This window comes from Melospiza georgiana, chromosome 6 (assembly GCF_028018845.1).
Source record: "Melospiza georgiana isolate bMelGeo1 chromosome 6, bMelGeo1.pri, whole genome shotgun sequence".
Taxonomy (NCBI): Eukaryota; Metazoa; Chordata; class Aves; order Passeriformes; family Passerellidae; genus Melospiza; species Melospiza georgiana.
This window is the reverse complement of record NC_080435.1, coordinates 22,713,781-22,774,728: the sequence shown is the minus strand read 5'-3', so window position 1 is coordinate 22,774,728 and position 60,948 is coordinate 22,713,781. Positions and strand designations below refer to the sequence as shown.

General features: G+C 49.1%; 9 protein-coding genes across 9 annotated transcripts; 5 read left to right on the top strand and 4 right to left on the bottom strand.

The window, feature by feature from the left end:
* Positions 1–1,095: 1,095 nt before the first annotated feature.
* On the bottom strand, positions 1,096–2,043 carry LOC131084617 (olfactory receptor 4D5-like). The gene has a single exon (XM_058026208.1). The coding sequence runs from the start codon at positions 2,020–2,022 to the stop codon at positions 1,096–1,098; it is 927 nt and encodes a 308-aa protein (XP_057882191.1). The 5' UTR covers positions 2,023–2,043.
* A 3,299-nt stretch (positions 2,044–5,342) lies between these two features.
* LOC131084613 (olfactory receptor 4D5-like) lies at positions 5,343–6,290 on the bottom strand. Its single transcript, XM_058026203.1, has one exon. The coding sequence runs from the start codon at positions 6,267–6,269 to the stop codon at positions 5,343–5,345; it is 927 nt and encodes a 308-aa protein (XP_057882186.1). The 5' UTR covers positions 6,270–6,290.
* Positions 6,291–9,384: 3,094 nt separating this feature from the next.
* On the bottom strand, positions 9,385–10,985 carry LOC131084942 (olfactory receptor 4S1-like). Its single transcript, XM_058026699.1, is given in 6 exon segments — positions 9,385–9,628; positions 9,675–9,862; positions 9,865–9,940; positions 9,942–10,033; positions 10,036–10,350; positions 10,947–10,985. Coding segments are annotated over 6 exon segments (954 nt in total).
* A 6,367-nt stretch (positions 10,986–17,352) lies between these two features.
* LOC131085184 (proto-oncogene Mas-like) lies at positions 17,353–18,309 on the top strand. The gene has a single exon (XM_058027054.1). It carries the CDS (start codon positions 17,353–17,355, stop codon positions 18,307–18,309), a length of 957 nt encoding a protein of 318 aa, XP_057883037.1.
* Positions 18,310–20,242: 1,933 nt separating this feature from the next.
* Positions 20,243–21,232, bottom strand: LOC131084941 (mas-related G-protein coupled receptor member H-like). Its single transcript, XM_058026698.1, has 2 exons — positions 20,886–21,232; positions 20,243–20,846 (listed from the first exon to the last, which is right to left on the bottom strand). Exons 1-2 carry the CDS (start codon positions 21,230–21,232, stop codon positions 20,243–20,245), a joined length of 951 nt encoding a protein of 316 aa, XP_057882681.1.
* A 1,995-nt stretch (positions 21,233–23,227) lies between these two features.
* LOC131084940 (mas-related G-protein coupled receptor member H-like) lies at positions 23,228–24,217 on the top strand. The gene is made up of 2 exons (XM_058026697.1): positions 23,228–23,574; positions 23,614–24,217. The coding sequence occupies exons 1-2, from the start codon at positions 23,228–23,230 to the stop codon at positions 24,215–24,217; spliced, it is 951 nt and encodes a 316-aa protein (XP_057882680.1).
* A 2,467-nt stretch (positions 24,218–26,684) lies between these two features.
* Positions 26,685–27,659, top strand: LOC131085308 (mas-related G-protein coupled receptor member A2-like). The gene has a single exon (XM_058027300.1). It carries the CDS (start codon positions 26,685–26,687, stop codon positions 27,657–27,659), a length of 975 nt encoding a protein of 324 aa, XP_057883283.1.
* Positions 27,660–36,355: 8,696 nt separating this feature from the next.
* Positions 36,356–37,262, top strand: LOC131084939 (mas-related G-protein coupled receptor member H-like). The gene is given in 2 exon segments (XM_058026696.1): positions 36,356–36,760; positions 36,762–37,262. Coding segments are annotated over 2 exon segments (906 nt in total).
* Positions 37,263–57,830: 20,568 nt separating this feature from the next.
* LOC131084588 (mas-related G-protein coupled receptor member H-like) lies at positions 57,831–58,769 on the top strand. The gene has a single exon (XM_058026161.1). The coding sequence runs from the start codon at positions 57,831–57,833 to the stop codon at positions 58,767–58,769; it is 939 nt and encodes a 312-aa protein (XP_057882144.1).
* Positions 58,770–60,948: the final 2,179 nt, after the last annotated feature.

Below are 60,948 nucleotides of genomic sequence, written 5' to 3'. Positions count from 1 at the left end.
ATTAGGAAAAATTCCTTCATGGGAAGGGTTTTCCAGCCCTGGAATGGACTGCCCAGGGCAGTGGTAGAGTGGCTAATCCTGAAGGGATTTAAAAGCTGTGTGGATGTGGCACTTGGGGACATGGGTTAGTGGTGGCCTGAGTAGACCTGCGGCATGTTGGACTTGATGATCTTAGAGGGCTTTTCCCATCTCAGTGATTCCATGATTTTATTTTGGTGGGATGAATCCAATCCTAAATAATTTTAAAACAATGAAATTGATGGTGTTCCTCTCATGAAAACCACTGAATTTCTATCCCTGATGGATTTGGTGATGTAACTGCTGCCCTCACAGAGGCAGTTTGGGTTGGAAGGGACCTTACAGACAATCCCATTCCATCCCCCTGCCATTGGAAGGGACACCATCCACGATCCCTGATATCCCACATTGCTCCAAGCCCCATCCAAGCTGGCCTGGAACATTTCTAGGGACAGGGCAGCCATGGCAAACCCATGCCAGACCACCACAGGGAAGAATTTCTTCCCAATATCCCATCTAAACACAGCCTGTGCCAGTGTGAAGCCATTCCATCTTGTCCTGCCTCCATGCAGGACACTCTTTGTCTCTGGAGTCCATCTCCACTCCTCCTCCTTCCTCTATATATTGTGCCTTATATGATTTAAATAGCTCACTTCTGTGAGAGAATTATGACTAAAAATATTCTTATATGTCTAAAGGAAACCCTACAAGCAGAATTGGCAATGTCTCTATCCTCCAGTGTTAGTGGGTGAACTGGGGACACTTAGTGCATGTGCCTCTGCCATCTGCTGTCACAGCACAGGAAAAGCATGTTAGAGAGGGAGACAAGCCTCACCCTGGATTCATTCATTTATTTGAAAATTATGATCTCACACGAGTGAAAGTGTTTAGGAAGTTTGGGGTTATCAGCATGGATTTTTAATATGAAGAGTAATATGTGTATAGAAATGTATTTGTACATAATTGGAAGTCTGTGGGCTTTAGCCACCGAGTCATTATTGTGTAGGAGTGGAGCAGGAACGTGACTCCAGGTGTAACTCTGGGTGTAACTCCAGGGTCCTGCCAACCCAGCCTGTGTCAGAAGGTTCTGCAATGCCTCCAGAGTCTCCACATGGATTCCTTCACCTCGCTGCTCCTCAGGGTGTAGATGAGGGGGTTCATCATGGGTGACAAGATGGTGTAGATGACAGAGACGTACTTGCTGGTGGGCAAGGTCCCAGCGGGCCGCAGGTAGGTGAAGATGCAGGGCATGAAGAGCAGGGTGATGGCCATCACGTGTGAGGCACATGTGGACAGAGCCTTCCAGTTCCCCTGGGAGATGCGGGCCCGGACCTTGGCCAGGATGAGGGCGTAGGAGGCCACCAGCACCAGGAAGCAGCCCAGGGAGATGAGGCCGCTGTTGGAGGCCATGAGCCACTCGGTGAGGGCGGTGTCGGCGCAGGCCAGGCGGATGACGGGCGGCATGTCACAGAAGTAGCTGTGGATGGTGTTGGGGCCGCAGAAGGGCAGCTGCAGCATGAGCACAGTCTGGACAAAGGAGTGGATAAAGCCCCCAGCCCAGCAGGCCGCGACCAGTGCCCAGCAGGCCCTGCGGGCCATGATGGCTGTGTAGTGCAGGGGCCTGCAGATGGCCGTGTAGCGGTCGAACGCCATCACCGTCAGGAGGAACATCTCTGAGGAGCCCACAAAGTGCAGGAAAAACAGCTGGGCCATGCAGCCCTCAAAGGCAATGGCCTTGTGCCCTGAGAGCAGGGCCACCAGCACCCTGGGGGTAGTGACAGAGGTGCAGCAGATATCGATGAAGGAAAGATTGCAGAGGAGGAAGTACATGGGTGAGGAGAGCTTGGGGTCAGTCCTGACTGTCACGATGATGAGGAGGTTGCCCAGCAGGACCATGATGTAGGCCAGGAGGAAGAACATGAAGAAGAGGAGTTGCAGCTCCCGAGTGTCGGAGAGCCCCAGGAGGATGAATTCAGTCACCCGGGAGGAGTTGTCCTGTGCCATCGCTGCAGCTCAGGCTGCCATGGCACAGGTCGGGGGGTGGCCAGGAAGGAAAGGGAATGTGCAACAGCTCCAAGGCTCATGGATGGTGTGAGCAGGATGCATTTGCTGCTGCAAAAAGCACAGTGTCATGTCACAAATGACAGAAAGCACAGTTTGTACTCACCCCCTATTCTGCCCATACTCAGGTGTAGCCTGCCCTTCCACACTGACCTTCTCCCCTGAACTCACTCTGACCACTATTTTCCTGCATCATATTTGGTGTGCTCGCATTCTGTGAGGGAGAAATCACTGAATTAAAGTATTGTTAAAGTTGGAAAAGCTCCCATTTAGTCCAATTCTCCACCCAACACTGCCAAGCCCTCCACTAAACCATGTCTCCAAGTGCTACATCCATACTGCTTTTAAATCCCTTCAGGAATGCTGATTCCAGCACATCCTGCTGTCAGATAACAAGAGCCATGAATGCTGGGAAAATGCTGTGCTGTCCTTTTGCCTGCTGGAAATTTGAAGTGACTACAAGCAAATGCTGCCATTCTCAGGCATGAGCTGTTCCGTGTTCTGATCCTAATGACACTCCTCTAAACTAAGGAAAGGGCTCTCCCGTTAACTTATTCAGACTAAAACTGGGAATACATGCACAGAAACCAGATCTGGGAAATCCCTCACTGGAGAAACTGGGATTTCTAACACAGCAGAAGGTTCAAAACCCTGCATGGTTTCTCTACCTTTACAGTTTTAAAATTAATTTTGCAAGTTTTGCAGTAAACAAATACATTCACTGTCCTGTGGAGGTTACAGTGGTAAGCAGCAGAGGAATGCACTTGTCCATTTAAAATCCCTCCAGGAAATTCCTTCACTGCTTATTTCTGCTGAGGAGTTTATATCTGAGCAAGCAGGAGTCAACAAGTAAGAAACCAGATGTCTATGATAGTATAAGCATTGAATAAAGCTGCCTTAAAAGATCTAAAAGGCCAAATCATTAGACAGGGGACATTAACAGGACACAGACATTGTCCTCTGGTATGTTGAATATCCACTGTATTTCTTCTGCTGTCTTTTTGGGACAATTTCAGTTTAAAGCCAATGCTTCCCTGAAGGAGTGGCAGTGAAATCCAAGCCAGAATATGTCACGGACATGTGTAATAACAAGGTCTGGTTATTTAGCTGAGGAGGGTGGTAGAAATAATACCCAGGTCCTGGCTGTGGTGTGAAACACCCCATAATTACACCTGTGGTGACACTAGACTACTGACAGAGATGTTTCTGATTTACTTACAAACACCCACAAATCCACCCTTACAGCATTCTCACGCAGAACACCAGGATCACTAGTGTGTGATATTCCTGAAAGTGCTCAAGACCAAGCTGGACAGGGCTTGGAGCAACCAGAGCAATCCCCTTGTTGCAGGGGATCAGAACAAGATGAGCTTTAAGGTGCCTCCCAGCCCAAACCATTCTGGGATTCTAAATCTGCAACTGATTTTTTAATGTTTTTTTATTCTAAGTCATAAAATAGATCTCCCAAAAGTCACTCACCAGCAATGCTGCTTTGCAAAGGCAGGATTTCAGTGGGCCCCGAGCAAAACAAAGGAACAATCCCAGAACACTTCCACAGAGCTCACTTGCTGTCGCTCCTCTGACGACCTCCTCAGACCACTTCAGGGGGTTCCATCCGAAACTCTCTGCAAGATGCTGCTTGGAAGTTATGGAAGCAGCTCTGTATCTCTGTCAACTCTAAGCCCTGAAAAGAACAGCTCAACCTTCTGTACTTCCCATTATGCAAAAAAAAACCAAAACCCCAAACCTACCAAATCAAAAAGCAAACTCCAGGTGCATCTTCAAGTGCAATTATTTCTCTAGCAGAAATAGTTCATGTACATCACACCACAATGCACAAGGCTATCAGGAGTAATGAGATCTCAGAGGCAAAGGGAGTTTTGTCAGAAATCATCAGTGGCAAGGGACTAAATTGTTCCTTGGGTAGTTATTACTTTAATCCCTGGAGAGAGACATCAGATAAAGATGTCTCTTACTTAGGACATTTATATAAATTCATGTAAATGGATACAAATTTTGCTTTCTGTCCTAAGCCTGTCTGTTTCATCTACAATCTTATTTCTTACTAACTTACACATTGACAGCACAAAGCAAAAATATCACTGATGTTATCCCTTAGACACCTGACTTAGAACTTTAAAACAAGAAGTGACTCAGGAAATCATTGAAAGAAATGCACAAAGATTTGTGGTGAGCCTTCCTTGCTCAGCAAGTATTTTTACTGACACAATAAAGCGCAGAAGCAACTTTTGAGCTCAAGTATGAAATTCTTGTCAGAATTCTTTGCCAAGTGTAGAGGAGCCTGACACAGTTTCCAGTGACACCTTCCACAAGCTACGGGTGAATATTTGCTCAGAATCACCCAGAAGTGAAACCTCTAAAAAGCCCCACTGTTGCTCACCTCCAAAGCATTTAAAAATACATTCATTTTTTTTTTCTGCTGTCTTGGGCAGAGACAGGTGAAGTAGATAGAATTATAGGAGAATGATGGAATTGCAGAATAGCTGTTTGGGGCAGACGGGACTTTAAAGACCATTTAATTCCAAACCTCTACCAAGGGCAGGGATACCTTCCACTATCCCTGATATACTACACTGCACAATGCCCCATTCAACCTGGCCTGTAGCATTTCTAGGGACAGGACTGCCATGGGGAACCCATGCCAGACCACCACAGGGAAGAATTTCTTCCCAATATCCCATCTAAACACAGCCTGTGCCAGTGTGAAGCCATTCCCTCTTGTCCAACCTACATTCAGGACACTCTTTGTCTCTGGGGTCCATCTCCACTCCTCCTCCTTCCTCTATATATTGTGCCTTATATGATTTAAGTAGCTCACTTCTGTGAGAGAATTATGACTAAAAATATTCTTATATGTCTAAAGGAAACCCTACAAGCAGAATCTGCACTGTCTCTATCTTCCAGTGTTAGTGGGTGAACTGGGGACACTTAGTGCATGTGCCTCTGCCATCTGCTGTCACAGCACAGGAAAAGCATGTTAGAGAGGGAGACAAGCCTCACCCTGGATTCATTCATTTATTTGAAAATTATGATCTCACACGAGTGAAAGTGTTTAGGAAGTTTGGGGTTATCAGCATGGATTTTTAATATGAAGAGTAATATGTGTATAGAAATGTATTTGTACATAATTGGAAGTCTGTGGGCTTTAGCCACTGAGTCATTATTGTGTAGGAGTAGAGCAGGAACGTGACTCCAGGTGTAACTCTGGGTGTAACTCCAGGGTCCTGCCAACCCAGCCTGTGTCAGAAGGTTCTGCAATGCCTCCAGAGTCTCCACATGGATTCCTTCACCTCGCTGCTCCTCAGGGTGTAGATGAGGGGGTTCATCATGGGTGACAAGATGGTGTAGATGACAGAGACGTACTTGCTGGTGGGCAAGGTCCCAGCGGGCCGCAGGTAGGTGAAGATGCAGGGCATGAAGAGCAGGGTGATGGCCATCACGTGTGAGGCACATGTGGACAGAGCCTTCCAGTTCCCCTGGGAGATGCGGGCCCGGACCTTGGCCAGGATGAGGGCGTAGGAGGCCACCAGCACCAGGAAGCAGCCCAGGGAGATGAGGCCGCTGTTGGAGGCCATGAGCCACTCGGTGAGGGCGGTGTCGGCGCAGGCCAGGCGGATGACGGGCGGCATGTCACAGAAGTAGCTGTGGATGGTGTTGGGGCCGCAGAAGGGCAGCTGCAGCATGAGCACAGTCTGGACAAAGGAGTGGATAAAGCCCCCGGCCCAGCAGGCCGTGACCAGTGCCCAGCAGGCCCTGCGGGCCATGATGGCTGTGTAGTGCAGGGGCCTGCAGATGGCCGTGTAGCGGTCGAACGCCATCACCGTCAGGAGGAACATCTCTGAGGAGCCCACAAAGTGCAGGAAAAACAGCTGGGCCATGCAGCCCTCAAAGGCAATGGCCTTGTGCCCTGAGAGCAGGGCCACCAGCACCCTGGGGGCAGTAATAGAAGTGTAGCAGATATCGATGAAAGACAGATTGCAGAGGAGGAAGTACATGGGTGAGGAGAGCTTGGGGTCAGTCCTGACTGTCACGATGATGAGGAGGTTGCCCAGCAGGACCATGATGTAGGCCAGGAGGAAGAACATGAAGAAGAGGAGTTGCAGCTCCCGAGTGTCGGAGAGCCCCAGGAGGATGAATTCAGTCACCCGGGAGGAGTTGTCCTGTGCCATCGCTGCAGCTCAGGCTGCCATGGCACAGGTCGGGGGGTGGCCAGGAAGGAAAGGGAATGTGCAACAGCTCCAAGGCTCATGGATGGTGTGAGCAGGATGCATTTGCTGCTGCAAAAAGCACAGTGTCATGTCACAAATGACAGAAAGCACAGTTTGTACTCACCCCCTATTCTGCCCCTACTCAGGTCTCCTGCCTACCCTTCCACACTGACCTTCTCCCCTGAACTCACTCTGACCACTATTTTCCTGCATCATGGTGGGTGTGCTCGCATTCTGTGAAAGAGAAATCACGGAATTATAGAATTGATAAAGTTGGAAAAGCCCCCATTGTGTCCAATTCTCCCCCGACCACTGCCAAGCCCTCCACTAAACCATGTCCCCATGTGCTACACCCATACTGCTTTTAAATCCCTTCAGAAATGTTGATTCCAGCACATCCTGCTGTCAGATAACAAGAGCCATGAATGCTGGAACATTGCTGTGCTGTCCTTTTGCCTGCTGGAAATTTGTAGTGACTACAAGGAAATGCTGCCATTTTCCGGCATGAGCTGTTCCATGTTCTGATCCTAATGACACTCCTCTAAACTAAGGAAAGGGCCCTCCAGTTAGTTTAGCCTCTCTGAAACTGGGAATACGTGCACAGAAACCGGATCTGGGAAATCCCTCACTGGAGAAACTGGGATTTCTAACACAGCAGAAGGTTCAAAACCCTGCATGGCTTCTCTACCTTTACAGTTTTAAAATTAATTTTGCAAGTTTTCAGTAGACAACTACACTCACTGTTCTGTGGAGGTTGCAGTGGGAGCAGTAGAGGAATTCGCTTGTCCATTTAAAATCCCTCCAGGAAATTCCTTCACTGCTCATTTCGGCTGAAGAGTTTATATCTGAGCAAGCAGGAGTCAACAAGTAAGAAACCAGATATTTATGATGCTAACAGCATTGAATAAAGCTGCATTAAAAGATCTAAAAGGCCAAATCAGTAGACAGGGGACATTAACAGGACACAGACATTGTCCTCTGGTATGTTGAATATCCACTGTATTTCTTCTGCTGTCTTTTTGGGACAATTTCAGTTTAAAGCCAATGCTTCCCTGAAGGAGTGGCAGTGAAATCCAAGCCAGAATATGTCACAGACATGTGTAATAACAAGGTCTGGTTATTTAGCTGAGGAGGGTGGTAGAAATAATACCCAGGTCCTGGCTGTGGTGTGAAACACCCCATAATTACACCTGTGGTGACACTAGACTACTGACAGAGATGTTTCTGCTTTATTGACAAACACCCACAAATCCACCCTTACAGCATTCCCATGCAGAACACCAGCATCACTAGTGTATGATATTCCTGAAAGTGCTCAAGACCAAGCTGGACAGGGCTTGGAGCAACCAGAGCAATCCCCTTGTTGCAGGGGATCAGAACAAGATGAGCTTTAAGGTGCCTCCCAGCCCAAACCATTCTGGGATTCTAAATCTGCAACTGATTTTTTAATGTTTTTTTATTCTAAGTCATAAAATAGATCTCCCAAAAGTCACTCACCAGCAATGCTGCTTTGCAGAGGCAGGATTTCAGTGGGCCCCGAGCAAAACAAAGGAACAATCCCAGAACACTTCCACAGAGCTCACTTGCTGTCGCTCCTCTGACGACCTCCCCAAACCACTTCAGGGGGTTCCATCAGAACCTCTCAGTTCCATCCGAAACTCTCTGCAAGGTGCTGCTTGGAAGTTATGGAAGCAGCTCTGTATCTCTGTCAACTCTAAGCCCTGAAAAGAACAGCCCAACCTTCTGTACTTCCCATTATGCAAAAAAAAAACCCCCAAAAACCCCCAACCAATCAAAAAAGCAACCTCCAGGAGTACCTTCAGGTGCAATTATTCCTTTAGCAGAAATAGTTCTGGTACAATCACACCACAAGGCACAAGGCTATCAGGAGTAATGAGATCTCAGAGGCAAAGGGAGTTTTGTCAGAAATCATCAGTGGCAAGGGACTAAATTGTTCCTTTGGTAGTTATTACTTTAATCCCTGGAGAGAGACATCGGATAAAGATGTCTCTTACTTAGGACATTATATAAATTCATGTAAATGGATACAAATTTTGCTTTCTGTCCTAAGCCTGTCTGTCTCATCTACAATCTTATTTCTTACTAACTTACATGTTGACAGCACAAAGCAAAATATCACTGATGTCATCCCTCAGACACCTGATTTAAAACTTTAAAACAAGAAGTAGGTTGGAAATCATTTCAAAAAATGCACAAAGATTTGTGGTGAACCTTCCTTGCTCAGCAGGTATTTTTACTGACACAGTAAAATGCAGGAGGAACTTTTGAGCTCAAGTATGAAATTCTTGTCAGAATTCTTTGCCAAGTGTAGAGGAGCCCGACACAGTTTCCAGTGACACCTTCCATAAGCTATGGGTGAATATTTCCTCAGAATCACCCAGAAGTGAGACCTCCAAAAGACCCCACTGTTTTTCATCTCTATAACATTTTAAACTACATTTATTTTATTTCCTGGTCTCTTGGTCAGAGACAGGTGAAGTAGATAGAATTATAGGAGAATGATGGATTATAGAATAGCTGTTCGGGTTGGAAGGGACTTAAAAAACCATCTCATTCCAATCCTCTGCCATGGGCAAAGACACCTTCCACCAGACCCAGTTTCCTCAGGGCCCATCCAGCCTGACATGGAACAGGGCAGAAAAGATTTGCTGAAGTGGGAGACTAAGGAGAGAAGTTTCCCTTCCTGTTCCTTCATCAGGAAACCACCCAATTAGCTCTTGATATCACGGGGTTTTTTGGTTTTTTTGTTTCTTATGGGGTGCTCCATCTGGACAATATTTTCAGTATTTTTAACAGTATTTAAGCCCTGATGTTGCAGCTGCTCAGGAGGCCTTGGCATGGGCCTTTGCTCGTTGACAAGGAATAGGACGGGAGTGCCAGAGTTCCCAATGTCTTTTCCACCATAAAAATAACTTCTAGTGCCTTTCTAATTCCAGGAGGATTAGACCAATAGGCAGTTTTTCTTTGAAAGGCCTATTTTGGGGCATTGTCACAGAAGAAATTACAGCAAAACCTGCTTGATTTTCTCCGATTTTTTGGGAACATGATCACAGCTCTACCCCTTCCCATTTTCACTTCCTAATTTCCTCCTGCATAATTTCCTCATGGCTCCCTTCACCTCCCCATCCCAGAGGGTGTAGATGAGGAGGTTGAACATGGGTGTGATGAGGAGGTTGAACATGGGTGTGATGAGCATTTAGAACGCGGCCACACTCCTGTCCTCAGACAAGCCACCGGATGGGCAAATGTAAACAAACGTGCTGGGCCCAAGGCACAGGATCACCACAGTGATGTTGGACCTGCACGTGGACAGGGCCTTGTGCCATCTCGCCAGCCTTGTGCCACCTCAGGGAAGCCAGGATGCCCATGTAGGACATGACCAGGACAAGGAGGCAGCTCAGGGATATCACCCCGCTGTTGGCCACTGCGGCCAGGCCCTTGGCGTGTGTGTTGGCGTGGGCCAGGGGGAGCAGGGGGTCGACATCACAGAAATAGTGGATGACTTTGTTGGGGCCATATAAAGGGAGCAGGGAAGGGTGGGAAAGGTCTCGAGGGTGGAATGCAGGAAGACCCCCACCCAGAGGACCCCCACCATGCAGCCGCAGACTGTGGGACGTGAGTGCAGGGTAGCACAGGGGCTGGCAGACGGCCATGCAATGGTTGTAGGCCATGCCTGTCAGGATGAAAACCTCTGTGCAGCCAAACAAAATGAAGCCCCAAAGAGCTGCCCTATGCAACCTGCAAAGGAGATGGTGTTATTTTCCACCAGGAAGCCAGAAATCATTTGGGGAGCTGTGACAGAGGAGTAACAATAACTTACAAAGGAAAGGTGGCAGGGGAAGAAGTACATGGGGGAGTTCAGGTGCCGGCTGCTCGTCACAGTGACAACTGTGAGATTTCCTGCCACTGTGAGTGTGTAGAAAAGCAGGAACACCACAAAATACATTTTTTGCATCCCTTGGTTCTCTGAGAGGCCCAGGAGGATTAATTCCTTCATGGTGCTGGAGTTTTCCGTGCCAGTCTAGTGGGCAATGTGCAGTGCAGAGCCTGGAAATGTGGAAGGATAAAGACAAAATGATTCATCAGTTTTTTCATTCTTAAAATTTAATTCTTTATCAGAAGTGCATTCTCTCTAAGAAATACATAAGTTTAGAATTAAGTTTATCAAATTCTTTTAAAATTTGTTTTGGTTTTTGTTTGTTTTTTCATTGTTCTTCCCCCTCTACATATTTAATTTGCCTTATATGTGACACAGCCATAGAATCATAGACTCCTGGAATCGTTTGGGTTGGAAGGGACCTTAGAGACCATCTAGTTCCAACCCCACTTCCATGGGCAGGGATGCCACTCACTGGATCCGTTTGGGATTGGATCCATCTGATCCAGGCTCCAATTTTATGATTTTAAGATAGAGCAAGATCAGAAAGTCCTGTAGAGGCAAAAAACTGATCAAGCACCCACAGGAAATGCTGAAATGTAGAAAAAACAAAATTTTCAAACTTGAAAAAGTGAAGCCTAAAGAGGAAGTTGGGAAAGTTTCTGACTTCTCCTGTGCTTGCACTTTTACTGACAGGAGGTAAAACATACTCAAGAAAGGGGATAAAAGGGAGATCTTACCTTTAAAATTAGCTTTTCAGCCACTGACCAGAGGTACATGATATAGTGTAATCAGTTGGGATATGAAATAAATACAATGTGGATTGTTATAATTAAAAAGAAAATAATAAGGAATTGCACAATCCTCTTATTTGCAAGGGTTTTCACCTAAAATCTCGGGTGGTTAATTGAAGAAGAATTCAATAACCTGATTTAGGACTGCAAAACCAGTTCTGCACATGGTTACAGCCAAAGAGAGCCAGAGATGGTTGACAATTTCAGGGGAAATTTCTTTTTGTATTTTCACCTTTTTCAAGAGGAAGGGCAGGGAGGAAAAAGAGGAAAGGAAATCAGGAAAAGGAAAGAAAAGAGGAAAGGGAAAAGATTCTGGAAAACTTATCTTCTCTGTGCTTGGAGATCTAATTTTTGTGTAAGAGCTGTAAGATTTTATGTCCCCAACATCTCCTTTTCCTGGTAGAGGTTTTAAAGAACATAGAACAGCTTCTGAAAAGCTTCTAACACTTGCTTAGGAGGTGCCTTTTTTAATCCCACCTCATTTAATTCCTTGCTTTCCTTTATCACCAAGTGTATCCTGGCTTTTCCTGCCCATATTAGAGCTGCTTGGAGGGAGCATGAGCGCTGAAGAGTGCACTCACAGCCCAGCAAGCAGAGATAAAAAAACTGTTTAAGTAACTTTCCTCAAACCTCTCCAAGGAAATCTCCCTCTTCCAGGGCTTAATTCCCTGTTTACACAGACCTACTCCACCCTCTCTAAGGAAATCTCCCAGCTCAAGGGCTCTTGGGGCTGGAGGAGGGAGGTGTGAATGCTCAGGGGTGGGAAGGAGAAGAAATTAATCCCATCCTTCCAGGGGAAGTTTAGATTGCATTTTAGGAAAAATTTCTTCACTCAGAGGGTGGTGCAGCCCTGGCACAGTTTACCAAGAGCAGTGGGGCAGTCACCATCAGTCTGGAGGGATTTAAAACCTGTGGATGTGGCACTTAGGGACACACAGTAGTGGTGGCACTGCTGGGAAGTGCTTGGACTCGATGGCCTTGGAGGGCTTCTCCAACCTTAACAATTCCATGATTCTTGGAAATAACAGCCAGTAGATTAGCTGAATATTAAACTGGGCAAGCATGTGATGTGCCTGGTCAAGTTAACATTCCCAGACTCTGACATTAATCCATGCTTTGTTATTACAGCGACCTGAGGAGGTCACTTGGGGAGAGAAGGACGAGAATCTTGTTTCTTGATCAGAAGGCTGGATTTATTGATATATGATATATAATACATTATAACTATACTAATAGGAATAAAGAGAGAAGTTGCAGAGGCTGCCAAGCTAAGCTAAGAATAGAAAGACTCTAAAAACAAGAGAATTCTCTGTCCCTGTGTTCCAGAGAGCTTGCCCTGTGATTGGCGCTTAATGGTACACATGGAACACGAACCAATCACAGGTGCATCCTATTGCATTTCACAGCAGCTGATAACAATTGTTTACATTCTCCTCTGGGGCCTCTGCTTCCCAGAAGATGCAGAATCCCAAAGAAATGATTTCTGTGAAAAAATGTCTGCGACACTTTGTGTGTTTCCCAAACCTTAGATCCACAGCTTAGGCTTTATGGCACTGTGAGTAATAATAAAATTGTGAGGATTTTTAAATCATTGTGTATCCCAATAAAGCTCCACAAGCCCTCATGAAAAAAATAAATAATCTGAAAGGTTTCTAGTAGTAAGTAGAAGTAGAGAAGAGAGTGGCTTGGGTCACTTCTTGATGACCCTCCAAGTCCCTATTTTCCATGAAAATTCATCACTGGTAGCCCAGGGAGTAAGGCCTTTTGCAAGAACTTGCAATGTTTCAGCAAAGGTTAGTAAAGTAGAGTAAGCTAAAAAAAAAATCCTTATTTTACAAGTTGGGAAACTAAGGGAGGAAAGGAAGTCAGCTCTTGTACATCTGTGAAAGTCAGTTGAGTTGAGCCAGTCCAGGCTTTCCTCTGCAAAGAAATGGACCTAGTCACCTAATCAGTAAGAGGAAATGGCTTTAAATGACAGAAGGTGGATTTAGATAGGATATTGGGAATAAATTCTTCCCTGCGAGGGTGCTGAGGCCCTGGCACAGGTTGCCCAGAGAAGCTGTGGCTGCCCCATCCCTGGAAGTGTTCGAGGACAGTTTGGAGCACTCTGGGATAGTGGAAGGTGTCCCTGCCCATGGCTGGGGGTGGAACTGGATGACCTTTAAATTCCCTTCCAACTCAAACCATACCAGAATTTGATGAATTTGTGTATTACTGCAATTCCAACTCATCACTGCTCTGAAGTGTACTGTGTATTTTCAGCTTGAGATTTAGGTGCATCAATAAATAGTTTCATCCACTGCCCATCCCTCTGTTTGTTTTGCTGACATTTACTGAAATTCAGAATGGTTCAATAACAACAAAGGCATTTTAATGTCTCCCAACATGGAATGCCAGCAATCCATGCAGAGAAAATGGAAAACCTCAAATTAATGAGGAGATTAAATCCTGCTCTGGATAAAAATAGTCTTTTAATTTAGATATCATTTTGTGCCATAGCCTGGAGTCCTGGCCAGGTTAATGAGGGTTGCCAGTAACCACTATAGGAAATAGGATTGGGTAAGAAAGTAAAAACAGTCTTATACAATCTTTGGGAAAGGAAGAGGAAGAACAGATGACAACAGAAGATGTACAAATGCATTTCTGACCTGCTAAGCAAATTTGGGCTGGATCTGCCCATTCCTGTGCCCACTGACACACATGGCAGCGATTTGGGTGGTGTCCCACTCCTGTCCCTTTACTTCCCTGGCCCAAGGGACCAAGGGACAAAATAGTTCCCTGTAAGGATGTCAGGAAAGGAGAAAAGTGTTTTCTCTGTTTCCACACCCTTTGGATTGGGGTGGCTCATGGACATGGAGTGTGCATGGACAGGATTGGGATGTTGTGGGTGGGTGGTGGTGGGTTCTGTCTGCTTAGGAGACACAAGGTGAGGAAGAACCTGAAGCTCTGTTTGAGGGGAAGCTGTGAAACTGGAAGTGAAAGGCATGGGGCTGGAGGGATTTTGTGAAATCTGAAGTGGCTGAGGTGTTGAAGGACTGTGCTGAAAGTCTGTGGGGTGTGAAGGTGCCCTGAAAGAGCTCCTGACCCCAGAGCTCCATGCTGAGGGCAGCATAAGCAGGGTTTGGGCATCTGGAACTGCTGAGGTGGAAAGCTTGGGGGCACGGTTGGATGAAGCAGTAGAGATCCCATAAGGTGCTGAACTGTGCTGGGAGAGGACCCACTGTGGTGGCAGGTGTGTGACAACTGGGCAGGGACAGGAAGGAATGAGAAGTACTGAGGGAGGTTGTGAAACCTCCACCAAAGATGTTATGGGAGAAAACTTAAAATTTCTCTACCTGAGCAGCACTAAAATCTCATCTTCAGGGGCTGTGAAACCAGGGCATCTCAGGGCCTCAAGTAGGACACAACACCAGTGCAAAGTCTGTATGGACAGTTCTTGCAGGAATGGCTGAAGAAGGGAGAAGTAGTAAAAAAAATAATGTTTCCGTGACACTGCAAAGTGGGGAGGGGGAAGTGGTTCAAATCTGAGTGATCATACCCGCACAGGGGAGGTATTTCCCCCATGAGTGATTGGCTGCCTGGAGGGTCACGCTGAAAACACCATGGCTTTTTAAACAGTGCTGCCCAGCCCAGCACTGCAGCATGACACAAGGACTCGAGCTGCCCCCCATATCACACCATCCAGGGGACAACATTGCCGGGCACAGGCGCTGAAATTCCCAGGAACGCAAAAAAGGTGAGAAATTCTGATGTGGGTCTTTGACGTTGCACTCTGATGGGTTGTCAGGCTTTGGGGAAGGGAGGAGAAACAAAAACAATGGAGGAAAAAAGATCAAAAATTTACTTCCTTTGCTGGACAGAAATTTGTTGTAGGTCAGGAATTGATGATAATAATTTTCAATATAAGGAGAGCTTCATTCCAGGAACTCTTGTCCCTGTACAAGTGCTCTTGAACTGCTCTAAATGTACCTCTGTAATATAAAAAGTCATTACTCAGATACCTGGCATTACAACACCAGAACTTTCTGTCCACTGTCTGAGACACCTTTGTGGGGTCAGGGTTGTTCTGCCTCAGGAACTACAGGCAGGATTTGCAGGCAAATCACATGGAGGATGTTTAATCTCAAGGGAGAAAAAGATCACCTGGACTCAGGCTGCTGCTGTTTGAGGAGAGTTTTCACTTATTAGTTACATAAGGAAGTGGGATCATGTCTTGAATCTGTCTTGGAAACAGGAATTCAGTCTTTCCAAGGGACTATGATAAATAAATGAGAACCATGAGTGACTTTTGCAGTGTTCTTCTCCATGGTCTACAGAAGCAAGATAAGGATCTCATCACTTCTATTGCAGCAGAAGGCAAAACTGTCGATGTTTTCTCATTTACCCATTGCAGCCATTTCTGTTCCTGGCAGTCTTTATGCACATACAGCACCTTCCAGTGCCTAAAGGTGCTCCAAGACAGCTGGAGAGGGACTTTGGAGAAGGGCCCGGAGTGACAGGAATTATTTTGAACTGGAAGATGGTGGATTTGAATTAGGTCTTGGGAGGAAATTCTTCCCTGTGAGGGTGATGAGGCACAGGTTGCCCAGAGGAGCTGTGGCTGCCTTATTCCTGAAAGTGTCCAAAGCCAGGTTGGCAGGGATTTGGAGCAACCTGGTCTGTGGAAGGTGTCCCTGGCTGTGGCAGGAGGTTGGAACAAGATGAGCTTCAAGATCCCTCCCAACCCAAACCATTCCATGATTCCATGACATGATCAATGGCACAAAGCCATTTAACATTGGGAATTGCCACCTGTCATCCCTTGAATCCCCAGTGGGGAGAGATGCACCTGTGGAGGCATCAGTGGGCTGAGACAGAACTTAGGTGACACTTAAATGTTCACACTCTCTTCAGATCGAGTGGAAATTTGGTTGCACAGAAGCCAGGAAACCACTTAACCACCGGGCCTTCCTCTGTTCTCGCAGCAGAAAAGCTGCACAGAACTCGAGGCTGTTTCTGCTAATTTCTGCAAAAACGTGATCATTTGTGGCCACCCCTGGAGCAGGCTGTGAACAGCCACAGGGCTGCTCTCCACAGTGTTCATGCTAGAAGTGCTCAAGGTGCTACAAGAGCTGAGGATGGGGCCATCCAGCTCTGCACTGCCAGAAGTTCCCTGGCTTCAATCAAGGAAATCATAGAATCCTCAAATAATTTGGGCTGAGAGGGACCTTAAAGCCCATCCAGTCCCACCCCCTGCCATGGGCAGGGACACCTTCCACTAGCCCAGGTTGCTCCAAGCCCCATCCAACTTGGCCTTGAAATTCCCTGCACCACACACTTCTTTTCCCTCTGTCCATGAGGTCAGTGTGCCTGGGGTGCTGGAATGGAACAGCAGCGATTCAGTCTGTCACGTTCTGGGTGCTTTTGGAAGTCTGTCTCCATGTGTGCTGCTGCACCGCAAAGAGAGAACAGAGGATTCATGCTGCCTACATGGTTCAGTGATTCACATCTTCCCAGAAAACCTCATTTTTTGTTCCTATCCTCTTTTTAACTTCTCTGCCTTCCATGTCCAAAATAACAGCTGGTTAGGAGACAGCAGAAGAGCCAGTGTATTTGTTCTCATCAGACCATAAAAAAGGTGTTAAACCTATTTTTTTCACCCCCAAGATTTTCAATCAGATCTTAGTACCACAGGGAAGGAAATAATAAGTTAACTCATGGAGTGGTGTGGAAAAGCTATCAGAGCCACAGCTCCCATGTCCTGTGAGGACAAGATAATCTGTGGTTTCTTACATGTGGTTCTTGCAGTTTCTGAGGGAGAAGCTGAGGGCTCTGCCAAACCAAAATGTTTATTTGTTACTGTACATGGGACCAAGGAGAACCACATCAAATGGCACCATATTAAAACAGAAATCACTCATTAATATAAAAAACTACCAATTGTTCTCATGGAATCACAGAATTCCTGAGTGGTTTGGGCTGGAAGGGACCTTAAAGATCATCCAGTTCCAATCCCCTGCAATGGGCAGAGACACCTTCCACTATCCCAGTTTGCTCCAGCCTGGCTTTGGACACCTCCACAGATGGGGCAGCCACAGTTTCTCTAGGTAACCTGTGCCAGAGCTTCACCACCCTCACAAGGAAGAATTTATTCCCAGTCTCCCATCTAAACCCACACTCTGTCAGTGTGAAGCCTTCACCCTTTATCCTGTTACTCCAGGCTCTTGGTCCCTTCCAAACCAATTTATTTTGAAGTTCCATGAGATCAAGTTCTAGCTACAAAGCCTTGGAACAAACCAAGGAACCCCTCTAGAAAAGTCACCCTGGAGTTTCCACCTCTCCCCTCTCTGCTCCCAGGTCTGAATCACCCATCATGAGACCCTCAACCACACCAATGGTCCTTCCAACCACAGCCATCCATGCTCCTGGGACCAACCACAGCGGGGCTGTGGGACAACCCCAGCCATCCTACACTGTCCTCAAGTTCATGGAGAGCTTCTGCCTGCTGAGTGCTGCCTGTGGGATGGTGGGGAACGGCCTGGTCCTGTGGTACCTGGGCTTCCGCATCCGCAGGAACCACTTCACCGTCTACATCCTGAACCTGGCGGCTGCCGACTTCGGGTACCTGCTGTGCATCGCCGTGGAGACTGTGCAGTACCTGATGCAGTTCAACGTGGGGGTGCAGTTTGGGATCTTCCTCTTCCTGGATCTCTTCATGTACGGCACAGGCCTGTACCTGCTGACGGCCATCAGCATTGAGCGCTGCCTGTCTGTGCTGTCCCCCATCTGGTGCCGGACACACCGCCCGAAGCACCTGTCTGCCGTGGTGTCCGGCCTGCTCTGGGCCCTGTCCCTGCTCCTGAACACTCTGGGATATGTCCTGTGCACCGTTCGCCCCTCTCCCAGGGCCTGCCAGCGCCTGCTCATCGCCATCGGAGCCTTGGATTTCCTCATCTGCGCGCCCCTCATGCTGCTCTTCAGCCTCACCCTCTTCCTGCGGGTCAAGTGCAGCTCCCAGCCCTTCCAAACGGGCCGGCTTTTCACCGTCATCATGCTCACCATCCTCTTCTTCCTCATTTTCGCCGTGCCCCTCAGTGTCCTCATCCTCCTGGACTTCCTGGGCCTCAAGTTCCTGTATTCCCCAGAGATTGGCTTTGTGCTGTCCTGCGTCAACAGCACACTCAACCCCATCATTTACTTCCTGGTGGGAAGCTACAGGGATCGGAAATTCCGGCTCACCCTCAGGCTGGCATTCCAGAGGGCCTTCCAAGACTCAGCGGATGACAGAGACGAGCGGGAAACGCGGGACACAATAACCATGTCCTCCTAAAATCCTGCCTGGAATGTCTTGGCAGAACTGAAGGACTCTGAGGTACTGGGGAAGGTTCATCTCACCTGACCCTCAGTACCCTCTTTGTAGACATTTTAGGTCATAATTTTAAGTCCTTATTATTTTAAGACCCCCCCTTTGGGTCATTATTTTAAGTGCCCCATATGGCACATAAGCACCTGGAGCACAGAATTTACCTGACCTGTATTTAAGACACATTAAAAGTTCCTGTTTCTTTCTTCCAGTGACTTTTAATAATATCCATTTGATAAGACTGAAATGTCTTGGTGTCTTAATTTCATCAAAGAAATCTTGCTCAGGATAAATCCTTGTCATTCATAAGCTCATAAATTCTGTGTTGCTTTTCACTCAGATCTCTGAAAAGAAGATCAGTACCAACAATCCTCCTGTTGGAAGCAGGCATAAAATTCCTGAAGGAGAATCCATCTACCCCTCTTCACTTAGAATTCCCATCCCATGTCAGAGCACACACACAGCCTTTGGTGGCTCACAGAGCCACTCTGGGTCTCCTAATGTGAACATTTCAAGGACTGAAAAGATTCACATCCAAGTCCATTTCTTCTGTGAACCAGGGATTTTTCCACACCACAGAGCAGGAGAGGGCTCCCACTCCTTCCAATTCGCTTTAAAAATTTATTCATTGAGTTTCATCCTCGCTTGTCTTGTATTTCAAAGAAATATGTGACTGGAGATTAGTATTTTATATCATCATATTGTTGCATGTTATTTTAATTTCCTCCAGCCTTTGACAGAGTCTCTGTATTTATCTACAGCATGCATTGGGTTGTAATTTCTTCCTTTAAAAGGACACATCAGAATCCATGGCTTTAAAATCTTCTTTACAATTAGAAATAAATCTAAGGATAGTGGGGAAAATACAGGAAACAGAACAAGGTAAATAAATATCATGATTTTCAACAAATTATTTTCTAAACCAAATCCTTTGAGGGGCAAAATGGGATTATTTGTGCTATCAGACTACCTAACATTTATAAGTCAATGAGGGTAATTTTCTTTGAAAAACCTCACAAATTCATGTTCAAAATGTGATCTTTTTGATATCTCAAATGTTTTTATCATTGGGAAAACAAAATATTTTTGTATTATTAAAAAGACCAGAATTCTCTTTTTTTTTGTTTTTTCCCTCCTAAAGGGATAAAAAGTCTATTTAAAGTTGTTGTTGTTGTTGTTGTTGTTGCTATCTGATTTATCAGCTGATAAAAACACACACAATGTAAACTCAGATAAATATTTTTTTTTTAATTTAAGGCACAGGAAGAACCTTCTACTAAGTGTCTACTGAAAAAGGACAGAAAAGCCAAGTTTATTTTATAACAGCTACATCCAGATGGTTTTTGGTATAACACTGCTGTGCTTAGGTGAATAACTTTTCCTCCAATGATTCCAGAGGGAGCAGGACCAGCCCCTGTGTGACTGACCCAAATATTTATGGGGATTTAGCACATCAGGGATATCCTTCTTTATCTGTCCTCTCCAAGCAAATCCTTTGCCATTCTCAATTTTTCTTTTTTTTCTGTTTCTCTCCCATTCATTCTCTTGCTTAGTTTCCTTTTTTACTTTGTTGGATTTTTCCCTTTTTTTTTCTCTCTCTCCCCTTTTCTCCCTTTCCCCTTTCTCTCTTTTTTCTCTCCCTTTTCCCCAAATTGTAATTTTCACCCATCTCTTAGACCCTTCCATCTCAAATCTCACCAAGCCAACACCCCTTGCTCTGCCCATTTTTGCAAACTTTGCCCATTCAACAGAGTTTATTCCCTATGGATGGGGCAGCGAGGGCAGTTCCATGGAGAATAAACCCAGCTGGGGAACTGGACTGAGCCTGGCTACGCTGCTTGGAGTGCCCTTGTCTCCATACTTCTGGCTGTCTCTGAGGTGCCACATGTGCAGAAGTGCCTCACAGAGCTGTCACCTCCACCACAGTGTCCCCAGCCCCGTGGCTCCCCTCGTCACTCCCGCCTTTCTCCTCAAACACCCTCCGCAGAGCCACTCTGACCGAGCGCTGGAAGCGGCGCCGCCGGCAGCTCCCCACCAGCACGTAAATCACCGGGTTGAGGGAGCAGTTCAGCAGTGCCAGGAACAAAGAGGGGTCTTCTGGGAATAAATCACCGGAATCTGGGAGATTGATGAAAACCTCCATGCAGAAAGGGATGCCAAAGGCAAAGAACAGCAGGACGTTGAGCACGATGGCCACAAAGAGCTTCCCTGGCTGCCGCCTCCGGGAGCCACAGCGCAGCTTGAGGAACAGGAACAGGTTGGAAACCAACATCATGAGGGAAAAAGCCACGGAAATGGCCAGGGCTACACCTGCAATGACGGTCCCAGAGTCCTCAGTGTAGGTGGAGGTGAGGTAGAGGGAGGAAACAAAAGCCCCTGCCAGGGCCCAGAGGGCCCCGCTGACGGCGGCCGAGAGGTGCCGGGGGCGGTGGCAGCGGTACCAGATGGGGCACAGGACGGAGACGCAGCGCTCCACGCTGAGGGCTGCCAGCAGCCCCAGGCTGCTCAGGTCAAACACGTGGCACGGGAACCCAAGGACAAACACAAAGCGCTGATAGTGGTGAATAAAAGGAAACAAAGATGTGCAGAATGCTGCTAAGGTCAGAAAAGCCAACAGAAGCAGGAGAAACAGGAGGAGCAGGGAGAAGTCTGCAACAGCCAGATTTAGGATGTAGACAGTGAAAGGGCTCTGCTTTGTGTGCAAGCCCAGAAACCACAAGACCACCCCATTCCCTGCCAGCCCACAGAGGGAGATCCCCAGGCACACCCCTGCAAAGGCAACCAGGCTGGAGGGAATGCTGGAGCATTCAGATCTGATATATTCCTCCCAGTCCAGAGATCCATAAAGTGTATTGTTCAGGGTGAGGTTTGTTGTGCTGTTCTCCTCCATGGTGAACGATCCTGCTCCCAGCAGCTGCCTTCTTCTCCCTTTCCCACCACCTCCTAGGGAGAGATGGGGAACCAGAGGGAAATAAGGGACATCAGCACTCCCAGCATTTCCCAACTGCCCACACAGCCCCACGCCAGCCCCCGGAAGAACCCCCACACCTGCAGTGCCCAGGACTGGCTCCCAGCCCTCCAGCCCTGACTCTAGACAGGAATCTCCCACCAGGCCATCCCTCGACTCCTACCTCCGGTAGGAACAGCACTGACACAGCAGCACCAGGAGAAAGGATTTGGGATGGCTGCTGGAACCACTGGCTGTGCTTCAGTCTCGTGCCTCATGCCTGGGTGCAGCCCTTGGCCCAGAGATCATATCCCATGGTCAGAGCTCCCCTCACAATCTCCCCACATCAGTGACAGCTTCCCTCACATGTCCAGGGACACAGATCTTATCAGGAGGAGGTGGCCATGTCACTGCCTTCCTCTCCTCCCCCCAGTTCTTCATGAGGAGCTGCTCGTCTGTTATGATCCCATTACTGCAGCACTCAGACTTTTGAATTTTAATCATTTACTGGATCTAAAGCAATGAAAATAAGAGGACAGCACAGATAATATTATGTCCCTTCAGGTGCTGGGAACCCTGGGTGAAAACCCTCCTCTGGTGAGGGCAGATCCTGTCCATGGAAGGGGTACTCCACGATGATCTGTTCAGCTGTTACTGGGTTTTCTGAACCCCTCAGAAATTCCAGACCTCATTAGATGCCAACAGAGCCCCTGAGCAGCAGCCATGGGGATGAGCACTGTCCTTGTGTCCACTTGCTGTGGGAAATCACCAGTGCCCAGACACGGGACTGCACGAGGGCTTTGCCCACAGCCTCTAATCCCATCCTGTCTAATCCCAATTATCAGCCTCATCACCCCTGCGGGGCATGTGTCTCCTCAGAGATTAGGTTTGTGGGGTACATGGTGCTGCCAAAGTGCTCTTATCTCCAAGTGGTTCCTGCCACACAACCTCTGCCTTTCACAGCACGGGAACTGGCATTTATCTTCTGCCCCTCTTTCATGTGTTTTCCATCTCCTTTGGAGTTGTATCCTGTGCTTGCCATCCCCAGAACTGATGGGTGTGTTAATGCACAAGGTCCATGTGCTCTCCAGGGGTCCAACCTGGAGCTTCAGGGTTTGGAGCTGGAGGAAGACTTGAAACAAGGACAGAACTTAGGCTCACCATCCATCCATGAGAGGGAGATGGAAGAAGGTGCAACCCCTTCTCCCAGAAGGAAGTTGGAAGAAGTCATTGAGCATGATTTACATGTCACGAGAGACAACTGAGCAACTTGTGCTGTGGCATGTCTGCACACCAGTGATTTCTCACCCCTGAAGGTCTCTGGCTCATCTCTCTCACCCCTCTGCCATCCTCCATCCCTGGGAAAGATTGATATCCCCTTCTGCATTGACAGATGGATCACCTGGCGCACGCAGTGAAAGGCAGAAGCCCCTTGCATGGTGGGATAACATTGGAGGGTGGCAGAGGAAGGGGGTGATGTGGCCACCTCCTCCTGATAAGATCTGTGTCCCTGGACATGTGAGGGAAGCTGTCACTGATGTGGGGAGATTGTGAGAGGAGCTCTGACCATGGGATATGATCTCTGGGCCAAGGGCTGCACCCAGGCATGAGGCACGAGACTGAAGCACAGCCAGTGGTTCCAGCAGCCATCTCAAATCCTTTCTCCTGGTGCTGCTGTGTCAGTGCTGTTCCTACTGGAGGTAGGAGTCGAGGGATGGCCTGGTGGGAGATTCCTGTCTAGAGTCAGGGCTGGAGGGCTGGGAGCCAGTCCTGGGCACTGCAGGTGTGGGGGTTCTTCCGGGGGCTGGCGTGGGGCTGTGTGGGCAGTTGGGAAATGCTGGGAGTGCTGATGTCCCTTATTTCCCTCTGGTTCCCCATCTCTCCCTAGGAGGTGGTGGGAAAGGTAGAAGGCAGCTGCTGGGAGCAGGATCGTTCACCATGGAGGAGAACAGCACAACAAACCTCACCCTGAACAATACACTTTATGGATCTCTGGACTGGGAGGAATATATCAGATCTGAATGCTCCAGCATTCCCTCCAGCCTGGTTGCCTTTGCAGGGGTGTGCCTGGGGATCTCCCTCTGTGGGCTGGCAGGGAATGGGGTGGTCTTGTGGTTCCTGGGCTTGCACACAAAGCAGAGCCCTTTCACTGTCTACATCCTAAATCTGGCTGTTGCAGACTTCTCCCTGCTCCTCCTGTTTCTCCTGCTTCTGTTGGCTTTTCTGACCTTAGCAGCATTCTGCACATCTTTGTTTCCTTTTATTCACCCCTATCAGCGCTTTGTGTTTGTCCTTGGGTTCCCATGCCACGTGTCTGACCTGAGCAGCCTGGGGCTGCTGGCAGCCCTCAGCGTGGAGCGCTGCGTCTCCGTCCTGTGCCCCATCTGGTACCGCTGCCACCGCCCCCGGCACCTCTCGGCCGCCGTCAGCGGGGCCCTCTGGGCCCTGGCAGGGGCTTTTGTTTCCTCCCTCTACCTCACCTCCACCTACACTGAGGACTCTGGGACCGTCATTGCAGGTGTAGCCCTGGCCATTTCCGTGGCTTTTTCCCTCATGATGTTGGTTTCCAACCTGTTCCTGTTCCTCAAGCTGCGCTGTGGCTCCCGGAGGCGGCAGCCAGGGAAGCTCTTTGTGGCCATCGTGCTCAACGTCCTGCTGTTCTTTGCCTTTGGCATCCCTTTCTGCATGGAGGTTTTCATCAATCTCCCAGATTCCAGTGATTTATTCCCAGAAGACCCCTCTTTGTTCCTGGCACTGCTGAACTGCTCCCTCAACCCGGTGATTTACGTGCTGGTGGGGAGCTGCCGGCGGCGCCGCTTCCAGCGCTCAGTCAGAGTGGCTCTGCGGAGGGTGTTTGAGGAGAAAGGCGGGAGTGACAAGGGGAGCCACGGGGCTGGGGACACTGTGGTGGAGGTGACAGCTCTGTGAGGCACTTCTGCACATGTGGCACCTCAGAGACAGCCAGAAGTATTGGAGCGCATGGCTCTGAGAGCAGTCCTGTTCCTGTATTCCCCATGGAATGACCCTCATTGCCTTGGCCTCAAGGAATAAACTCTGATGTACTGATATTTTTAATTTTGTTGCTACCCCAAAATTATGTTTGGATTATTTCTTTTTGGTTTTTTTCAATGTGGTAACTCCTGCCCCAGATTTTACTGAATGAACAACATCAGGGATTTGCTGCAGAGCTTGTCCCTGGGAATCAGCATCAGAAACTGACTCATTTCCTTAATTTTTCCCATTCTAAAGCCTCTGGATTTTCTGTGAGGAGGGCAGGTACCTGTCTCACACCAGAGCTCTTCTTAAGGTTAGTGCCTACAATGTCTGGAATGAGCCATCTTTTGACAATTCCAAGAGCACTACATTCCTTCTAGGAAAAGCAGTTTGTGTCAGGTTCCTCTTAGCAACACTTATCCTGAAATCTTGTCTGTGAATTGGCTGAAATCGCTACCTCGCGTTGCACAGGTGGATTTTTCGGACCCTGCAGGACAAAACCTATGATTTCTCTTTCAAATCTAATTTTGCAAATTGTGTACCACAATTTCAGTGGTACTTCACCTTCACCAGGCAGTTTCCAAGAGGATTCATGCAATAATAAATTCTGTGAATGAGGTGAAACACACAGCAGAGGGATGATTTAGGATTTCAGCAATGTCATCTCTTCTGAGAAGAGGCAAATCCATGCTGCTCTCTTGGCTTTAATCCTTAGAAAGTTGCAGGTTTCATCTGAGTCATCGTCTACACTCCCCGGCAATCAGATACCAGCCTAGAGTGAATTCCAAGAAATTCCTAAAAAGCTGAGGTGAGATGATTCCTACCCAGGCTGACATGTGCCTCAGGGATCTGGGATGCTCCTCCAGGAAACTGGCATGTGTGGGGGCCCTGGGGTCAGAACTGTTACCTCTCTCTGCTGACACTGCATTTGTGTCCCCAGCTATGAAATCTCACCAGGCCAGACCTATCAAGGGCAAACACTTCATGATCCAAGAGCTGATGGGGCTCCAGGACAGTTGGAGAGGGACTTTGGACAAGGGCATGGAGTGACAGGACAAGGGGGAATGGCTTCCCACTGACAGAGGGTGGGGTCAGATTGGATATTGGGAAGAAATCCTCCCCTGTGAGGGTGGTGAGGCCCTGGTACAGATTGCCCAGAAGGATGGGGTCGGGTAAAAACAAACACAAGAGCTCCCATGTCTGAGGAGGGGGAGGATGAGCCCTAATGAAGGGCTGGAAAGGGGATCACAGCACCCCAAAATCTGGTCCCTAAAACTTTCATTACCTCATCAAGGTGATGGCAGTAATCAAGGTGGGCTCTAAGTGCTGATAACCTGTCTTCAAGCAACTGAGTGCTGTCCATCCATTGGGCTGTGTGAGCCTGCATTGGAATGACAGAAATGGGAGTTCTTGTTTCAGTTGTGGCGCTTCGGGCCCAGGTTTTGGCAAAGATGTCAGAAATCTTTCCAGAATGGGAGCAGTTTCTGAGAAGCAGCCAGGTGCTTCAAGAGCACTGCCAGCACTGCCAGCAGCATTCCAGTGACACCAGCATCACCAGCATCCCTCTGCTGCTGGAGGGACAATGACCCCTCAGGGAAGAGAAACGAGGAGTTGTAGAAACCTGTTGAGAGAAGAAAAGCAATCAGAGAATGGGACACTGCAGGGAAGAAATGTTTCTAAACAGGAAAAATGAGGAGCCATTTGCAAAATTCTTCATGTGGACTTCTGAGAAAAGCCAATCCCTTTGAGACAAAGATAAAAAAAATTCAAGATAAGTAACTCCGAGGGAGTGGAGCTCTGACGTAGCTGAAGTTGCAAAACCACTTCTGCCTGCCCTATGACCCCACTGAGCCTTGGGGAGCAACACCCGGACAGCCAGCAGGATGAGAATGGGGAGCTCCTGGTGACCTGGGCACTTTCTCCTTCATGTCCCAGACCTGGCAGGAGCCGCTTTAGGACATGGATCCCAAAGGAGCAAGAGGGACCAGGAAGCGCCGCTGATCTGCACAGAGCCCTTTGCCTGCTGCTGCCCCACAGGGAACAGGTCAGTGGAATGTTTGCCTTCCTCCCTACCCCACCTTCCTCTCCTGCAGCAGCTGCTCTGTTCCTGACACCCTCTCCTGGTGACTGCAGTGCCCTCCCCAGCTCCCCCCTCCTCTACACTGCACTTCCCTTCCACATCCCCTGCTGAACTGACCAACCCTCCCTCCTCCCTCTCCCACCCCACAATTTCCCCTGCCCTCCTCCCCTGCACATCTCACTCCTCCCCACTGAATCCTTCCCACTGCAGGGAGCTGCTGAGGAGCCACATGGTCCATCATTGGATTCTCCAAGCACTGACTGCCCATCCTCTCTGACCACAGCCAGGGGCCACATCCCACTGCCTGCCCAGCGTCCATCCATGGAGGTGACCACCGTGTCCCCATCTCCTGCCTCACCCACTGAAGGAGATGATCTGTGTGAAACAGATGTCCCCAGCATGGCCATACACAGTGTGACCCTGCTCATCTGCCTCTGTGGGCTGGTTGGGAACGGGGCTGTCATCTGCCTCCTCGCAATGAAAAGCGGTAATTATCGCATCTTTAACCTGGCTGTTGCTGACTTCCTCTTCCTTCTCTTCACAGTCCCCTCTGCCCTCCTCTTCCTGGTGGAGGATGCCTCCTGCTCCTCTATTGTGCCCCTGCTGTACCAGAATTTCTTTTTCCAGCTTACAGTGGTCTCCTACTACTGGGGGTTATTCCAGCTGATACCCATGAGCAATGTGCAGTATATATACATGTCCTGCAAGCTCTGCTGCCACTGGGACCTTCCCAAGCGCCTGTGGCTGTTGGTGATCAGTGTCCAATACTGGGCCTTCTTTGCTCTCTTCACTGTCATTCTCACTGTGACATTCCTGTGCCCATCACACGAGCAGAAGCACTGTTGGGCAGCTCTCATCTCCATGTACACCTTCGTCCTGCTCTTCTTTGCTGTACCCCTGCTCATTTCAATCACAAGTGATTTCATTAAGGCCAAGTGTGGCTCCCAGCAGCAGCAACCCAAGAGGCGCGACATCGTTATCCACCTCACTGCACTGTTAACTGTCATCCTCAGCTTCTGCCATTTCCTGCAGCAGCTCGGGTACATCGTTGTGCCATCCCAATTTTTTTTCCTGCTCGCCAGCATCAACAGCAGCATCAAACCCTTCATCTACTTCTTGGTTGGTAGCTGGAGGACAGACAACTCCATGCAGAACTCCTGGAGGTCCTGCTCCATGGCGAGCTGCTGCAAGCACTGTACAGTGGGGGCCCTCAGGGATTCCCTCCAGAGGGTCTTCGAGAAGCAGAAAGAAAAAACTGACCACAGGGATGATGACACCAGGGATACAGTGATCTGAGCCTTTTGATCCCTTCCACTGCTCTGCTGAAGGACTTTAGCACAGAGGCTGAAGGTTTTCTGGAGTCACCTGATTACTCATTATCCACGAGATCACCCTTCCCATGGTGCTGTATTCCTGCAGGAGAAGGGAACAGGAGCATTCATTGCCTTGGGTGATTTTTGTGGGATGCTCTGCAGGGAGCACATTGGAGCATGGCTTTCCTCCTCCCTCCTGCATCCACATGGCTCCAGGCAGTGCAGCTGGGCTCAGTGCTGTTCCCCAGCTCTATTCCCCATGGAATGACCCTCATGGCCTCAGCCCCAGGGAATGAACTCCATCTCCTTTGGCTCAGCAGATGAGTTCCATGGTGTTTTCATCAGGGAGATCTTGCCTGCAAAGAATGGGACACCTTAATCCCTGGGGACACACCCAGCACAGGGTGGCAGTGATTTCCCAAATCCCTGCAGGGCTGGTGCCTCTGGATGGCAGGAGAAGGGTTAGAATCACAGGGAACATCCTTCCTCTTTTGTCTTATTAAAAAAAATATAATTAAGCTTTGGAGTTTTTCTAACACGAGTACTGTATTCATGTTGAGAGTTGTAATGCTGATCTCTGACCATGGTGGGGAGCCGAAGCCCGAAGCGCTGCACAAGCTCCGGGAAGGAGGGAGGGAGGAGGAGCTGTGTTGGAAAAGCGGAATGTGTCTGAATGTGGGCGTTGGATTACAAAGAGTCTACAAATCCTGTTACTATTTTGGGCAGTGTGCCTCTGGCCGTGCTTCTGGCTGCCAGTGAGCATTTTACCTTATCTTGTCCCTTGCTGTAGTTTAAAAAACTTCTAAAAAGCTTAAGTGAGGCGTCGTTTGTCACCACAAACAAAAACACCACTTGATTTTTAGGGGAAAATGAAAAGAATCAAGATCATTAACTCAGAGGCTGTGGAACTCCAAGCAAGCCGAAGTTGTAAAAGCACCGTGGCCCAGGCACTGAGACTTACGAAACAGCAGCAGATCATGGCACAGAGAGGAGCCGGCTGAATGGGGAGCTCCTGGTGACCTGGGCACTTTCTCCTTCATGTCCCTGACCTGGCAGGAGCCGCTTTAGGACATGGATCCCAAAGGAGCAAGAGGGACCAGGAAGCGCCGCTGATCTGCACAGAGCCCTTTGCCTGCTGCTGCCCCACAGGGAACAGGTCAGTGGAATGTTTGCCTTCCTCCCTACCCCACCTTCCTCTCCTGCAGCAGCTGCTCTGTTCCTGACACCCTCTCCCCGTGACTGCAGGGCCCTCCCCAGCTCTCCCAAGCTCTGACCTGTGCATCCCCTCTATATCTTGACACTGAGATCAGCTGAAATAATTTTTTTAACACACTGGGAAGCATTTGGAAGCAGGAATTCTTTACCTGCACAGGACACACAGAAGGATCTCTCCCTGATCTGTGTGTGCTGACAGGGGTTACAACAGGGGTTTTATTCATCATAAGCGCACAGCCATTAAAGTGTGTTTCTTATCTAATACATAAATATCACTCTCTTAGGGCTCATTTCCATGCATTCACCTCCTTCTTGAAGTCCTCTCCTGGCCCGAGAGGATCCTTCAGAGGGGTCTCTGGTGGTCACATTCACTAAATGCTGAGATATTAAAGGCGACCTTGCCTTGAACTTTTCAATTGGCCATGTGATCCTGCTTCTTGTTACAGAACTTGCCCCAAAACCACTGCAGGCCTCCAAATCTGTTTCTGCACTGGCTCCAGGCACATTTATCATCCTGTGTGATCCTGAGGAGCACACAGGAGCTGGGCTTTCCTCCTCCCTCCTGGGTTCTAGAACCCTATGGCCAAGAGGAGCAGGGACACTCCCAGGGTCCCTGGTGGAGCAGGGGAAGACTGGGGCTGTCAGGGGAAAAAAAAGTCAGTCTCGGATGTGTTCTGAGGTTTCAGAGCAGTCTGGAGGAGTCAGGAGAGGGTCAGGGGGGGCTGTAGGGGGTCTGGATGCTGGCAAAGCCAGAGGAGAGCAGAGCCTGAGAGGCCACGCTCAGAGTGGGGGAGCGGCTCCATCTGGGAAAGCTGTGGGATGTGATAGGATGGGGTGAGGGTGGAGAGTGGGGTGGGAATGGGGTGCAGAGATTGGGATAGGATAGGATGGATAGGATAGGATAGGATAGGATAAGATAGGATAGGATAGGATAGGATAGGATAGGATAGGATAGGATAGGATAGGATAGGATAGGATAGGATAGGATAGGATAGAATAGGATAGGATAGGGAGCAGCTCAGCTCTTCTTCCTTGGGCCCAGGGGAGGCTTTGGCAATGATCCCAGAGCTCCTCCCTAAATATGAGTTACTTCTGACAAGCACCCAGCTGACTCCTCAGCACTGCCAGCGCCATCAACATCCCTCTGCTGCTGGAGGGACAGTGACGCCGCAGGGAAGAGAAACAAGGAATGGTAGAAACCTGTCAGGAGAGGGAAGGCAGTTGCAGAAAGGGACATTCTACAGGACAGGAATGTTTCTCATCAGGAGGAAATGAGGAGACATTTGCAAAATATTTCATTTGGAGAATTTGACAAAAGTCACTTCCTCTGTAGCAAAAAGAACCAAAGATAAGTATCTCAGAGGAGATGAGGCTCTGAAATAACCAAAGGTGCAATTTCCAACTCCTCTGAGCCTCCACTGAGCCCTGGGGAGCAACACAATGACAGGGCACAGAGTGAGGCACCAGCAGGAGGGGAGTGGGGAGCTCCTGGTGATCTGGGCACTTTCTCCTTCATGTCCCAGACCTGGCAGGAGCCGCTTTAGGACATGGATCCCAAAGGAGCAAGAGGGACCAGGAAGCGCCGCTGATCTGCACAGAGCCCTTTGCCTGCTGCTGCCCCACAGGGAACAGGTCAGTGGAATGTTTGCCTTCCTCCCTACCCCACCTTCCTCTCCTGCAGCAGCTGCTCTGTTCCTGACACCCTCTCCAGGTGACCGCAGTGCCCTCCCCAGCTTCCCCCTCCTCTGCCCTGTGCTTTAGTTACGCATGCCCTGCTGAACTGACCAACTTACTGCCTCCCTCTCCCAATCCACCATTCCCACTGCCCTCCTCCCCTGCACATCTCACTCCTCCCCACTGAATCCTTCCCACTGCAGGGAGCTGCTGAGGAGCCACATGGTCCATCCATGGATTCTCCAAGCACTGACTGCCCATCCACTCTGACCCACAGCCAGGGGCCACATCCCACTGCCTGCCCAGCGTCCATCCATGGAGGTGACCACTGTGTCCCCATCTCCTGCCTCACCCACTGAAGGAGATGATCTGTGTGAGACAGATGTCACCACTGTGGCCACCCACAGTGTGACCCTGCTCATCTGCCTCTGTGGGCTGGCTGGGAACAGGGCTGTCATCGGCCTCCTCAGCCTGAAAGGTGATAACTTTTTCATCCGTGGCATGGCTGTCACCGACTTTCCCTTCCTTCTCCTCACAGTCCCCTCTGCCCTCATCCTCCTGGTAGAGGACGTCTCCTGCTCTCTTATCCTGCCCGTGCTGTACCTGCGTTTCCTTTTCCGGCTCTCGTTGCCCTCCTGCTACTGGGCGCCGCTCTGGCTGATGACTTTCAGCCTTGCAATGTATATCAAAAGGCTCTTGAAGTGCTGCTGCCGCCGTGACATTCCTGATCATCTGCTTTGGGTGGTGATGATTGTCCAGCTCTCTTCACTGAGATTCCCACACTGACATCCCAGTGCCAATCAAATGACCTGGAGCACTGCCAGGCAGCCCTCATCACCATGAGGGCCATCATCCTGCTCCTCCTTGTTACACCCATAACTGTGCTGGTAATTTCCAGCACAATTAAGTCAATTAAGGCCAAGTGGGGCTCACAGCAGCAGCAACCCGAGGGGCTCGACATCGTTATCATCTCCATTGGTCTCTTCACTCTCCTTTCCATCCTCTGGAATTTCCTGCAGCAGTTCGGTTACATTGTTGTGCCCTCCCATTTTTTTTTCCTGCTCACCTGCATCAACAGCAGCATCAAACCCTTCATCTACTTCTTGGCAGGGATGTGCTGGAGGCTCTGTTCTGTGGAGTCCCTCCGGCTCTCCCTCCAGAGGGTCTTTGACTAGGCAGAAGAAAACACTGCCCACAGAAATGATCCCACCATGGACAAATGGGTCTGAGTCTAGTGATTCCTCCTACTGCACTGCTGAAGGACCCCGGGACAGTGGCTGAGAGATTCCTTGAGTCTCCTGATCAATAAATACCCACAGGATCACCCTCCCTGGTGCATCCCCAGCCCCTCTCCAGGCCGCTCTGGGCTCTGATCCGTGCTTGGGAGGCCTCAGCCTTGAGGAGCAGCCCCTGGGCTCAGCTCCTGTGGCGCTGATCAGAAACACCCTCTGCTCCCAGCAACTGCTGCTGTCCAACCACCTCCTGGGCTTTCATCAACAGCCTTGGAAATTATTGTACTGCCCTGGATGCCACAGCATCCCTGCTCTGCCACTGTCCCAGGAAGCTGCCGGCCCCAAGTGTGGCCAGGCTGAGCCATTGCTGTGAGTGCCGCCCATGCCTTGGGGCCCTGTGAGCAGCGGCCCCAAAGGAGAGCCTTGGAGCTCTGCTGGGCCCAGCAGCGCTGAGCAGAAGCTCCCTGGCACTGGGGCCTCTCCCAGCTGGGATCTCTCCCGGCTGCTGCCCTGGGCTGATCCCCGAACGCCGACGGCTCCTGGGCCCATCCCCGCAGGGCTCCAGGCCCAGCCCTTGGCCCAGGGAGGAGATGCAAAGGGATCCGTAGGGAGCATTTCACTGCCTGCCAGGGCAATTGCTCACAGGCACCTTGCACTCACTCTGCCTGGCTGGCTGGCTGTGTGCACACACGTCTGCATCTGCTGGGGTAAATGTGGCAGAAATGCTGCTCTCTCAGCTGTGTTAGTACCTGAGACATCCCATTGGGGCAGGCCTGCAAGGAAGTATCAGGCATAAATAAGGTTAAATGATGCTAAGTGATATTCCTCAGCTGAATTGTTCAGTTTAAGGTGTAACTGAATTACTGTTAAGTTTGAGTGCTCTAAAGCATTCAGGCCATTTGCCTTTTAATCCTTATCCTTACTGTCCTTTTGTCACCTGCCCCTGCACTCACACAAAAACACACACACAGGGACCTAACTTTGTTGTGCTGCTGCTTATTATTAAACATGGTTTTTACTGATTTCATTGCTGGTGGTTTTGTGCCTTCAGAAATTCTTCCTCTGCCCTGGCTTTGGCCTCTCCCTCAGCAGGCTCAGATGGTGCAGATCCAAGGTGAGGAGCAGTCCGTGCTCCTCAGCACAGCCACCCCCTTCCAGGAGCAGGGTGACATCTGTCTTTGTCACCATTGTCTCCACGGGGCATCAACCCCCTCCCTGTGGCTTCTCTGAGGTCTCTGAGCTGGGGCTGTTCAGCCTGGAGAAGGGAAGGCTTCAGGGAGACCTTAGAGCCCCTTCCAGGGCCTAAAGAGGCTCCAAGAACTGGAGAGGCGCCTTGGACAAAGGCCTGAAGTGACAGGATAAGAGGGAATGGCTTCCCACTGCCAGAGAACAGGGTTAGGGGGAATATTGGGAAGAAATTCCTCCCCGTGAGGGTGGAGAGGCCCTGGCACAGGTTCCCGGAGATGCTCTGGCCTCACCATCCCTGGAGGTGTTCCAGGCCAAGCTGGATGGAGTTTGAAGCAGCCGGATCTAGTGGAAGGTGTCCCTGCTTGCAAAGGGTGAGAGCAGGAAAAAACAATCACAAGTATTCCCAAGGCTGAGGAGGAGGAGGATGAGCTCTGGTGAAGGGCAGCAAGCGGCACCACAGCACCCCAACATCTGGTCTCCAATAACTTTTATTGCATCATCAGGGGTACTGTCAGTAAGAAATGTGGGCTCTGATGCTGATCACCTGCTGCAAGCCTGTCGTGGTTTGGCACTGGCCAAACGCCAGGCACCTGTGAAAGCCTTTCACTCACCTTCTCCTGCTCTCAGCTGGGCAGAGGAGAGGGAAACAAAAATTAACAGAGGGCTCCTGAGGTGATATTAAGTCTGGGACAAAAAACACTCCTAGAAGAGAAAGAAAAAAGTTTGAAATGTAATGGTGTAAAGAGCCTTTTTTAAAAAGAGAGGAATGAGGTACTTTCACTGAGATAGCAATCACAGGACACCTAATTCTTTCTGTGAAAACGAATTTATTGCTCCCTTAACAGGAGAAACAAACAATCTTCTGGCCTCACTCAGTCCTGAAGATGCCATCAGGATTATGAGGGAGCAGTTGACGATGACCAGACAGAATCCTTTGTTTGAATGGAATTTATGCACCATATATGAGATGTATGAACATGCAACAGACAGGAGGCACCAGGAAGGATCTGGATGGTGCTGATCCCAAATGTCCTGATGGGAGAGCAGCAGAGCCTGATGGGCAGAGCTTCAACACGGGGAGTGGCCATGGGATGGGATGGGATGGGATGGGATGGGATGGGATGGGATGGGATGGGATGGGATGGGATGGGATGGGATGGGATGGCGTGGCGTGGCGTGGTGTGGCATGGCATGAGGAGTGGAGATGGGAATTGGGAGTGATACCAAAATCAGCCAGAATAAACTTTGCAACAGAATAGGAAGCATTAGGAAGCATAGGACACACAGATGGATCTCTCCATATTTCTGTTTGGGGAGACTTTCCAACAGGGGTTTTATCCATCATAAACACACAGAGTCATTAAAGTGTGTTTCTTATCTAATACATAAACATCACTTTCCTAGGACTAATTTCCATGAATCTATCTCCTTCTCCAAGTCCTTTCCTGGGCCTGGAGGATCATTTAGAGGGATCTCTGGTGGTCTCATTCACTGAGTGCTGAGATATTAAAGGCGACCTTGCCTTGAACTTTTCCTTTGGCCATGTGCTCTTGCTTCTTGTTACAGAACTTGCCCCAAAAGCCCTGCAGGCCTCCAAATGTATTTCTGCACTGGCTCCAGCCATATTTATCATCCTGTGTGATCCTGAGGAGCACATTGGAGCTGGGCTTTCCTCCTCCCTCCTGGGTCCTAGAATCCTATGGCCAGGAGGAGCAGGGACACTGCCAGGGGTCCCTGGTGGAGTGGGGAAAAATTGAGGCTGTTTTGCGGGGGGACGGGGTCCCAGGGGCATCTGGGGTATTGGAGTCTGTTTTGAAGCAGCCAGGAGACAGTCAGAGGGGGTTGGAGTTGGTCTGGAAGCCGTGAATCCCAAATCTCCACACTGGAGTAGAGCAAAGCCTGACAGACCACGCTCAGAGTGGGGAGCAGCTCCGTCTGGGAAACCTGTGGGATGTGATAGGATGGGGTGAGGATGGAGCAGGGTGGGGATGGGGAGTGGGGGCAGGGATGAGGATGGTAAGGGGTTAGAACAAAGAAGCAGCTCAGCTGTGCTTCCTCAGGCCCAGGGCATCTTTTTGCAAGTATCATGGAGCCATTTCTAGACTGAGAGTTACTTGTGGGAAGCACCCAGCTGCCTCAGCAGCACTGCCAGCATTCCAGTGCCACCAGCAGCTCCAGCATTCTGTTGCTGCAGGAGGGAACATGACCTCTCAAGGAAGAGAAATGAGGAATGGTATAAACCTATTGTGAGAGGGAAGGCAGTTGCAGAATGCACCTTGAGCTGGGAAGAAGTGTTTCTTATCAGAAAAAATTGCACAGCCATTAAAAAATCCACCTCCTTTGTGGCAAAGGAAAAAAAAAATCAATATCAGTAACACTAAGCTGTGGAACTCTGACACAGCCAAAGTTGTAAAACCAATTCCGACTGCCCTATGACCCCACTGAGTCTTGGGGAGCAGCAACAGGACAGGGCAGAGAGGGATAGGAGTGGGGAGCTCCTGGTGATGTGGAGACGTTCTTCTGCATGGTTCTGACCTAGGAGAAGCTGCTGTAGGACATGGATCCCAAAGGAGCAAGAGGGACCAGGAAGCGCCGCTGATCTGCACAGACCCCTTTGCCTGCTGCTGCCCCATAGGGAACAGGTCAGTGGAATGTTTGCCTTCCTCCCTACCCCACCTTCCTCTCCTGCAGCAGCTGCTCTGTTCCTGACACCCTCTCCTGGTGACCGTAGTGCCCTGCTCAGCTTCCTCCTTATGACAGCGTCCTGAGTGGGTCGCTGGAGGTGAGAGAGAGACGAGAATCTTATTTCTTGATCAGAAGGCTGGATTTATTGATATATGAAATATAATACATTATAACTATACTAAATAGAATAAAGAGAGAAGTTGCAGAGCTGCTAGCTAGGCTAAGAATAGAAAGAAAGAATCTATAACAAAGTTGTGTCCAGGGACTCTGTCCCTAGCTTGTTCCTTGTGATTGGCCCTTAATTATAAACAAGCACATGAGACCAATCACATAGGCCCCTGTTGCATGCCACAGCAGCTGATAATAATTGTTTACATTCTCTTCTGAGGCCTCTGCCTTCCAGAAGACGCAGAAATCTGAAAGAAAGGATTTCTGTGAAAAAATATCTACGACACCTGCTCTGGCCTGTGCCTGAACAGCCCAACCCTCCCACCTCCCTCTCACACCCCACAATTTCCACTGCCCTCCTCCCCTGCACATCTCACTCCTCCCCACTGAATCCTTCCCACTGCAGGGAGCTGCTGAGGAGTCACATGGTCCATCCCTGAATTCTCCAAGCACTGACTGCCCATCCACTCTGACCACAGCCAGGAGCCACATCCCACTGCCTGCCCAGTGTCCATCCATGGAGGTGACCACCGTGTCCCCATCTCCTGCCTCACCCACTGAAGGAGATGATCTGTGTGAGACAGATGTCACCAGTGTGGCCACACACAGTGTGACGCTGCTCTTCTGCCTCTGTTGGCTGGCTGGGAACGGGGCTGTCATCAGCCTCCTCAACCTGAAAATCCCCAACTATCGCTTCTTTGTCCTGGCTGTCACTGATTTCCTCTTCCTCCTGCTCACAGTCCCCTCTGCCCTCCTTTTCCTGGTGGAGGATGTGTCCTGCTCTCCTGTCATGCCCCTGCTGTACCTGAGTTTCCTTTTTCAGCTCTCAGTGGTCTCCTACTACTGGGCGCTGTTATGGCTGATGCCCAGGAGACCTGTTGTATATATGGACAAGCTCTGCAAGTTCTGCTGTTGCTGTAACCTTCTTCTACACCCTGAGATGGGTGGTGGGAAGTGTCCAATACTGGGCCTTCTTTGCTCTCTTTGCTCTCATCCCCACAGTGACATTCCTGTGCCCATCAGATGAGCAGGAGCTCTGCCGGGCAGCTCTCATCTCCATGTACATCATCATGCTGCTCCTCTTTGTTATACCCATGCTCATTTCAATCACAGTTGATTTCATTATTTCCAAGGTGGGCTCCCAGCAGCAGCAGCCCAAAAGGCGGGACATTGTTATCCTCATCACTGCGCTCTTCACTCTCCTCCTCAGCCTCTGCAATTTCCTGCAGCACGTCAGTTACATCGTTGTGTCATCAGAGGTTTTTTTCCTGCTCGCCTGCATCCACAGCAGCATCAAACCTCTCATCTACTTCTTGTTGGGGAGGTGCTGGAGGCCCTGCTCCATGGGGTCCTTCCGGCTCTCCATCCAGAGGGTCTTTGAGGAGCAGAAAAAGAAACTGCATAGAGAAATGATCCTGCCATGAACACGGGGATCTGAGCCTGTTTATTCCTCCCACTGCACTGCTGAGTGACCCTAGAACAGTGACTGAGGGATTCCTTGAGTCACCTGATCAATAAATATCCAGAGGATCACCCTCCTCGCCATGTTGTATTCCTGCAGCAGAAGCGAGCAGGGGCATTGGCTTGGGTGATTTTTGTGGGATGCTCTGCAGGGAGCACATTGCAGCATGGCTTTCCTCCTCCCCCCTGGATTCACATGGCTCCAAGCACTGCAGCTGGGCTCTGTGCTGTTCCCCAGCTCTATTCCCCATGCAGTGACCATCATGGCCTCAGCCCCAGGGAATGAACTCCATCTCCTTTGGCTCAGCAGATGAATTCCATGGTGTTTCCAGGGAGCTCTTGCCTTCAAAGAATGGGACACCTTAATCCCTGGGGACACACCCAGCATGGGGTGGCAGTGATTTCCCAAATCCCTGCAGGGCTGGTGCCTCTGGATGGCAGGAGAGGGCTTGGGATCACAGGGAGCATCCTTCCCCTTCTGTCCAGCAGAGCCAGCCCTGCATTCCCAGCTGATGGGAAGGGACACCAGGTAGGGCTGCAGAGCTGGGGAGGGACAGCAACATTCCCTTATCCTTTCAGTGGGAATGTCTCACATTCTTGAATTCCAGAATTACATCCTTCTGAGTAAAGTGTAGGGACGATAGTGAACTCCACTGAAATCCTGTGCCTGTGTCCATAAATTACATGGAATATAGAAATTCCCATCGCCAGATGCTTGGACCATTGAATTGCACAGAAATTAGGGGGTTATGCTGCTCTTCTGCAGAATGGGGCCATCCATCCTCTGGTTCCCCAGCATCAGTGTCCAGGGAAGCCCTTGAGCACCTCCATCCTGAACCTGGCCACCCTCAGGAGGAGCTGCACAGCCACTCTGCACAGCAGCTCCAGCCACAGCCCAGCCTCTCCTGATCTTTGTCATTCTGTAACCACCCCTCAATCAGATTTGCATTCATGGTTTTTGTTTCTAAATCAGATTTGTTGAATAAAAACATCCAGGCTTCATTGCAGAGCCTGTCTCTGTTAAACAGTGTCCAAAATGGCTCATTTCCTTCTTTTATCCCATTCTAAAGCCTCTGGCTGGTCTGGGAGCAGGGCAGGTCCCTGTCCCATACCAGAGCCCTTCCTAAGGCACGTGCCTGCAATGATTGGGATGATGTTGGCAGTGCCAAGAGCTCCTGATTCCTCCTGGGAGAGACCTGGGCAGCAGCCACATCTCTTGCTCAGGGGGAAGTTGTCCCTCCTTTTCCCACTGCCTTAAATCCAGGGGAATGCAACATGCCACTGGTTCTGGAAAGGGAAGTGAGAGTGAAAGCTGTGGGTGGTGAGTCAGGCTTTGGAGACACACGTGAGGTTAAACACCTGAGGAGCATTTATTGACAGGTGTCTTAGTAATTAACATAAGAGAGAGACTTTGACATTTGAGAGGGTTTTTCTCTCTCGGTGTCCCATTTCCTTTCCACTGGAGAGACAAAACTTTCCATGGTGCAACATCTTGTCCAGGGAAGAACAACTCAGCCAGGGCATCCCTCCCAAAGCAAGTGCAGAACGATCATGATCCTCCAATCTCATTTTTCTACTTCCCAGCACCTTCCTTGTGTCCAGTGTCACCCAGGCCACTCCCAACCTGTGCTTCCTTTCAAAAGAACAAGACTTCAAACCAAAAGGTTTCCCGGCTGTCTATTCCCATGGAAGAAGGAGAGATGGAATGAGATGATCTCTACCGTTCCTTCCAACCTCTCCTGGGGTCATTTTATGAGCTGAATTGTGTCCCCATTCATCTGTTTAACCCAGAAATAGGTTTTGCACATTTCAGACTGGTTCTTGAGCAAAGAGGGGCAGAGCAGGTGCAGCAGTTTGTTTTCAGAAGCTGCGCTCACTCCTCCCCATTCCTGCTCCCAGACCGTGCTGTCTGCAGCACAGACATGCAGCACAGAGCTCTCCTTTGCTTTTAAGCTTTTTCAGCTGGCTGAGGAAGAGAAGTTCCATGGACTCTGGTTTTCCTTTTGCTTGGAACTGTTCAAACCTGCTCAGGACTGAAAACCCAGAAGAGCACCGGAAGCTCACACCTGTGGCCCACCGGGGCCTGGGACGCGGCATTTTCCAGCACCAGAGTGAACGATAAGGGACTGAGTGAGCCAAACTACACTCCACAACAAGGACTGAATTTTGCCAATTCTTCAGAACAGCAAGAGATTTTATTGTTTCCTATTGTTTACATTTTTTATGCTTGTGAATACTTTGCTTGTTAAATAAACAGTTTTTTCCACTTTTCTCTCAGGAAATATTTTCCTGAACCAGCTGGGGGAGGGGCTGCTTGAGTTGGTTTTCTAGAGTGATCCCATTTGAAGGTTTCCTCACAAAGTTACCCTAAACCAGGACAAAACCCAAAGCATTCCATGAGAATTCCTGGTGTCACCCACAACAGCCCCAGGCAGGAGTTCCCCTGCTGCACACAGCACCAGCCTGACAGAGCTCAAGGAGCATTTGGACAATGCTCTCAGGCACAGGCTGGGATTGTTGGGATGTCCTGTGCAGGGCCAGGAGCTCAACTTCATGGTGCTTGTGGCTCCCTTCCAACTCCGCATATTTTATGCTTCTCTTTTATGCAGACTCTTTCTCATGATGATTTCACTTGATGATGACTCCCCTGTGTTGTCTCTATGCCTTGGCTCTGGCACAAAAACCTCAAAATCCCTCTGCAAGGCAGCACTACCAGAGGGGTAGAATTCCTTTGCACAGCTCCCAGCCAGGCAGTCAATCAGAGGGAGGGCACTGCTCTGGGCACAGGTGAGCAGGAGAGAGGGGCTGGGGGCAAAGACAGAGAAGGCAAACGCCCTCAGCAAGAGCCAGTGCCCAACATCAGCAGTGAAGAAGGGGAAGGAGATGACAGGAGCAGCAGGAGCAGGGCACAGAGCTTCCCTGGGAGCTGTTTCCATGAGCAGCACAGGAGCCTGGCCAGCAGGGCCAGAGCAGAACAGGGCAGGCTGAGCACTGAGAAGGGGCAGCTCAGCACCAAGGCCATGGGCACCAAAGGGCAGCAATGGAGGGTGGCAGTGAGCAGGAAGGAGAGCAGCCAGAGCAGGGCACACAGGAGCACCGGGAAGCACTGGGAGCAGGGGCAGGGCCAGCAGGACACGGGAGGACAAACAGAGCTGTGACAGCACTGAGGGCTGTCAGAGAGGAGACAGCAGCAGTGAAAGCCAAGAGGATGGGGACCTTCAGCCCAGCTGTCACAGCCCACGAGCCCAGCTGGTGGCAGAAGCTCTCTGGGACAGAAAATATCCCCAGGGTGATGGAGAGCAGGAGGGTGGAGCCAGCCATGGCCAGGCTGAGCACACAGGGGGTGATGGGGTTCCTGGGGATGCAGAAGCTGAGGAGCCAGAGCACAGCCCCATTCCCACCATCCCACACAAGCACAGCAGCAGCAGCAGCAGCAGCGGGACAGGCACTTTGCTCCACTGCCTGCTGTCACACTGGCTCCAGTTGTCGTGGCTCTCCTCATTCCAGCTCCCCTGGGATGCCTTCCCACCGGGCTGGCTCCAGCAGGCAGGGCTGGCTCCCTCCATACCAGGGGACAAAGTGCTCATGGGGACACCTCTGCTGCTTCTCCTGCCCTCACACAGCTGCAGGGGTGACAAACAGACACACCAGAGCAACGCTGCTGTCCCCCAAACATGGCTTTTCCCATCTTTTCCCACCCACAGCTTCCATGTGGAGCAGCACAGGGAGGGGTGAGGGACAGGACAGATGGCAAGGAGGATGTGGGAGCCTGGTCCTGTGTGCCTGGCACAAAAGCCAGGGAGATACCTCCTTCCTGGCTGTGGACAGGACAGAGCTGGAGCAGGAAAGGAATTGGAGAAGGAGAGGATTGCCCATGGAGATATCTGAGAGCAAATGGCTTTGGGATGGATCTGAGCTGGACTCTCAGGCGTCAGTTGATATCACTGAGCTGCTGGATTCCTTCAGCAGGACACTCGTTTCAATATTCCCTCCATTTCCCCACACTATTTATAGCTCTTAATTCCCTACAGACCTCAATTCTGCCCCCAAAATCAATAACCAGGTTCCACCCAATGAGGGGGCCCTGATGAAGGTGGAAGAGAAGAGTCTGACCTGGTTTCCTCTGGCAGCCTGGAGAACTTGCCCGCAGTGCCCTGCCCTCAGCTGCCAGGCTCCAGCTGCTGTCCCTGGGCCGGGATCTGCAGGAGGTTCCCTGCAATGGTCCCTTGGGAAAGGGGAGCGCAGCCCGCGGGCTGAGCCCGAGCAGCGTCCGGCGCGGGCTCTGTCCCAGCTCCTGCCACAGCCCCTGCTCTCCGTGCTGCCTCGTGTTCTCCAGGGCTCTCACACACAGGCAGCTGCCTCAGAGCCTGCCACGGGCTCAGGGCTCTGCTCCTCAGCTGCTCTTCACTCTGCCCAGGAAATGAGCAACGGGAGAGAGCCTCAGCAACCACACCTGTGCCCAGAGCACTTGGGCTCCATCTCAGCTGCATCTTTCACTTCAAAGCAACTTCAATTCCAAAATCTTGTCTTTTGAACTGCATGAACTTGCCCCCTTTTATTTCTGGGATGGATCCTTAGGACCCTGCACTACAAGTGTCCTGTTAAACTTTGATTTCTGTTTTAAACCTCGTTTTCCTACTTGTATACTGGAATATGATCCCATATTACCGGGTGGAACCTGCCTGGGCTCGTCTGGCCCTTGCTGCTTGACCAGAGGCAGCAACTGACGTATTTTCACCTCGGAGATACCCTTGGCTTGGTGGAAATTGCAGCTGGCCCTTGGGACAAGTCCAAGGAGGCAGTAACTCAGGTTTACCTCTGGTGGGAAATCCTTAGGTGAGGTGAAGAGGAAAAGGCGATGGATTCTGCCAGAGGGTTTTAATCCAGAGTTTTATTCCAGGGTCACAGATCTCTGAATCTTGGTAACAGCTCTCATAGAATCGTGACCACATGGTCTCAATGTCCTTTTAAGCCCCCCGGGATGGCGGAGGGAAAGGATAGGTGAGCCACCAATCCAGATGGGAGAGAGAGGGTCTCAGGGGACAATGACACCTAGACAGGCCAATGACCTGAGGGCTGAGAAGCATGTTTTGAACTTCTGCCAATTACACTTTCTGGAATGTTAAGCTTGAGGGTGAGACAGAGTAAAGATCCATTCTGAATTAGGTGAAGTGTCTGAGAGAGGTGAAAAGTCAGTGAGGCCAAAGCTGAAGGAAGAACTCGCATGCCGAGACAGCAAGGAGACAGAGAAAGAAAAACAGAAAAGACCACAAGGTCGATTTGCCCCCGACTTAGAAATTCCTTTGATAAAGAAGAACTGGTGCTAAATGTCACATGGAATGAATATGTATGAACTTATTGTGAAACTGTATGCATTGGAAGGGGGATAAAAGAAGACTCGAGGTCTTCAGAAGTACGCATGCCTTGTTGGGGGACTTGCGTATGGCGCGCGGCATACCGGGCTTTACAACTTTTACAAAGTTGTGAGGTTTCTTCTTTTCTCCGCAAAACATTATGGCGAGCCAGGTAGGAGTTCTCTGTCCCCACAGGGGCAGGGGGGATAGACGGACCTCCAAGGCGCGCCCTAGGATTTTTTTCCTGGTGGGGCTCCGCTCGTCTCAACTTGCCACCTGCGAGGACAGACAAGGACCTGCTGGCCTGCGGAGGAAGATACGGTATGTACTGAGGGGCCCCGGGGGAGGGAAAGGAGAGCAAGGGAGTAAACTACCCAGAGATGTCTGGGTTCAGCTGATGGAGCAGCTGTATTAGAGATGGGGTCCTGACAGAGCAGACCGCAAGCGGTTCTGGGGGTGAGCCGGGTGAACCCATGTATGTATGTTGGGGGTTCATAGTTCTGATAGAGCAGAACTGTTGAGCCCGTGTGTGTTTTGTTTGTGTGTGTGTGATGTCCGGACACTGTGTTGCTGTATGGTTAATGTGTGCAGTGTGTGGTCGGTGCACTGTGTTTCTAATCGTGCAAGTGTATAAGTGTATGGTGTATAAAAGAGAATAAATCTACAGTGTGGGGGGGTCAGTACTACCCGTGTTTGAAGCAGCCGAGTGAGGCCTGAGGCGCCGGCTGCAGCAGGCTGTGGGGGCAGGGACAGAAGTGCCCCGCAGAGAAGCGAGTGGAAGAATGTCAGTGATGGTATTTATTGTGTTTAAATGTAGTGATTTGTGTAGATCTGGTACATTTTAACTGTGAGTATGAGCTCAGAGAGTTCCTTTGCCTTGGATGTTTGATTTTGATCTCTAGACTGTATGCTGTTATTTTGATTGTGTCCAAGAAAATTGATGTGAGTAAATGCTGAATTATGGTATGCTGTGTTGTGTTGAGAAAAGCGAGCACTTAGAGAAATATGCCCTTTCCCAGTGGTTTTGTGTGGTGATTTTCTTCCGCTGCATTGTGGTAATTTGATTCTCAGATTGTATAGTAGTGTTTGTGGAGATTTTAAGATTTTGTTGCAACAAGAGTGGCATTTTACATAGGAGGACTATAGTACGGTGATTTATGCTTATTTATGATAAAGGAATTCCAAGAATTCCCCCCCTCACAGCAATTCAAGCCTTGGCTCTAGCAAATTTGAGATAAAGGGGGGTGCGAGTGTGAGTGTTTGTGTCTGTGGGCATATCAGAGTTTCGGCTGTGACTAGCACAGCCTTTTTGCAAAGCAGTAAAACAAGTTTAAGTAGACACAGGGCTTAATTAGATTGTGCAAGAAGAGAACTAGAAAAGACTGATATTTTGTTTGTTCAGAATATAGTGTCTATGTCACGTTTTTGATTAGCATGCTGTGTGAGGTGACAGTGGCTGTCCCCTGGGCACAGGGACAGCTCTGGCTGCCCCGTCTCCCCAGGGAACACGGGAATGGCCTGTGAGCAAAAGCTGGATGTGCAGTTATTATTGCAGTGCGGTGTTTATGAGAAACACTGGTTTTGCTGTTCTAATAAGTGTCAGGGCACATGTAAATTAGAGGTTTCTGGTCAAGCGGATTCAGAACCTAAGGTCTTAGAACTTGTGTGTGGGAACCACATCTGATACCTGCCACCTGGAGCTGTGTGTATAGGAGGAAAGTTGAGAAACTACTGTGAAGGTCTGTAAAAAGGTTTGAGTGGAAGCGAGATAGGGCAAGGATAAATAAATAATGAGAACTGACCAGAGCAAAGAGGTTCCTAAATTAGCCCCTTTTGGGAGGGGCTCACTGGGAGAAGGCTGCCAGTAGGAGCAGCTCAGAAAATAAAAAGATCTATAATACTTCATTGCTGTTAGTACTGTTTTAAAATAGGAGGATAAATGGGATAGAGTTTTATATGCTGAAATGTCTTTGTGTTTTAAGAAATCACCCAGAATGGCAAAGAGACTGTAAGATCAGACCTCCCTCTGGTCTTGGCCCTTGAAAAAGGAAAGCAAGGCAAAGAGAAAGCAAATCAAACATGTTGTTCAGCATGCAGCATAAGATAGCAACGTATGAAATCAGGCAAGGATTATCATGCTGAAATGCAAAGCAATCACAGTTCACAAAATGAGTGCATATGATTTGCTAAAGGCTCCTCCCAAGGTAAGGGAGGAAGGGTAAAGATGACCTCCCCAAAAGGGAAGAATTTTTGTTGACACAAGGGCCATATATCCAGTTTTAAATAAAGCTTTAGTACCTGTGGAGAATGTTTATGTTGCAGTGTGGGGAACAACTGAACAACTGGCCAGTTTGAGAAGGCATACTTGTGCAAACCTTTAAAGTAATATGTGTACTATGTGTACCTAAAAGCTTTTGTACAATTCGCTCAATTTGCTAAACATTCTCAAATGAGAAAGGTTACTCTGGAGGCAAATGATATAAAGATGTTAGGCTTAACATTAACAGACACTGAAATTAGGAAAGACATTAGTAAGGAGATATTAGAATAAGTAAATAAATGTTTTCAAGGGTATGGGCCTCTGCTGTACCAGGGAGACTGAAAGATGCTCCCCCATGAGCATCAAGTTTAAGGAAAGAACACAACTAGTGAGAACTGAGTAGTACCCTCAAAAGGAAGATAAGGAAGGAATCAGCCCAATAATTGATAGTACTGGACTAAGGGCTGTCAATAAGATAACACAGAATTTATATATATATTGCTGTGGTAGCAAATCCATATACCTTACTAACTTGTTTAACACCTGAGCTAACCTGGTTCACTGTTTTAGGCCTAAGAGATGCCTTCTTTTGCCTCCCTATCCACGAAGCCAGCCAGAAAATTTTTGCATTCAAACACAAGCTCACATAGTCCATGTGCCTGAAGGCTTCAAGATTCCCCACTTCGATTGGAGAACAGCTTGCAAGACCCAGAGTCCCAGGAAGCTCCACAAGAGGAAAGGAGGCTGTTGCAGTACGTGGACGATCTTCTAGTAGCCACTCGGATGAGGGAAGCGAGAGAAGCCTGGATGGTAAGCCTTTTGAATTTCCTAGGACTCCAAGGACGCAGAGTCTCAAAGAAAAAGGCACAGGTAGTGAAACAGAAGGTAATCTACCTGGAGTAAGAAGTGAGTGCGGAGCAGCAGACTTTAAGGCAGGGAAGCCATATGCCAAACCCTGAAACCCCAGACAACGAAAGAACTCCGAACCCTCTTAGGCATGGTAGGGTAGTGCCAGCTGTGGGTTTATAATTATGGACTGTTCGCCAGACCCCTCTATGCTCTTATTGCCAATGGAAACAGAGATCTCCAGTGGACACAAGACACCACATGGGCCTTTCGCCAGCTAGAGAGAGTGCCCTCATGTCGGCTCCAGCTTTGAAACTTCCAGATGTAAGTAAACCATTCTTTCTATTTTTCCACGCAAAGAATTGCCCAGGGAATATTGGCTCAGGACTTGGACCCTTACTGAAGGGCAGTTGCTTACTTCTCTAAGCAACTAGATGCAACAGCCAAAGGATGGCCAGGTTGCCTCAGAGCTGTAGCAGTAGTCGTGCTGAATATTCAAGAGGCACGCAAGTTTACCCTGGGACAAAAATGACTGTGCTAGTGTCCCACACAGTGTCCGCAGTACTGGAAGTAAAGGGTGGCCACTGGCTCTCACCACAGAGGTTTCTGAAATGCCAGGCCATCATGGTAGAGCAAGACGATGTAGAGATAGTGGTGACTAATATTGTCAACCCAGCTTCTTTTCTCAGTGGAATCAAGGAGAAGCAGTACACCATAGTTGCCTAGAGACCACCGAAGCTACCTACTCCAGCCGCCCAGACTTAAGGGACACTCCTCCGGACGATGCAGAGACCTAGTTCACTGACAAGAAAGCGACATTGCAAAGTTCACAGTGACTACCTGCAGAGAGGTAGTCGAGTCTGGACCCTTACCAACAGGTACCTCTGCGCAGAAGGCTGAGATAATTGCCCTGACCCGTGCCCTGGAAAGGGCAAAAGGGAGGAGAATAACCATCTACACAGACTCAAGGAATGCATTTGGAGTCATACATGCACATGGAGCCATCTGGAAAGAGAGGGGACTGCTGACCTCACAGGGAAAGAAGAGACAATCCAGCTGCTGGAAGCAGTTCAGCTACCTGAAAAGGCATATTAAGGCACACTAGAGAGTGAGCTTAAAATTGGAGGAAAGAAATGAGCTGGCGGATGGAGAGGAAAAGAAAGCAGCAAAGGGTGAGGTACAGATTTTCCTCGAAGGTAAGCCATAATACAATAATACTAACCATAAGAGACGTACAACTGCAAGGGGTGGGCTACCATTGAAAGAGAGCTAGTAATCCCTTCCCATTTTCGTGGTTACTAGTGAAGGAAGGGCACTAGAAAACACACTAGGGCCTAACTACTTAAAAGCCTTTTATAGAGTGTGGCTCCTTTCTCAAAATGACCAAGGCTGCGAGTGATACAGAGTGCATTGAAATGAAGTATTGACTTTGAAGCAGTAATTTCCACAGGCTTTCTAGAACACACATCTGATTGAAACAATCGTTGTATCGTTGTCAGGAATTTATATGCCACTATCACTCAGGTAAGCCGACAATGTGATCCTTGCCTCCAGACTAACCCCAAAATACCCCCCGGCCAAAACTCGGTCAGACTGGGAGAGGCCATGGGCCTGTACAGCAGTGGCAAATTAACTTTTCAGAACTCCCAAGGAAAGGGGGGGGGGGGGTATCAGTATTTACTGGTATTTATAGATACATTTTCAGAGTGGCCAGAAACATTCCCCACCAGAACTGTCAAAGCTCAAGAGGTGACCAGATTATTTTTACAAGAAATAATACCACGCTTCAGAGTTCCAGCCACGATATCCTCAGATAAAGAATCACATTTCATTTCCAAAATAGTGCAACAGATTAGTAGCCATCTGGGCATAGATTAGGAACTTCACACCCCATACCACCCCCAATCAAGCGGCCAGGTGGAGAGAATGAATAAGACTGGGGCAAGAAGTTAATCTACCCTAGCCCAAGCTCTTCCACTAGCAATATTGCAAATTCAAACTAAACCTTGAGCTAAAGGAATGCTGAGTCCTTTTGGAACGCCTTATAGAAGACCATATAGAATACAAAGGGCCAGAATGTCCACCTACATGGTGGCATTAAGCAAACAGCTCAGAGTAATTGAGAAACATGTGGCTGGAACTCGGAGCAGGGAGTTAGACAGCCAGTTAGATAGCCTGGGGATGATGTATGTGTTAAGTCTCTTACAGAGAAGACTTCGGAACCACACTGGGACAGACCACTGCGAGTACTTCTCACCACCTTCACTGCAATCAAAATCAAGGAGCAGAATGCCTGGATCCATCACTCTCGGGTGAAGAAGGCCCAGAAACCCCTTAAGGAGTGACGCCAGGAGACAATGAACTGAGATTAAAACTTACTCGGGCAAAATGAGTATATTGCGGTCGGGAGTAGCTCATATTTTAGTTTGTAGAATTGTATTGTGTGTAATCATAACTGAAGTTTCAGAACTTGAGAGTACCTCTGTTCAAAGTAATGCTAAATGGCCTTGGTCCCTGACATTTAATCAGTATACTGGATCCATAGGAAAACCTTCTGAGGTAAAAGATTTAAACATATCTACTGTAGTAATCCACGAGAATCAGGTATGTGAGGAGCAAGAATGGCAAGAACAGGAACTGTGGACTCTTCAAGGAATCAGAGGAGAAGAAATCAAAGTAGGGTGCCAGGTCATCAATAGGGTAGCTTATGAGAAACCAGTGTCTGAACCTCCCCCGGTGTATATGAACACCAGGAAGTCTGTGATAACCTAAGTGAATCAGACTGTTGGTGTAATTTCACCTTGATACAGCCTATAGAAGTGACCTGCCTTTGAGCTCGAATTACTATCAGACTTTCATTTGAATTCAAAGTGGACACTGCACTCTTTACCACAGCAGGGCCTTATACACCCCATACTAGTTCAGACTCTACCCAAACTCCAAACTTGAACCTAACGTAGTAAAGAATGTGACTGAACAACAGCTATTAAGGTGATTTTCTTTATTTATAGCTATCCCTTTTCCTACTGAGATTTGGATCAGTGATTGTCCCAGTCTGAGGCAGTTGGATTCTGCTTAAAAGAGGTAGAGAGAGAGACCCCTCCCCTCAGAGCTCAGCAGCAGGCTGTAGGATTTTGAGCATCACTTTTGTGCTGAGTGTTTCAAGTAGAGAAACCTGATCCCAGTTTCTTCTGAAGCACTGCAATAAATTTAGGCTCTTCTCTCAGACTTCCCCTTCATTATTTACTTGAGGCTTGGACCTGAAGCTAGGGGCAAGGTGGGTGAGGTTTCTAGACCAGGAGAGACATTCCTGCTTGCCACACATCTGGGAAATCAGGTGCTTTGGAGGGGGAAGGAGATTCCTGAGGTCTCTACATTTCAGAACAAACATCTGCCTCAAATATGACCTAAACCTCTGTCAGATACACTTGTGAAGTGTGTCTGAATTTGCAGTGTGAGCCCAGCACATCCCTCTGGCAGGGAGGGATGGTCATGGACAGAAAGCAGTTCCTGTTCCCCATAACGAACATCTAACTGGCATATTAGGGACAAGATTAGGAGTTTTAAATGGAATTGATTCAGAAATACTGGTGAATAAACTGGCCACTGCAGCAGGTAGCCTAACAAAATTGAAGCAGCCTTTATAGTAATCTCTATTGGCATTAGGAACTAGCCAGTGACAGATTTCAAAAGTACTGCCAAAGTAAGGAAGTATGAAAAGGCCGAGGACCAAGACCACAAGTTGATAGTAGAAGCACTTAGTATAGTACAAGATAATGTGTCTTTAGCTTTCAGTTGTATACAAGCACAGTTATGGATACAAGCAACAGCAGCTCTGATCATATGGGAAAGGGGTGAAGGTAATTTTCCAGCTGAAATTCAAGAAATTGTGTGGGATAATGCAATTGATGTTGAAAGGAAGTTTCAAACCTGGCGGCCTATGGTGAATTTCACCTATGATCCTGTTTCTAATGTGGCAACTGCCTTTGTACTTACCATACATAATGCCACTGTTTGTTATCCATCCCATCGTTGCTCTAGGATTAAACCCTGAAAAAACAATACTCTATCCTTCAGAACATAGAGTGTGGGCACGAAAGAGGAATGGGAAGTGGCAGACAGTAAACTTAGAATCCTGCACTGCTAGAGAACAGATGGGATTCATTTGTGAAAGCAATACTATTAATGCTCAGGATGTGTGTTTGGACACTGAACAGAGTATTTGTCACTTCGAAATTCATCCAGTCACTGACCAGAAAACTGTGCTCGTATATACTGGAAAAGGGGTATGCTTGAGAACTGCTTGTGCTGCTGTACAAATTGATAGCAATGATGTTATTCTGTCTAGTAGAAACCATTCTAATCTCTGTATATGTAATTTTGTTAAGATTATTGGATGTGATCTTTGGGTGGTCACCAACTACAAATGGAATCTTTAATAAGTTGTGCCACCCCATTGTAGTTTTACTACTATTAGTTGGGGTAAGTTTAGGATTATCTATTATATTGTTAATTTGGAACTGGAGAATGCTACAACGAATAGCTATATTAACATCTTTGTCAAAAGCACATGGTGAAGCACTAAAAGACACTTACTGTTGTGAAGGTTTTCATTAAGTAAAAGAATTTACTTATTTCCTAGGAAAGGGGGGAATGAGACAGAGTAAAGATCCATTCTGAATTAGGTGAAGTGTCTAAGAGAGGTGAAAAGTCTGTGAGGCCAAAGCTGAGGAAGAACTCGCATGCCGAGACAGCAAGGAGACAGAGAAAGAAAAACAGAAAAGACCACAAGGTCAATTTGCCCCCGACTTAGAAATTCCTTTGATAAAGAAGAACTGGTGCTAAATGTCACACGGAATTAATATGTATGAACTTATTGTAAAACTGTATGCATATGCATTTGGAAGGGGGATAAAAGAAGACTCGAGATCTTCAGAAGTACGCATGCATTGTTGGGGGACTTCAGTCCAGCGCCCGTTGTAATAAAGGCATACCGGGCTTTACAACTTTTACAAAGTCGTGAGGTTTCTTCTTTTCTCCGCAAAACAAGGGACAGCACTTAGCAGGAGGGAAGGGGAGGGGAAGGAAGAAGATATTGCCACACCTGGGAAAGGACTGGGATGGGTAAAACAGGATATTGCGACACACTGCAATAGTATACTGAAATTTCAGTGGTACCGGACCTTCACCATTCCCTTTCCAAGAGGATTCTTGCAATAATAAATTCTGTGAATGAGCTGGAGCACTGGCACAAGGCAGAGGGATGATCTAGGATTTCAGCAATGGCATTTCTTCTAGGAAGAGGCAAATCCATGCTGCTCTCTTGGCTTTAATCCTTAGAAAGTTGCAGGTTTCCTTTGAGTCATCCTCTGCACTCCCTTTCCAGTCAGACAGCAGCCTACAGTGAATTCCAAGGAATTGCTGGAAAGCTGAGGTGATATGATTCCCACCCAGGCTGACATGTGCCTCAGGGATCTGGGATGCTCCTGCTGCAAACTGCTGGCCCTGGGACCAGAACTGTGACCTCTCTTCCCTGCTGACACCGTGTTTGTGTCCCCAGCTATGGAATCTCACATCCCCTCACCAGCCCAGTCCTTTCAAGGGCAAACACTTCATGATCCAGGAGCTGATCGGGCTCCAGGAGAGGTGGAGAGGGACTTTGGACAAGGGCACGGAGTGACAGGACAAGGGGGAATGGCTTCCCACTGACAGAGGGTGGGGTCAGATAGGATATTGGGAAGAAATCCTTCCCTGTGAGGGTGCCGCGGCCCTGCCATGTATGGCCCAGAGAGGTTGCAGCTGCCCCTGGATCACTGGAAGTGTCCAAGGCCAGACTGACATGGATTTGGAGCAGCATGGGATAGTGGAAGGTGTCCCCACTGCCAAAGAGACAGTCTGGGATTAGACAACCACAAAAATAACCCCAAGTGTTCCCAGGACTGAGGAGGAGCAGGAGCACCTCTGGTGAAGGGCTGGCAGGGAGTTCACAGCACCCTGGTTCCTGATAGCTTTCACTGCATCATCAAGGGGATTGGCAGTAATCAGGGTGGGCTCCAAGTGCTGATAGCCTGGCTGCAAGCAACTGAGTGCTGTCCTGCCCTTGGGCTGTGTGAGTCTGCACTGGAATGACAGGAATGGGAATCTATAGCTCAGGGGTGATCCCATGAGCCCAGGGGTAGTTTTGGCAATGGTTCTGGAGCTCTTCACAGAATGGGAGCATTTTCTGACAACCACCCAGATGCTTCAGCAGTGCTAGCAGCACGGCCAGCAGCATTCCAGTGCCAGCAGCACCACCAGCATCCCTCTGCTGCTGGAGGGACACTGACCCCTCAGGGAAGAGAAAAGAGGTATAATAGAAACCTGTCAGGGAAGGAAGTTGAAGAATGGGACACTCTCCTGGGAAGGCGTGATTCTAAGTAGGGGGAAATGAAGAGTCATTCACAACTCTTATAAACAGGTGCTATGGTGATTGACTCTCGCAAATGTTGAATTAATATTTTATGTGTTATAATGTTCAAAGAAGCTCTGTTAAGATTTGGAGTTTTTCTAACATAAGTACTCTATTCATGTTGAGAGTTGTAATGCTGATCTCTGACCATTGTGGGCAGCCGAAGCCCGAAGCGCTGCACAAGCTCCGGGAAGGCGGGACGGAGGAGGAGCTGTGTTGGAAAAGCGGAATGTGTCTGAATGTGGGGGCTGGATTACCAAGAGTCTGTAAATCCTGTTACTATTTTGGGCAGTGAGCCTCTGGCCGTGCATCTGGACCTTACTCTGTCCTTGTTGTAGTTTAATAAATTTTTAAAATTTTAAGAACAGACGCATCGTTTCTCACAACAAAGAAAAAAAATCACTTGATTTTTAGGGGAAAAAAATCAAGTTCATTTACTCCAGGGGTGTGGAAATCTAACAGAGACAAATTTGTAAAACCATTTCCGACTCCCCCGGGACGGCACCGAGCCTTGAGAAGCAACAGCAGAATTGGGCACAGAGAGGAGCCAGCAGGACAGGAATGGGGAGCTCCTGGTGATCTGGGCACTTTCTCCTTCATGTCCCTGACCTGGCAGGAGCCGCTTTAGGACATGGATCCCAAAGGAGCAAGAGGGACCAGGAAGTGCTGTTGATCTTGTTATGAACAAGAAGCTTGACTAGGCCAATATTCAAGCAGCAATCAATTTATTATTTAATATGGTAAAGTATGTGCAATACAGCGCTGGGTACAGTGGAGGAAGTTTTCCCTCCAACTGCACATTGATAATTGATGGTTACAGCTATTTATAGGGGTACCTCTCAGTTTTTTTCAGCAGTTTCTATTTCCAATCTTTTACTCATCAGGAATTTTAATTCCAAATTATTACATCACAATTCTATACACTATTGTGATTTTAATTTCTCAGTATGTATCTCAAAGGAGTATCCCCAGATGGTGACGGTCCAGTTTCCGAAAGAAGACTCCCATCTGGTGGGGTCCAGCTCCCCAGATGTGTGTCCACCTTTTAATTGCAGAGACTATAAATCTCATAACAGTGATGTCCAGCTTCCTTTTGGTCAAAACCATAAACCCTTGAGGTGATGTTCATCTTCCTTTCTCAAGCTGTTTTTCTCTGCTTCAATAAGGCGTGAGGTAAGCATATTTCCTTTATATATATTCCAAAGCTATAGTTTCAAGGATACAAGTAATATTCTAAAATTATACTTCAAAAGGTTATTATTGCAGAGCTTTTTTATGGGTTAAATGCAAGCAAAAAGCAACATCTTTAACACCTTAATTCCAGTGCTCCTAAATCAACTAGGGTTAATTGCAAACAAAAGATAGGTTGAAAGACCTTTTTCTATGCTTTATTTTCCTCAGTTATTATTAGAATTCCCAGCTCTCTCATTGTCGGGGTCCACACACGTTGCCTGTTTGTACCTGACACAAAACACAGCTTTGCATCTCACAATCTGCACAGAGCCCTTTGCCTGCTGCTGCCCCACAGGGAACAGGTCAGTGCAATGTTTGCCTTCCTCCCTACCCCACCTTCCTCTCCTGCAGCAGCTGCTCTGTTCCTGCCACCCTCTCCCGGTGACCGCAGGGCCCTCCCCAGCTCCGCCCTTCTCTGTCCTCCACTTTCCTACCACATCTCCTGGTGAACTGCCCAAACTTACTGCCTTCCTGTCCCGTCCCACAATTTCCACTGCCCTCCTGCCCTGCATATCTCACTCCTCCCCACTGAATGCTTCCCACTGCCAGGAGCTGCTGAGGAGCCACATGGTCCATCCCTGGATTCTCCAAGCACTGACTGCCCATCCACTCTGACCACAGCCAGGGGACACATCCCACTGCCTGCCCAGCGTCCATCCATGGAGGTGACCACCATGTCCCCATCTCCTGCCTCACCCACTGCAGGTGATGATGTCTGTGAGACAGATGTCACCAGCGTGGCCATACACAGTGTGACACTGCTCATCTGCCTCTGTGGGCTGGCTGGCAACAGAGCTGTGGTCTGGCTCCTCAGCATCAGCTTCACCATCAATTTCATCTTCACCATGGCTAGTGCTGTCTTCCTCTTCCTCCTCCTCATGGTCCCATACACACTGCTCCTCCTTGCAGAGGATGTGGTCTGCTCTGCTATTTTGCCCCTGGGGTCCTTGAGCTTCCTTTTCCGGCTGTCACTCTTGTGCTCCAGCCTGGGGCTGTACTGTGTGCTGTTCATGAACATGTCAGGGTTAGGCTCTGCAGCCTTCAGTTTCTTCTGCTGCTGCTCCTCTTTCTTTTCTGAGCGCCTGCCATGCATGGTGATGAGTGCCCTGCTGTGGTTTTTTTTGCTGTCATTGCTCTCAATCCAACAGTGGCTTCCCTGGGCCAGTTTCATGAAGAGCACTGCCATGGCCTCTCATCTCCATGTGCACCTTCCACCTCCTCCTCTTTGCTCCCTTCATGCTCATTTCCAGCATATTCTTCTGCATTCAGGACTCATGTTGCTCAGACAAGGGCAAGCCCAAAAGCCTCAAAATTATTTTCTTCCTCTCTCTCCTCATCACTCTCCCCCTCAGCCTCTGAATTTCCTGCAGCAGCTCAGCTACACCATTCTGCCTTCCCAGTCTGGTTTCCTGCTTGCCTGCATCAAAAGCATCATCAAACCCATCATCTAATTCCAGACAGGGAGATGCTGGAAGAACTGCTCTATGAGGTCCTCAGGAAATCTCTCTAGAGGGTTTTGTGGTGCCAGAAGAAAACACTGCCAGCAGCAATGATTCCACCAGGGAATGATTTCAGAGATTCCATGGTAGTCTGAGCCTGATGATCCCTTCTGCTGCACAGATGAAGCACCCCGGGGATTCGGCTGAGGATTTCCTTGAGTCACCTGATTAATAAACATCCACAGAGTCACCCTCCAGCCTCAATTCCTGCAGGAGAAGGCAGCAGGGGCATTGCCAAGGGCCATGTGGGAAGCATGTTCTGAGGGGAGCACATTGGAGCATGGCCTTCCCTCCTCTCTTACACCTCCCAGAACACCTAAAACCGACTTTCCTGAAAGGGATCCTTCCCAGCATGGCTGTGATCCCAGAATTCCCCCTGGCACCTGGTTCCTGCATCCCACTGTGGTCTGATATCAATAAACAGCACCATGAACCCTGAGCTGCCTTTGCCCCCTCTGCCAGCGCTTCCCGGCTTCCTCTGGCTGCAGCTGCCAGCGGGAACGTGGCTGGAGGGAGGGGACACAGCCATGGCTTGTGCTCCCTGCAGCAACCATGATCCCCAGTGCCAGAGCTGGGCTGGCACGGACACGATGGCCCAGGGGCTCAGCATTCCCCACCCCGAGGGCTCTGTGAGTGTCACAGCAGAGATGTCCCTGCTCCCGGGTGCAGCGGGGCTGGCGGGCAGGGGGGGAAGCATCCCCGGGGATCTGGGTGTGTGGGAGGGAGCAGGAGGCGCCAGGAAGGATCTGGATGGTGCTGATCCCAAATGTCCTGACTGGAGAGCAGCAGGGCCTGATGGGCAGAGCTTCAACACGGGGAGCGGCCATGGGACTGGATGGGATGGGATGGGATGGGATGGGATGGGATGGGATGGGATGGGATGGGATGGGATGGGATGGGATGGCATGGGATGGGATGGGATGGGATGGGATGGGATGGCATGGCATGGCATGGGATGGGATGGCATGGCATGGCATGGCATGGCATGGCATGGGATGGCATGGCATGGCATGGCATGGCATGGCATGGCATGGCATGGGATGGGATGGCATGGCATGGGATGGGATGGGATGGCGTGGCGTGGCGTGGCGTGGCATGAGGAGTGTAGATGGGACTTGGGAGTGATTCCAAAATCAGCCAGAATAAACTTTCCAACACAATGAGAAGCATTAGGAAGCAGAGGACACACAGATGGATATCTCCATATTTCTGCTTGAAGTGATACTTTACAACAGGGGTTTTATCCATCATAACCACACAGAGTCATTAAAGTGTGTTTCTTATCTAATACATAAACATCACTTTCCTAGGACTCATTTCCATGCATCCACCTCCTTCTCAAAGTCCTTTCCTGGGCCTGGAGGTTCATTCCCAGGGATCCCTGGGGTTGTATTCACCGAGTGCTCTGATATTAAAGGTCACCTTTCCTTGAACTTTTCCTTTGGCCATGTGCTCTTGCTTCTTGTTACTGAAATTGCCCCAAAACCACTGCAGGCCTCCAAATCTATTTTTGCACTGGCTCCAGCCACATTTATCATCCTGTGATCCTGAGGAGCACCTTGGAGCCGGGCTTTCCTCCTCCCTCCTGGGTCCAAGAACCCTATGGCCAAGAGGAGCAGGGACACTGCCAGGGGTCCCTGGTGGAGCAGGGGAAAATCGAGGCTCTTCGGGGTGGGATGGGGTCCCAGGGGCATCATGGCGTAATGGAGTCTGTTTTGGAGTGGCCAGGAGAGGGTCAGAGGGGGTTGGAGGGGGTCTGGAAGCCATGAATCCCAAATCTCCCCACTGGAACAGAGCAGAGCCTGACAGGCCACGCTTAGAGTGTGGGAACAGCTCCGTCTGGGATGTGATAGGATGGGTGAGAATGGAGCGGGGTGGGGATGGGGAGTGGGGGCAGGGATGAGGATGGTAAGGGGATAGAACAAGGAAGCAGCTCAGCTGTGCTTTCTCAGGCCCAGGGCATCTTTTTGCAAGTATCATGGAGCCATTCCTAGACTGAGAGTTACTTCTGAGAAGCACCCAGCTGCCTCAGCAGCACTGCCAGCATTCCAGCGCAACCAGCAGCTCCAGCATTCTTTGGTGCAGGAGGGAGGATGACCTGTCAAGGAAGAGAAATGAGGAATGGTATAAACCTATTGTGAGAGGGAAGGCAGTTGCAGAATGCACCTTGCCCTGGGAAGGAGTGTTTCTTATCAGGAGGAATTGCACAGGCATTGAAAAATCCACCTCCTTTGTAGCAAAGGAAAAAAAAAATCATGATCAGTAACTCTAAGCCTGTGGAACTCTGACACAGCCAAAGTTGTAAAACCATTTCCGACTGCCCTGTGACCCCACTGAGTCTTGGGGAGCAAAAACAGGACAGGGCAGAGAGGGATAGGAGTGGGGAGTTCTTGGTGACGTGGAGATGTTCTTCTGCATGGATCTGACCTAGGAGAAGCTGCTGTAGGACATGGATCCCAAAGGAGCAAGAGGGACCAGGAAGCGCCACTGATCTGCACAGAGCCCTTTGCCTGCTGCTGCCCCACAGGGAACAGGTCAGTGGAATGTTTGCCTTCCTCCCTACACCACCTTCCTCTCCTGCAGCAGCTGCTCTATTCCTGACACCCTCTCCCGGTGACTGTAGTGCCCTCCCCAGGTCATCCATCCTCTGCCCTGTGCTTTGCTTCTGCATCCCCTGCCAAACAGCCCAACCCTCCCACCTCCCTCTCACACCCCACAATTTCCACCACCCTCCTCCCCCGCACACCTCACTCCTCCCCACTGAATCCTTCCCACTGCAGGGAGCTGCTGAGGAGCCACATGGTCCATCCCTGGATTCTCCAAGCACTGACTGCCCATCCACTCTGACCACAGCCAGGGGACACATCCCACTGCCTGCCCAGCGTCCATCCATGGAGGTGACCACCGTGTCCCCATCTCCTGCCTCACCCACCGAAGGAGATGATCTGTGTGAGACAGATGTCACCAGCGTGGCCATACACAGTGTGACCCTGCTCATCTGCCTCTGTGGTCTGGCCGGCAACGGGGCTGTCCTGTGGTTCACCGGGGCCCGCTGTTTGTCTAGGAAGAGAACCAACCGTTACATTCTCATTCTGACTTTTTTGGACTTCCTCTTCCTCCTCTTTCTGGTCCCCTTCACTCTGCTCTTCCTTCTGGAGGTTGTGTCCTGCTCTATCATCATGCCCTTGTGGTACGTGGCGATGCTTTTTGAGGTGCCACTGGTGTCATACAACTTGTGGCTGTACACGCTGACATTCATCAGCATCAAGAGGTGCAGGTCCATCCACTGCCCGCTCTGGCACTGCTGCCACCATCCCCAGCAGCTGTTGAAGGTGATGCATTGGGGTCTGCTTGGCTTCTTCTTCATGACTCTCATCGCTGTCTTTGCCACCATGATTTCTCTGTGTGCAATCCAGCGATCTGAGCACTGCCGGATGTCTCTGTTCTCCATGTACGCCTTCAACCTCCTCTTTTGTGCTCCCTTTGTGCTCATTTCCAGCACAATCCTCTTCATTATGGTCAAGCCTGGCTCCCATCAGCAGACACCCAAGAAGCTCGATATTGTTTTCTGCATCATTGTGCTCTTCACTCTGCCCCGCAGCCTCTGCAACTTAGTCCAGCAGTTTGGTTATGCTGCTTTGCCCTCCCCGGTGTCTTTCCTACTTAACTGTATCCACACCACCATCAACCCCATCATTTTCTTCTTGGTAGGGAGATGCTGGAGGCCCTGCTCTGTGGGGTCCCTCCGGCTCTCCCTCCAGAGGGTCTTTGAGGAGACAGAAGAAAATACTGCCCACAGCCATGATCCTACCATGGACACAGTGCTCTGAGCCTGTTGAATCTCCCCGCTGCACTACTGAGGGACTCTGGGACTGTGGCTGAGGGACTCCTTAATTCACCTGATGAATAAATATCTAAAGTGTCACCCTCCCTCATCATGGATGAGGGATGATGGTTGGATGATGGTTGCATCACCCAACCCCTTTCCAATGAGAGCAATAGTGGATTTGTCTTTACAAATAAGATGTGGGTCTGCTGGTAGATACAACTAGCACTGGGAGATAAAAGAAACAATGGGAAGGATTCCACTGATTGATGAATGAAAAAAGATATTTCCATTTACAAATAAACTTTAGGTTTTCTGATAAATGAAATTAGACATTGAAAGAGGAAAGAAACAATGGGGAAGAAAAACCCATAATTCTGTAAGAATTTAAAATTAAAAGGGAGGGTTATACATTAGAGCGAAATCATCAGTATCAGGCCTATTGGGGAGTCTGTAGCTCTCAAGTACCTCAGCCAATGGGGAAGGAGGGAAGGGAAATGCAGCCGGGAAATTAGGATAAAAAGGGAGGCTGTCTCTCCCAAAATTTTGAGAGATCACAGGGGAGTACCCCATCACCTCTCCCTTTGTTCAAATAAACTCAAAGGACTCCTCTGTCTCATTTTTGGACATAAACCTCTGAGGTTTGTGGATTAATTTTCCTAAAACCAGGCTGCACTGAGATCTCAGAAAGGCTCCTTTGGCCTCAGCCTTGAGGAGCAGCCCCTGGGCTCAGCTCCTGTGGCGCTGATCAGAAACACCCTCTGCTCCCAGCAACTGCTGCTGTCCAACCACATCCTGGGCTTTTATCAACAATCTGACTGAGCAGGCCTGCAAGGCCCTATCAGCCATAAATAAGGTTAAATGATGCTAAGTGATGTTCCTCTGCTGAATTGCTAATATTAATGTATAATAGAATTAGTGTCAAGATGAAGTGCTGTAAAGGTTTTGAGCCATTTTCCTTTAAATCCTTATCCTTACTGTCATTTTTTCACCTGCCCTTGCACTTACACACAAACAAACACACAGGGACAGCATTTTGGTGCGCTGGTGCTTAATATTAAACCTGGTTTTTACTGATTTCCTTGCTGGTGGTTTTGTGCCTTCAGAAATTCTTCCTCTTTGGCCTCTCCCTGAGCAGCCTGGGATGGTGCAGCTCCAAGAACTGGACAGGCGCATTGGAAAAAGGCCTGAAGTGACAGGACAAGGGGCAATGGCTTCCCACTGCCAGAGAACAGGGTTAGGGGGAATATTGGGAAGAAATTCTTCACTGTCAAGGTGGAGACGCCCTGGCGCAGGTTCTCAGAGATGCTCTGGCCTCCCCATCCCTGGAGGTGTTCCAGGCCAGGCTGGATGGGGTTTGAAGCAGCCCGGTCTAGTGGAAGGTGTCCCTGCTTGCAAAGGGTGAGATGAGGAAAAAAACAACCACAGGTATTCCCAAGGCTGAGGAGGAGGAGGATGAGCTCTGGTGAAGGGCTGCAAGGGGCACCCCAGCACCCCAACATCTGGTCTCCAATAACTTTTATTGCATCATCAAGGGTACTGTCAGTAAGAAATGTGAGCTCTGATGCTGATAACCTGCTGCAAGCCTATCATGTTTTGGCACTGGCCAAACGCCAGGCACCCACAAAAGCCATTCACTCACCTTCTCCTGCTCTCAGCTGGGCAGAGGAGAGGGAAACAAAAATTAACAAAGGGCTTGTGAGTTGAGATAAGATTTGGGAGAAAAAACACTCTGTGCAAAAAAAAGGTTCTAATTTTCTGGTATCTAGTAAATTATTATTAACAGATTCAGAAAATGAGAAGTAATGAGAAGTAAAATTTACCTTTAAATCACCTTTCTTTCCCCCAGCCCCTCCGTCTTTCCCATTGAGAATGCAGGGAGACAGGGCATGGATGACCTTCACCAGCTTTGAAGCACTGCCAATAAAACATTTTTTACCTGGAAAAAACCTGGGTTATCCATTAAAAAAACACCGATATCATAATGTAATATATTGTTAGCACTTTGGGTAGTATCGGTAAAAAATCTTGGACATTATAGTGTATAAAAAGGCCTGATAATTGTTGTTTCTTTGAACCTATCTATGGCAAATAAATTTCCAATATGTTCACAACTTTGACTCAAAAGTTTTATTAGTCTAACATGCTTTTGCTGTTAGACTTAAACTTCTTGGTTTCAGAGG

Excerpts from the sequence above, each read along its gene's own strand:
- LOC131084940 (XM_058026697.1), top strand. The coding sequence starts at position 23,228 with ATGGAGGAGAACAGCACAACAAACCTCACCCTGAACAATACACTTTAT. Across the intron at positions 23,575-23,613 it reads CACCCCTATCAGCGCTTTGT|CAGCCTGGGGCTGCTGGCAG; the intron begins GTTTGTCCTTGG and ends GTCTGACCTGAG.
- LOC131085184 (XM_058027054.1), top strand. The coding sequence starts at position 17,353 with ATGAGACCCTCAACCACACCAATGGTCCTTCCAACCACAGCCATCCAT.
- LOC131084613 (XM_058026203.1), bottom strand. The coding sequence starts at position 6,269 with ATGGCACAGGACAACTCCTCCCGGGTGACTGAATTCATCCTCCTGGGG.
- LOC131085308 (XM_058027300.1), top strand. The coding sequence starts at position 26,685 with ATGGAGGTGACCACCGTGTCCCCATCTCCTGCCTCACCCACTGAAGGA.
- LOC131084941 (XM_058026698.1), bottom strand. The coding sequence starts at position 21,232 with ATGGAGGAGAACAGCACAACAAACCTCACCCTGAACAATACACTTTAT. Across the intron at positions 20,847-20,885 it reads CACCACTATCAGCGCTTTGT|CAGCCTGGGGCTGCTGGCAG; the intron begins GTTTGTCCTTGG and ends GTTTGACCTGAG.
- LOC131084617 (XM_058026208.1), bottom strand. The coding sequence starts at position 2,022 with ATGGCACAGGACAACTCCTCCCGGGTGACTGAATTCATCCTCCTGGGG.
- LOC131084588 (XM_058026161.1), top strand. The coding sequence starts at position 57,831 with ATGGAGGTGACCACCGTGTCCCCATCTCCTGCCTCACCCACCGAAGGA.